The sequence below is a fragment of the Momordica charantia genome, assembly GCF_013281855.1.
Source record: "Momordica charantia cultivar OHB3-1 chromosome 3 unlocalized genomic scaffold, Mcharantia_2.0 BLBB01000003.1, whole genome shotgun sequence".
Classification (NCBI taxonomy): domain Eukaryota; kingdom Viridiplantae; phylum Streptophyta; class Magnoliopsida; order Cucurbitales; family Cucurbitaceae; genus Momordica; species Momordica charantia.
The window spans coordinates 15,943,805-16,008,224 of record NW_028275161.1 but is presented as its reverse complement, the minus strand read 5'-3'; the positions used below and the strand labels follow the sequence as shown (position 1 = coordinate 16,008,224).

Here is a 64,420-nt window from a genome sequence, read left to right as displayed (position 1 = left end):
AATAGTTCCTCAATCACAGGGATTGGGAATTTGTCAGGCACCGTTGCCTTATTGAGAGCCTTGTAGTCGATGTAGAACCGCCAACTGCCATTATTCTTCTTCACCAGTATCACTGGGCTTGAATATGGGCTCATGCTAGGTCGAATGATCCCTGCGTCCAGTATTTCCTGAACCACTCTATCTCAGCCTTCTGCACCTGGGGATATCGGTATGGTCTTACAATAACCGGATTTTGTCCTTCCTTCAGTTGGATGTGATGGCCGGTCCATCGCATGGGGGGAAGGTTCGTCGGTTCCTGAAAGGCAGAAGCATATTCCCATAATAGGGATATGATTCTTTGGGGAAGAGGAGAGAGTTGTACCTGTATTGGAATCGGAGGTTATTCCTCTTTAGTCAATAGAGCTCGTAGTTCTATCAAGAACCCTTGAAACGTGATCTCCATGCGTGTCAAAGAGGGGTCCCCTTGGATGTTCACCTTCTGCCCGTCCTTTTCAAAAGTCATAGTCAACGCCGGCCAGTCAACTTGCATTCTTCCTACTTGCCGTAGCCACTGCATGTCCAGCATTACGTCTAGGGTCCCCAACTCCAACGACAGGAAGTCCTCCTTGACCGTTATTTCTGGGAGGGTGAGAACTACTCCCTTACATATCTCTCCTCCCCTGACCGTCATCTCAGAGGTTATTCCTCTGTAGTCAATAGAGCTCGTAGATATATCAAGAACCCCTGGTCTCTCTTGTCCCACGCCCTTGCTAGCCGTTGAAACGTGGCCTCCATGCGTGTCAAAGAGGGGTCCCCCTGGATCTTCACCTTCTGTCCGTTCTTTTCAAAAGTCATAGTCAACGCCGGCCAGTCAACTTGCATTCTTCCTACATGTCGTAGCCACTGCATGCCCAGCATTACATCTAGGGTCTCCAACTCCAACGACAAGAAGTTCTCCTTGACCGTTATTTCTGGGAGGGTGAGAACTACTCCCTTACATATCCCTCCTCCCCTGACCATCGTTCCCGACCCCATGATTACCCCATAGCTGGGAGTTTCTGTTCTCACAATGTTGAGTTCTTCCGCTAGCTTCTGGAAAATGAAGTTGTGTGTTGCGCCGCAGTCCACCAACACGATCACGTCCTTGTCCTGGATTTGACCTTCAGTTTCATGGTCCCTAGTGTCGTGAGTCCCACGATTGAGTTTAGAGCTACGTACTCAACTACCTTTCCTTTGTCTTCTTCAATAGGGGTTTCGTTCATCACGACGTTCATCTCCGTGTCGTCGCCTTCCTAATCGTCGTTGTGCACTACAAACACACGTAACTCCCGCTTCTTACACTTGTGCTCCACCGAATATTTCTCGTCGCACCAGGCCCTTATCCTTCCGTTTTTGATACTCTGCTTCCGTAAGGCGTTTCTGCAGTGGTTCTGGTTTGCTCGAAACCATGTTCCCCTGGCCTCTGGTGGCTAGTGTGACGACACGTGTAGGGGATAGGTCCCCGCTCTTTAATGTGCCCTTACTCGCTCTTGCTATGACTTGATTGCTGTCCCCTTTCCCTATGACCGTCCCTCCATCTCCTTGGACACCAGGTCAATATCTTCCACTAACTGGGCTTTTCGCATAATTTGATCTAACCCATCAGGTTCCATGGCCAAAACTTCAGCCCTAATCACCGATTTCAGCCCGTTGAGGAAAACGCCTTCGAGGACTTCGTCGGAGAGTTGTGGTAACGGCGCTGCCATAGCCTTAAACCGTTCGATATAGTCTTCAACGGTGGTTTCCTGCTTTATCGCGAATAATTTTGGCACATTATCTTCCCCGTTTAGAGGGTAGAAAACGTTGGAATAGTCGCTTCTTCAAGTCGTTCCAATCCAGAAACCATCATCGATGGTCATTCCACCGATACCAAGCTAAAGTTGTTCCGTCAAAGCTTATCACAGACACTATTGGTTTTTCCGAATCAGTTAGTTTATGTATTTCGAAATACCACTCGGCACGGAATAGCAACGATTCAAGGTCTGGCCCAAGAAAATCGACATCTCAACTTTTTCGAACTTGCTACAGTCAGTTTCGGTCTCCGTAGTCTCCAGGATACGAGTTTCTTCATTGTCGCCTTCCTTTTTACCGATGATCTTTCTCCTCGACTGTATTCAATCATTGATGACTTTTCGACGGAGCCGTGCGCCATGAAGCGCTCAATCCTTTTGTGCCGTGCATCCATCTTGGCCATGTAAGTTTCAAGGATCTTCTGGTTAATCTGAACCTGCTCCTTCACTCTGGTGAGCATCTCCTTCAGATTAGTTACCTCTTGTTCCGTAGCGTCGCAACGTTCCTCCAGTTGCATTCGTACCATTCTTCGCCTTCTCCCCAGGATGACCGCTCTGATACCAAGTTCTGAGGTATCTTCCTCACTAAGCTTTTGATATTCGAAAGGAAACAATAGCCCTTAAGCTTTGCCGAAGATTTTTGGAATTCATTTATTTCTCTCAGGGTTGGGTTGCTTTGGTTTTGGCGCATTTCATGTAACAGGATTGTATGGTCCGGGAATATGGGTATCCGATCCTTATGGATTAACCGGAAGGGTACAAGCTGTAAATCTTGCGTGGGGTGTCGAAGGGTTTGATCCTTTTGTTCCGGGCGGAATAGCCTCTCATCATATTGCAGCAGGTACATTGGGCATATTAGCGGGCCTATTCCATCTTAGTGTTCGTCCACCCCAACGTCTATACAAAGGATTACGTATGGGAAATATTGAAACCGTCCTTTCGAGTAGTATCGCTGCTGTCTTTTTTGCAGCTTTTGTTGTTGCTGGAACTATGTGGTATGGTTCAGCAACTACCCCGATTGAATTATTTGGGCCCACTCGTTATCAATGGGATCAGGGATACTTCCAGCAAGAACGGTTGGGTCTCTCCCTACAGCTACTGCTGTGCTTATACAAAATACCCAAAAACTGCCTCCCTAATCCCGAGACTCTCCCTTTACATACATTCTATTCTTTCCGATCCGTACTCTTACTAACGGTTTGGGAAAATACCAAAACACCCCTCCCACTAACAAACTAACTCTCATATTCCCTTCTTGTCCTTTCTAACATAAGTATGAATAACCGGTGGCCTACAGGGCATTTCATGCTATGTGGTGGCTATCTTTTTCTTTGTGAAAGGGCTTTTGACAAAAAGAATGTGAAAACGATGGCATTAGATATGACTTTTGATTTGCCAAAATTAATATATTCATATCTCACTCAAATCATATTTTCTTTTCCTTTCTCTTTTAAATTCTTAAATGATGGAATGTTGTTACAAAATTGTGTCTAAAAAATAATGCTGATGTGGCAAATGAGTTGAGTGGTGGAGGTTGACGTGTTCGTCAGAGGAGAGGGTGGTGGCGACTTTGGTGGTGGACCTATGGCGGTCTGAAGAGGAAGAGAGAAAAGAGAGAAAGGGAGAAAGAAAAAAATATAATTTTTTTAATGTTTTAAATTGCCACATCGGTGATATAATAATAAAGTATATTCTTATTTTACACATCAGCACTATAAATTAATAAAAAAAACAGATATATACAATTAGCCAACTTCGTTGGACTACCAAAAAAAAAATAATGTAAGGGACCAAAAGTGATATATTTCCTAAAACTTAGAGATTAAAAGGATAATTTTTCCAATAAAATTATAATTTTTTTTATAAGTACAAATAAGAGAGACAGAATAAAATAGAAACAAATTAATAAAAGTTCTTCGTCTTAGAAAGAATATCAGTTCAAAAAGTCCAAGGAGGGTTCTTCTCTAGTTAAATTTCTGAGCGGTGATTTCTCCTTGCACGTACTATTAAGATGTTCTCGACTTAATTATAGCTTTCATGGTTTGTGTAATGTTAAAATATATTCGTTGATCATTTAGTGACGTGCAAAATAGAAAATTGATGAGAGGTTCTAAATAGAATCTATGTGGTGTTTGTCGTACTAAAACAAAAGTAGTGTTTGTCAAAATGTTTGAGGATGAAGTTAGGAAAATGATGAAAAATAATATAGAGAGAAATAATTTTAATATATTTATTTATTGTACGAAGAAAATGTACTTCAAGTGACCATAAAAGTTGATATTTACAAAAGAAGAGCTTGATTGCTCTAAAAACTAGATTAGATATCTCTTATCAAATGAAGTCGTTGTCTAAAAAGAATTATAATAAACAATTCTTTAAAAATAAAAATTTAAGAATTAGAGATAAATACCATAAGCAGCTTATGATCTCTTATTAAATGGAGTGGTTGTCTAAAGAAGAATTACAAAAGTGATCAAACTCTTATGAAAAGAAGTTAGAGATAAGTGTTACATAGGCTAAAATTAAACTAAATTTTGTAGCAATAGAGGTCATATCCAAAACTTGCGGGTTAGAAAGTGAATTAGGCAATAGTTACAGAATTAACGACCATTGAAGAATTATATACACATTATAATGGCCTACACACAATATAATGAAGCCAGTCACTAAGAATTCAGAGCAGTGGTACAACAATTTCACCATATAAAGGTTGGGGCCTGAATGAAACCAGTCTAAACCATCATATTCAACTCGGAGAGATCATCCATTGGAATTTCGAGACCTATGGCATCATGGTCTTGCAACCCATCTTCGTCGATGTCCAACCAAGAACCGAGATCTTGATGCTCGCCGAGGTCTTTTGATACATCTAGTTCTTCCATGCCATCCAAATCATGCAATTGCAAGTTACTCAAACCACTCGACTCCTCTGCCTCTTTAGATGACCCCAGCACAAAGTTGCCCTGGTTGATTTCTCTTGTTCTGTTGCCAAAATTTGGGCCCGTTTTACGAGATTCGGAGGCCAAAGATTCCGGCACTTCTGAAGTCGACAAAGAACTAGTCTTCTGCCTGGGCTTTGCCCTCGATCGCCGGACACCTTGGCAGCCATCCAACGATGAACCGAAGAAGCTGGCAAGGGGATGGTTTTTGTTAGGGTCCCTTTCTCTCTCGCTTCTCTTTCCTTTGATGCCTGGGGTGAGCCCAGATGTGACCCTGGAGGAAGCACTTCCAGCAACTTCATCTATGCGCATTTCCCTCTTCTTCTGCTTAATCACCATGGATCCACGCATACAGTCTTGCTCTGAAGAATTGATGGCTTGAGCATTTGAAGAACCTTTATCCAAAGTATCACTCTGTGAGTCATATCTCTCAGATGGGCCACAAACAGCACCTGTAATGACGAATAAGTTCGATATGACTTCTAGAAGGATGAAAAGTACTTTTCTCGAAGTTCCATGCTATTTGGTTACATAGTCAAAACTGATTTAGAAGTTTATTAGAGCCCTTTTGGAGGCTTTTAGAGGAATAATTAATTAATGCTTCTTTCCGAGAGTGCTTGTAAAGTATTTTACCCAGAAGCACTACTCTCAAAAGTTATGCCCAATGCACTCTTAATGAGACGTGCTCTGAAGAACAAAGACATCCCGAAATAGGATAGATAAATGTAGCATGATTACACCAAATATAGTTAAGGATGAAAGTAACATTGACGTACCCAATACCCTGTCGTCCATCTGATGAGAAGACTCATAAAACATATTAGTAGCAGTTGTAGAGCCACCGAAGTTGATGGTTTTTGCATCTCGGTTGTGCGGAGGTGTCGAGAAAATGATATCCTGCAATGCAGGCTCACTGAAACAACTAATGCCACTATCTTCAAACTTGTGACATCTAGTGAGAGTACGCTTGATTAAGGACCTGGCTGCTGATTTTGTGACCCTGCGAACTGTACTTTTCGAAGCATTACTGCCACGATAACCCTGTCAATACATAATTTATGAGAACGCAAAACATAGAATATGACCCTGTTAGAACCCGAAATATATTGAAAGATAAAAGATAAACTAACTACAATAGCTACTAAGTATTAGAGGTACTTGGACCCTCCACTCAAGCCCAAACATACTCACTCAATTGGATACCTTCATTCTTACACCCTCACTCTATTTATAATACCCTCTCTAACAACTTTCTATATCTAATTACTAAGGTACCCTCAATACCCTAATAATATCCCTTTATTACCCTACGGCCCAATCCTATCAGACCCCATTTTCTTTTCCCAAACAAATTATCTGATCTGCCAACTGATCCTATGAATTGAAAATAATAATGCACGTTATACAGCATCCCTGCAACTAAAGAATGACTAAATGTCCCTTAACTTGTATGCAAAACTTGATACTTTGTACAACTTTGGTAATATTATAGCAAATTACGATAGACGAACACATACTCAAACTTTAAGCAAATATATTTTAATATAAAAATAAAATTAACTGAAAACATCACATGAAATATTGACTCAATTTTTTTAGTAACAACAGAAAATGAACAAGCATTTTACCATTCTCCTATTGTAAGCCATCTCAACAAGTTGGTCCATCGCAACTTCCTCGATTTTCCTGCATGAAAACATCATAACCACCTCATAAAGAAAAGATCTAAAATAAAAGATCAACAAACAATCGGGCTGAAAATTTTACAACAATTTGGTTGACTACAACGATATAATTTTTTTAACACCACAAAATTATACACCACCATAGCAAGCACACAAACCTTTGGAGTAATGGGTTCAATCTTTAATGGTAATCTACCTAGGATATTTATATCTTCGCCAAATATTGAATATTGCAAGGTCAAGCACAAATCTCGTAGGATTAGCCAAAGATATACGTAAACCAACTCGAACACTCATAATCATCGGAGAAAATGAACTCATACTATGACACAGTACAACCTATAGAACAGATCTTGTTCAGGTAAGGTTGTAAAAATGAACTCATAATGTCTATATATATACTATAGGAAAAGGTGTGTGATGGTGAAGTAACTTAATGGAAACTTATATCATCACATTTTCATTAAATATCAAAACTAACATTTGTATCACTATATCAAAATTAAATATTAAATATTGGTTCTAATATTTAGATATATATGATAAATTGTACTAAATATTAATTTAAAAAAAAAATGCACACTCAGAGCTGAGTATCAAAATTTAGTAAGAAAATTATTAGAATTTACTTAATTCTAGAATCTACATCATTTCAGTAAATCTCTAAACTAAGATTAGTATGTACGTGTATCACGTGCACTAAAAACCTAGTAACAAAAATAATATGTTAGTTATGTTTATATTTGAACAAAAAACTGAAATGAGAGGTCCTAACAAAGCATGTAAGAAGCTCAAATAAGGGTCCTTTTAACTTCTGCTGCATGAATCTTACCGTTTTTCCGCATCTTTTCCTCTCTGCATGGATTTTTCCACTTTTTCCAGGTTGCTCTTTTTTCTCCCAACCTATTAAATGATGAAACATTAAAGAAAAGAAGCAAGATATTCATATAAATAGAGATATCAAGTTTTTTGGACTTGTAACCAAGAAGTTTTATGAAGGTGTAGTTATTTATTTAATAGCTCTGTAAACCAATAAGATGCAAGAATATCCAGAAAAGAAAATATATGACAACAATTTTATTTAGAAAAAGAGAATAAAAGAACAATGTATATTTTTTTTTCAGATGAGAAACCTCAGTTCAATGTATTTAAGTGCAACCTGTTGGAACAAACTTCTCTTGTGCTCCATAATTTCTTGGTTGATGAGATCTTCTCCCTCGGCCAGATCAGGCTACAGTAGAAACAAGGAAAATGTAAGGGGAAAGAGGACACAACTGCGAGAAATGTATTGAATAAAAGCTCATCCTACAAGTTCTAAGCGTGGAACTTCAGTAAAAAAAGAAAAAAAAAACCCACCAAGGTGTCTGGATATAACCCTATACTCTGTAGTTCCAATAGAAGTTTGTCATCCAGTCGCATCGTCTGATACTGACAATTGGAAGAAATATTGGGTGCGTTAACATCCCCAGATTGCAGCTGGAAAGAATCATTTGAACATATTTCACTGGCATTCCCTACATCACAATGTGATAAGTCATCATCTCCTTGCCACTGTTCGCCACCATGAATGAAGCTAGACATGCTTGGATTCCTATACGAGTTGGACACGGCACTTTTATCACAAGAGAATCTGTCAAACATATTATTCTTCGGGATTTGAAAATCTATTGTCGACTCAGCCTCTGATTCCACTCTATCTCTATCTCTGTGTTCATAATCATTAAGGTTACAAGAACCACAGTGAGAATCATCACTTGCTGATTGCAGAAACATGTGCTTCCCTTCACTTTGGTGGTAATATTCATCACAATCCCGCTCTTCTATCAAAGCAGAAAGAACTCGATGATACAGGGGAACAGCCTTGTCTAGTCTTCCCATGTCAAATCCACTTTTCGTAGCAGACCTAACAAATTCCTTACTCGACCCTCGTATTTCTCCTAAACAATTGGTGTCTATTACATGTACACCAAGACCCTGAGAAATTCAGCATGGAATTAGTTGGGAAGTTGATCTTTTCTTTCTGATATATTGTGTGTCCAATCAACTCAAAAACTATAAGGCCAATATTAGTGGAATGGTCAAGCATCAAAATTGTTTAAAACAATAAGCATAAACAGAAAACTAGATGAAAATAAAGCTACAATACCAGGTTCTCGTGTTCAGTGTCCTGCATCTGAGACAACCTCTCACCAAGCTCCTCAGCAAAACTTAGCTGATTCGGTAAAACACCCAGGGGCATAAATCTATTAGTGTTCAACCAAAGTAACTAAGAAATTACAAATACTTCAGCACATAACATAGTTTACCTGTTGCTTCAAGTTTGCTGCATCTTCTGGATTAACAGAAACAAAGATGGAATTTACTTTATGCCAAAATGGACCAGTACAAGCATGAGCTACAAACACAAAAATCCAATATTATTGTCAACAGAGAGAATGTAGAAAGAAGAGAGCCACATTCATGGAGAGGAAAGAAAATTATTATAAATATAATTTAAGTATCAAGAGGCATACTGTTGGCATTACGAGCAGAGTTGGCTGCCTCAAACAATTCTTCTTGATCGTCGTCAGATTCACCTGGAAAACAATGTTAATATCTACCAGTGAGCCACCGTCATATAACTACATACTACACGTTACAGCCTACAGGCCTCCCTCCCCCATCAGCATTTTAATAATAACCGCAGTAAAAGCAATCAAGACAGACCAGACAAAAAAGCCTGAACAGACAATTTTCAAGGGAACTCAAGAAACATAAAATCCGAGGGTAGAGGACACTCCTGCCCCAAAGAGCTATTACATGAAAGCCTCTTTGAAGAAAAGAGTTTGCTTCAAGCATGGTTAGCAATCATTAATGTAAGCATCACCTGAATGCCTAAAACATGACAGAATCACAATCTTGTTTCGGCATTAATAAGTTCATGGTTTGACATAGACAGACAGCAGTCATCGAACCTACCCAAAGAGTACTATAATTTTAGTAGCAACTTCTAATTCATGGGTTGAGAAAATTGTGGATCACATGTAAGAAAGATTAAGTCCAGAAACTGATAAGGTCACCTGTGATATCTGAGGAGCGGCAAGTTAACCCAACCTGAGCTGAACCCTTGCGATCTTTTAGTTTTTTTGATGGTGGACGACCTGATTTACTAATTTGAAAAATACAAAGTAAAATGAGATCGTGACACAAGTACAACCGTAATGCTTGAGGAACTAAAATAATATGAGTTTAAATACCTTCTCATTTTCCCAGAGCCAGGCTTCATGTTGTGGAGTGGTTTTTCTACAAATAGGCTCTCTGACTTATCTCTCACCAAAGGGCTATCAGGCTTAACTTGTGAAGTACCCCTTCCACTCCTTCCCTGTCTTCGCACAGCATCTCCCTTTTCATTCGCCAGTGCCCTATTCTTCCTCACCGGCAATATAGAAGACCCAGCTTCATCTACTGCACTTAAAGAAAACTTGCCACCACTTGTATTTTTCCTTTTGACTTTGTCATCTCCAGGTCCTGATTCTTCACTTTCAGACATCCCACTTGGAGAAGAAACGTTATCAACTTCCCTTTTAAATTTTTTGGTATTGTTGTCAACACTACTAGCTGATACTGATCCATTTGTTGCAATTGCTCGTGGACCAAAATCAGAAGCTGCAAAGTCTTGAGATGGACTTGGAGTTTCACCAAGATCTGGCACAGGAGGCAGTAACTTTGATCTCCTAGTGCGTGAGTTTTTATGTCTCTGGCCAACCCATTGGGTAACAGTACACAAAGATGAACCAGTTGGCATTGCATGCTTTGAATTACTTGAAAGTCCAGCCAATTGGGCTTTGCTAAGACTTGAAGATTCCCAGGCCTGATGAGCTTCGGATGAAGAGTCAATATTTGGGGATGAGTCTAGCCCCATAACTGATCCAGTTCTTGGTCCCCTAGAAACCTTTGCTTTAATCACTGTACTTGGACTACCTACTGAGTTGTCTTCCCGGTTACTTGGCCTGACAATTGAATGCATGTTAAAATTAAAAACTATACCACACCCCCAAAAAAAAACCTTTAATTTATTATTAGAAATGTAGTTTGAGATCTAGTCCATGAAATAATTCAAACAAGGAATACACAGTCAGTTGTAAACGGGTTTACAACTCCAAAATGCACTTAGTTGAAACATCTACATTTTGCTATTCTATATAGCTCTTCAGCAAACTTCGTAATAGATTTTTATAAATTTTTTTAGCAAACAATTGAATGGTTATTGAGTAACTGATTCTTCTTTCAAAATTCAACCGATTTAAAGTTTAATACATGAAAAAAAAAAATCTATTTTCAATTTAAAATATTTAATGTTATCAAGGTTTTTTTTTCCACAAGAGAGTGAAAAAAAGTGGTGGAAAGAAAATTGAATATGAAAAGTTAGAGAAGTCTATGAAGTTTTTAAATCCTTTTGTTCTTCATAAATGTATCTAAAACAAATTTAATGCTTTTCAACTTCAGCGTCATTAGACTCTATTCACTGTATACATGATTTCCATATAAGATACCAAAGGCAATCAATGTTCTAAGTCATTCAAATGCAAGATTCCATAGTCTTGAGTAGCATAAATTTCTCTCGACGAGTAACTAAACCAGAAAATTAATAAGAAACACACCTAACACAGCATTAAGATAATTAAAATATCATAACAGATCTACATACCTACTGTTCCCTTTTAGCATCCTCTGCTCCAATATATATGTGCGACCCTTCAAAGGAAGAGCACTTTCAAGTTCATTCTTTGATATGGTACTCGCATCTGAACTAGTAGGCTCGGAAGAACCATCCAACCTGTTCATTCCATTGACTCCAGATGAAGATTTCAATCTACAAAAATGAATTTGCCAAACAAAATATTATTATCAAAGAGACATTACACTTTTGGGAGGTTGTTCAGTATACTGCCTCCTCTTGGACTAAACTTCATAAGATTTTTTTTTTTTTTTTTGGGATCTTATAAGATCCATTAATTTGGATTCAGGTTCTTGAATAGATTCTCCCCTTTGATTTTCGGGAGGAGATGCCGTATCACTTAGTTCATATGAAACTACGAAATGCTAAGTGTATCTTATAAAATATAATTATCATTTCCCATTTCCACTCCTCTTATTGCTCTCTTTGCTTTTCTAATCCTTTCAATAACACTCTTTTTCTGCATGCAATTATGATCATATTCCAAATTAGATTGGGCCCTTGACGTACTGATTACGGTATCCAACAACATAATCTCGATACAGAGATAATAGGCAGAATTTTTTATTTTTTATTTTTATTTTTTGATAGGAAACTGCACTTTTCATTAAAATAAATGAAAAAGAGAACAAAAACACAGGCATACAAAAACAAAAGCCCGTTATAGAAATTCTCCTGCAATTATGGCTATCAGCTCGATAAACCACCCTATCCAAAATGATGTGCATAAACCCAATTCTTTAATAAAATAAATTTTAATTTCAATTTAAAAAATAATGAAAAACCTCAACTTTTTATGATCAAAAATTCATTGAAGGTAGTTGGTGCAGGACATTATGAGAACAGAAAGAAAAACAAATTAATAAAAAAATTCAGACTAAAATTATTGGATTTCGCCAGATTTCATAGAATTTTAAAGTGAATTACTAATTTAAACCTTGTTAGATTTTAATTTTACATTAAGAAATCAGAATTGAAAGGCTATATTAATAAACTTTAATTTCTTTTATTTTTTAGTGAACATCCAAACAAAAAATATGTAATTACACTCATTTCAAATCTTTTTCAAGAAAAATAATTTAAAATCATTTCCAGTGTTTCAAATCATAAAGTTTGAAAATTTTCTTGAACTTTTTAAATTCTAAATGGAGAGTTGGTGCCAAAAGATGCACGAGTACACTGCCCTTTTTGCTACTTCCCTTCTTTTTTTGTTTTTTTCCCTTGATCGGTTCTTTTTGACAAATAAGAAAAGGGAAAGATACTTGATGAGGATCGGTGTCAGAAATCTTAAATCAAGCATGAATAGAATGAGTGATACCTATACCCTTGGGCATCACAAGATCGCAACTTAGAGTCAGAACTCAGCTTGGTATGAGTAGCTCGTTTAATTTCACGATCACCATTATTAATTCTATAACCAACAGCTCCGACAGAACGCTTCTTTTTAATTTTCTGATCCAATCCCTCTCCTCCAGCAAGCAACTTGCGAGTCTTTTCTTCACTTCGAAGAGAACCATCATTCACAAGCTGGTGTACATCACCATCCTTCTCTAAGAACGTTGGATTATTTGAAACTGTGGTGAACCTGGTTTCTGCCTGATAGAATTGGAAGATGAGAAACAACACACTTAAATCAATGAAAGCAAAGTAACTGTATTTCTCATTTCATAGAACATTACTTGAGACTTAAGTAGAAAATCCCAATTATGAGCAAATTCCAGCAACATATCTTCAAGTGACATTTCATTGTTACTTTTAATTAATAGTTTAGGAACCCAAAAGAAATCCCAAGGAAATTAGACACTAGATATTATCACGCGTTACAAACCTATATGGATGAACAAGCACGCTTGTTTGACCCATAGTGTTCTAAAAAAATCTATTGATATCAAAAGTAAGCCCAAATCCTGACATTGAATACCAATACCCTAAATGAAGAACAAGTAAATTAGATACTAGATATTATCACATGTTACAAACCTGAACATCAGATATGGATGAACGAGCACGCTTGTTCAACCCTACACTCTTTGCTCTATCTTCCAATCTATGAATTATAACATCATGGCCATTTCTTTGAATCTGGCTTCCCATTTTAGATAAGTTCCCACCACCTATCCTCTCACTTGGTGAAATTTCACTACGTTGTCGTTTTTTTGAGTTCAAGGCTTCCCTATATTTATCCAACTTGAACAAGGATTCACTCAGCATGTCTGCTCTTTCCCTGGAAAATAAAATTTACATAAATAAATAAATATAAAGAACAAATGAAAACCAATACAAACAAATTAATATCGGACAATAGAATCATCAAAATTGTATGTCAATTTTATTGTCTCCTTATCTTTACAAACTCTCCTATTCATTCTTAATTTCCAAACAGAGAAAGCAAAATCTAGACCATCTCTTTATCTACTGTTTTTCTCCAATCCATCATGATGCTAGTCAAGACTTCCACATTGCATTAAGGATCTTGTTATACTCTAATTGGGCGCCACTCTTTCAAATATAAAGCTAAGATCATGCATAAAAATGAGGTCACTCCTTAGGTGATTAGGTTAAGAGAAATAACAAAACTAAAGGGGTGGATAAAAATATGTTTCAGCTTCAACTTAACCTTTGTTTCATTGCCTCCTCTTAGACTACTTTAGATAAGAACTTCGCTAAATCATCTCCCTCTTTCAAGAGAGAGAGAGAGAGAGAGAGAGAATCTACCTGGCTCTTCTAGATGAATCTTGCACACTATCTTTAAAATGCTTCAGCTCCTTAGATGTCACTGGAGGCGGACGCTTCAGATGGGCTACTCCAAAAGAACGGTCCTCCAATGTACTTCCAGAAGAAACACCAAGAGCTCTTTTCAGCTCCCCTGAGCACAAATTTTTTTGATTACCTAATGCAATGGGCTCCAGCGGTAAACACTGGGGCAAGGACGGCATATTTGATGGTGGGAATGCACTTCCTCGATTTAAATTATTCCCAGAACCTAACATCATACACTTGCAATGGTCTTTCAAGACGATCCAAATTGGCTCATGCCCCTTAAATAAAAATCAACTCTTGAGCATCAACTTCCTGCCATTAGACAATCATAAGGAAAGAAACACATCAAAATTTTAGTTTTACATATAAAAATATATATATGTATATATGTATATATATTAGTTTAAAACTAAAAAAAGCCCTTCATTATCCACCTGAGAGTAAGATTGTGAAAGCAACATCACAAAACAAGATACGACTGTAAATCCAAAAACACAAAAGTCACGGTCAAACGGAGAGACTCAAGACTCTTCGTTGTTTATTTAATTTTAGTCATGATTAAGATGATCGAATATGTTTGTATTTGTGAAAATCAATTAAAAAAACCACTTCCAAAGTATTGCTTTCCACAATAAAGAGAGTTATTACAGTAACCCGTAAAAAAACCACCAAACCAGCCATCATATACGGACATAAAAATAAACCCGACAGAAACTTTTCAGTGAAATACCGAAAAGATAGCTAAAAGTGTTAAATTAAGCCAAAAAAAAAAACTTGTCTAATCCCCTTCTTCTTCCTCGAAGATTCTTCCACTCAACCCCAACAATAATTCATTTCCAATTCAATCATCACAGATGCAACCACACAAATAAATCATACAAAACAAAACTTGCAGGGCAAATAAGTAAGAAGTCGGGAAACCCACGTACAGCTCTACAGCTGGCGCAGAAATGTGGTGGAAGAAATCACAAAAAATAATGAAAGATTTGAGAGCAAACAATCACGAATTGAGCAGCCTAAGACATCGGGAGATGCGGAGGTGAATGAGCGGCAAAACCCTAGAAATACCGAAATGGAAAGAGAAGGGAAGAGAGTGAAGATGGGGCAAAGAATTGGAAGAAGCGAAGGCGAGTTGAGAGAGTTACCTGAAGGAATTTGTAAGAGGTCAAATCAAATGGTCAATTGTGATCCACTTTTCTCCGATCAATCTCGCGATGATCAAACCGAAATGCACGAAGAACAGAGAGAGAGTTGCAGTAGTAGGAGAGGAGGAGGCAGAAGCTCCAAACGCCGTCGTTTTGTCTGTGTTTTCCCACGCGTACGCGCCAATTGCCTTTTTTTTTTCTTTTTTGTGTTTGATTATTTTATTTATTTATTAAACTATTAAAATATTTGTTTTAATAAAAAAAATTATTATTTTGTTTAAAAAATTGATATGTATATTTACGCGAATATTCATTTTAAGTTGTATAAATATAAGTAGGCTGAGATAAATATTGGGAAGCATATATTAGATAGCAAAATAATATAATGATGAAAATAGAATAGTTACTGCGAAAGTTTGTGGTGAGTTTTATAACTATTTTGTTTATATATTTTTTTTTTGTTTAATTAAGCTTATAAAATTATTTTCACCTATACGGCTATATTTTCTTTTTATCAAAATAAAATAATTGGGAAGCAGTGAACCTAATTTTTAAAACACAAATTTAAAAACAAAACCATTGTCAGGGATTTTATTGACTAAAATATATAATTTGAAAGTTTGAAAACTAAAAAAATTATCGAGACAAAGATAAACCTTTGAAAAGTTTGTGGATCAAAATGAGATTTAAACAATTTTTCTAAAAGAACATGACATCACCGTGATGGAGTCTTAAAAGAAGGTAAATACGTTTTTTTTTAGAATATTAATATTTAGGTTGACAACTTTAATATTATTGGGTGATATAATTGTTTAATATGAATATTTATTATTGGATAATTTCATATGGTTTATAATCTATAATTAAAATGAAAGACTATCAAATTGTTCGACAACATGTTGAGATAGAAATTCGAACTCCAAACATTTTAATTGATAATAGAATGCATTAATCATTGAATGTAATTAAAACAAAGGATATTGGATATTTACTTCTTTTAACATTTTTGTCATAATCTTTGAATCAAACCATAAATTTGAAGAATTTCCACTCGATTTGTAAAATTGAATAATCATCCGTTAGTTCAGTTTGAATAAGTTTTATTTATTTTGTTTGGTTTCATCGTAATTCTTAGTTTTATAAATTTTTGTTGGACAATCAATTCAATTTTAAAATTAAAAGAAAAGTTGACTAAAAAATAAATCTGTGTTTTAGTCTATCATATTTAATTAATATATGGAGCCCCATTATTATACGAACATCTAGATTTCCAAACTTATTTTACATGTTTTAGATGACCTTATGAAACGGATTCTCAAGATTCTAGATTCTCATGTTGACAACATTCTTGGTTCTATCTTTTTATATTTTTGCCCTTTATTCTTTGTATATTTTCTATCATCATTTTTTTTTAATTTTATAATTTAAATAAATTAATTTATTCATGTACTAGAGTAAAAAACTTTACCCAATTAAATATATTTATACATTAAATACCCTTCAATAAAATTATATAATATATTTATTTATTTTTAATATTTGGAATGAGTTATTATTAATAATATTTATTATCTTAAATATATAATTTTAAAACAATTTTTTTTCAACGCAGCATATATTTGATCTTTTTCTTCTTAAAAAATCTAATTTGATATTATGATAAATAAATTTCATTGATTATATATTTTTTTTTGAAAAAAATATAAAGTTTAATGAAATTTGTATTTAATATTAATTATTAAAAAAAACTTATATTAATGTGAATTAATTTGTTCTCCAAAATAACATAAAAAACCAAATTAATATAAAAATATAATATTAAATTAATAAAAACAAATCTATTATACAAATATAAATTATATTAAATTAATGTATAAATTATATAAATATTCCTAAGATATTTTTAGAACATTATATAAATTTAAAATATTCCCAAGAACACACCTGCAAAAACGACTTGGCCGTAGGAGAGAGATTTTTTTTATATTTTATTTTATTATAAATTTGGTAAAGTTTTCTCTTTTTGTTTTCAATTTTTGAGAAATATAAGTATTTAGTATCACTGTTACTCATTTCTAATTTTTAAGAAATGTTTCCAAAATTATGTAAATAAAAAAATCAAATTACTGTTTCGTGTTCGTCTTTCTAACTTTTTCAAATAATACATCAAATCATTAGTTTATAATTCTTGACTTATATAATGCATAATAAATATTAAAAAAATAAATATACGATTAAAAATGTAAATATTTAATTAAAAAATAATTTCATATAAAAAATTTATTTTTTTAATTTAAAATTTTAGAGAACGAGAAACAATAAAAAACTACCAAACATATTTAAATTTCTATTTTCAATAAAAAAAAGAAAAAAAACAATTACCAAATATAGTTCAGTTTCTACCTATAGGATTTTTTGGGAGAGAACAGAGCTCTCTAATTCTCCCTTTACCTCTTGTAATGACTTCTGAATATCATTAATAGAAAGAGATTTATATCACTCTACAACCATTGATAAACTAATACTAGAATTATCAACTAAGCAACTCTGAAGACCCATTCTCAAGACAAAAATTTAAGTTCAATCTATTGAAAATATAAGCCATTTCTAGCTGAACATGCATACTTATATCACCTTAACAAAGCTTTTCTAAGGAGAGTCAAGATCATACACAATCAGCAGCCCACAATGAATTGTTATTCAGCATACAGCCATCTCCACGAGGACTGGTTCCTCGCCGCAACTGTATCGAAGTTTATCATCGACATTATACAGCTTATATACACTACACAACAGAACATGATAGTAGATGAACTTATCTGGCCAGAAGTGCCCTTATTATGGCTCCAAAGACTTCAGCATCATGAATTATCAGATGTCCAGCGTTAGGAACCTCATGATACTGAATCCATGGAAGTTTCTCTGCTATAAAACGGTTAAATTCAATAGGAATAACACGGTCTTCGCAACCTTGCCACATATGAACAGAGCCCTTGTTGTCAGGAAATGGATTGCTCAAGTTAATGACGGGATCAAACTCCCATTTTCCTCTATAAGCAGCAAGGATGTCTCGGTTAAGCGATTCATGTTCACCTTGCTGTGTTATTTTTTCCTGAATTTGGTTGCAAAAGAAACATAATGAGAAATGTTACTCCCTTAGCTTATGAAATATGTCAAACATGTTAATTTGAAATATAATTCTGTCAACATGCTGCATCAAATTAAAGAGGTGAATTATGAGAAATATAGTAAAAGTTGATCATACAAGCAAGAAATCCCTCCCACTAATTATTTTTTCTTTATTTGAAATTTTAGTTTTTGGGACTTATATTGCATTTTGATGTGTCTCACAATTTCGTCAAAAGACTCAAAAGGAAAGAGATTAAATTTAAGGCATTATGTTTCCACAACTGATACTATAATGCATTCCACACTACCAATTTAAGTAAAAATTAAACTAAAGTACACCAGTTTATTGAATCATTCATAATAGTCAGACTTTTAGAATAGTGAAAAATGTTTTTGTCAGACTTTTAGAATAGTGAAAAATGTTTTTATCTAATTTCGAGGCTTTTTGAATTTATTATGACAATTATCTGCATGGTTAAAAGTACTTTCGAAAATTTAAAAACACTTTTAAGAATAAGTGTGGGATGACTTTAGTGTGTAGTGCTTTGAAGTTTAACCAAAAGGTATCCGATGACAAGAACCTAACAAGATAACTATATTGCAATTCAAAAGATCAACTACAATATCGATAACTACAATATCGATAACCTTTCGAGAGGGCTATCTCTCTCCCAAAGAACTCTCCCAAGTTCCTTACACAAAGCTATTCTCCAAGCTATCTCCCCTCTCTCCCTAATACTTCTATTTATAACAAACTCACCCTAATCTAATTACCATAACACCCTTAACTACAATACTAATACTATTCCCAAACTACAAACTACCTCTATTAGGTCTCTCACAACATTTTGGAAGAATCATAATTAAGTCTTTCCAATAAATGCACTTTAAAATATTTTTTGAGAATTTTTAGAATGACTAAATTATTCAAAATATCTTTTAACTTTGATGTACATTTCAATTAGACCCCGATCGTTTAAAAATTTTCACTTCTACCCTTGACCTTCATTTGAACAATTTTACCATTAAAACAACTGACTGAAATTGTTGTGGTCGCTGAATTGTAAATAGAACAGTAGTAAAGATGGTTTTTAAAATGAACGATAAATGTGACAAGGACTACAATCACTTTTCAGGCCATGTTTACCATTCAATTCTTTTAGGCCCGTTCATTTTTAAAAGTCGTGTCTACCTCTATTCCGTTTACAACTCAACATCCACGTCAATTTTCACCAATCTTTTTGACAACAAAATTGTTCCGAGGTATATTTGAATCAATTTTAAAGGTCAATAGTTGAAATCAAACTTTTAAAAACAATTGGGACATAATTGAAACTAAAGGACATTTTGAACAATTTAGCATTTTAAGAATTTTCAAATCACTTCCAAAACCAAACACCATAAAAATTTAGAAAATTATTTTTAATTGGCTAAAACCACTTCTCACTATTTCACTATTGCTAATAGAAAATGTAATAGGAAAATTTCCCAAAATCCCTATAGAAAAACTGCTGCACTTAAAAACATCTCTCTCAAAATCATCCCAATTTGCCTCCAATACTAAGTCAAGTGTGCATCCATTGAGCATGTAGAATGATAATGCTATGCATTCATTGATTTACTGCAAGTAAGATAAGTACCTGGCCATGATTTAGGCAGCCTGATAACCTATTTATCAACTCCAAATCTGAATCACAGAACATGCCATCACCCACCAATGTTGGGAACCATTTTTGTGTCATCCACCAGTAGTATAACCAAGGTGTGTGATGTGCAATCTGAAATGTCCGTTGGTAAGATTGAGGAAGCTTCCCAAATGTCTGCAGTGATAAAGCTGGAGGAACGGAAGGCCACCAGTAATTCACAAAGGGAACCACTAGAGAAGCTCCTAGGAGTCTGTAAATAAAGCTCCATTAAGAGTTAATGGAAGTGTATAAACACATGAAAAAAGTGAGAGGAAAAAGAATTGATCATAGTGAAATGAAGGTAAAAATGCCTGTGTGGAATGTAGTTTAGACAGCTCCAAATAGCGTATGCCCCCATGGAACATCCAATTACATAAAATTTTGTGCCAAGGTGCAATTTGTCTGCTAATTCTTGAATGTCAAGTGCTTCACTCTTCACTGAACGTGATGGATATGGGTCACTCTCTCCATAACCAGCTCTGTCATATAATACTATGTATAGCTTAAGCTCTTCTATAAGTTCCTGAAGATAAAAGTGAACATGATTGAACACGTTTAGTAAAGTAAGACAGAAGCAAAGGGGCTTTTACTTCTATTGATCAGAGAAAGGATATGATTTAAGGCTGGGTTTAAATTACAAGAGTCAAAGATATATCTTAATTGTAAGATAACAGAAGACTAGATTATCATTTTTGACTAAGCGAAGAATAATGATCTCATACTTGAGAGGCAGGTAAGTACATATCTTTGGAGCTATTGTAGCCATGACACATAATAATTTTGTATTGAGCCTCTTCCTTAGGTACTCCAAATTCTCTGTAGGCCAAATGCCTCCCATCATTGAGCTTTACTCTAGGTGAAGTCACTGGAGGGCCATTTGCCGATCCACAGATCTTTGGAGGTGAAGGTTTCAGTGCTTGATAAACCCATCCAAGAAGACCAACTGCAAATGCTACTCCTATTGGTGTAATCATGGCCTGGAAAGACTAGAAGTTCATTACTATTTATTTAATGATATGTCGGTTATGACAAACAGTTTATGACTAACCATGTAAGTCATTAATCTACCGCAAATATTTCAACACAACGCAATTTGGAAAAACTACCACAAGAACTAATTAAACATTCTCTATTAAAATCTGTATTAGATTTTTCTCGCACACCATCTTTCACAATCCTATCTAAGAGGAGAAAGAGATAGAATTTTTCTTGAACATAATGATCTGACTATAAAGTGCTGCTAAATATTATATAGTGAATCCAAGTGGTGGAAGTTAGCTACTAATAAATAGATTAATGATGAACCATCGTGGTTTGGTCCAATGATCAATAAGGGTCAATGTAAATAGTATAGGGTTTAGAGGTAATAGATTCAAACCATGGTATACTTAGGATATAATATTCTAGGAGTTTTCTCAGCAACCAAATATAATAGGGTCAACCAGTTATGAATAGTTAAGGTGTTGGCAAGCTGGTCTGAACACTCACAGATATAAAAGAAATTATAATAATAAAAAAGAAAAGAAAAAAAAAGACAGATAATAATCGTCAGGGCTTAGTCTGATTTGCTTGACTCGGATGACAATAGGTTGAAAGCTTAAATTGAATAGAAAGTCCAGAATACAAGATAAGATCATCAGGAAGGTTTTGAAACTGCATAATACCTCCAATGACCACGATTAAAAGCTACTTTATTACTTTATTAGAGAGAGGAATCCTCCTAAAAAGATGGTAATTATAACCATCTTCAAACTGATCGAAGCCTATTTCTTTAATATTGACATAAACTGAACCTCCAAACCACTTATCCATGAACTTAAACTTTTAGGTGAAAACTAATTATTGATCTAGCCTAAGTTCTAACATTATGATCTTTAATGCTCAGTAAGCCTAATAAATAGACTAATTATTGCAACACAGACAACACGAAGATATAAGAAATGAACTCAGATGCCGAATTAAATTAGTAAAGTTTGGCACAACTACAGAGTAGCAGAAAGGGGAGAAAAATTCCTTACCCAGATTTTGAGTCGCTGCTTGAAGGCCGAACTTCTTCCTCAAATTCCTTCACCTCGGTACCAACGTAAAAGGCTACAGAATACAACAAAAACACTCGATCAGTCGGGAAAAAACTACGTACAGGGGAAATTCTGGGTCGCATTTCCGAAGAAGCATCAGAAATCCAGAAGATGAAATAAAGAATCAGAAGAAGATTGAAACCCACAAAGAGAAAGTGGAGTGATACTCCAGTAGAGTGAGATCGATGATTGACCATTAGAGACGTGAATTATTGCTCTACTTTAACAATCGAAGGGCACAGGAGATTTCTTTAAACAGATAAAAAATTCCACTTGTACGCCCAATTTCATCCTCCATGTCATATCAAATGCAACATTAAGAAAGAAAACAACAAATTTTTGTTCTTGCGTGTTTGAATTAACAATTTCCCTTTATTCTAAAAATTATGCGACCCTAAGTTTAGGACATAATAATTTAACTTTTGAATGCTGTAACAATTTCGTCCCTGCCATAAAAAATCATATCGATATAAAGTAATGATTTTTTAGCAAATCAACTTGCAGAATCAAGAGAAAAAAGAAAACAGAGTAGTTCACGCTTTATTTCATTACTGTTTTCTTTCTTAAAAAAAAAAAGATATATCAATGTTGTATTGATCTTTTAGTATGCAACTATTTGTTATCGTAGTTTAAAAACACATTTGGTAATTACAATCAACGTATTAAGAAATCTTATTACATTTTTAAAAAAATTTCACGATGGAGATTAATAATTATAGATTTTAAATATGGAAACTAAAATATTATTTAGTAAAATTAGACACGAAATTGTGATCTACTTGAAAGTACAAGGACTAGATTATTTCGTTAGAGACTAAACTTGTAGTTACATGAAAGTACAATATATGAATGAGGAGATAAAATATCCCTCACCCTGCCTCAAGAGCCTAAGGAGAGATTCCCGCTCTATTTAAGTTGGATTCTCACAGAAAAAAAGTAACATCCCTAATCAAGACTTTGATATTTTATTAAAACGACAAAAGTTACGAAAGGAAAGGAGTGATCCATAGCAAAGGTAGTTACAAAATTGCCCTCCAATGACCCCAAAAAAATTCACTAAGAGAATAATTACAAATACTTGATAAGCCTACACCAAGAAGCTATATATACCAAAAAGGAAATTGCCCATAAAAGAAAACAAATCTCCATCTTTTCCGACAAAAAGGCTTTTGCTTTCTTCTATCAAAGTGTACCAAAAGAAGCTCCTATTGAAATAAGAGAAAAAAGCTATTTTATTTATTGTATTTTTAACGTTTATCTATTTTTGTGATCCATTTATTTTCTTTTTATCTTATTTTTTTTCCGGCACAATCTTAACGACTTTCTTGAAATATTGTTACAACTTTATAATAAATGATTTTAATAAATGATTTTTCCAGTATATAGAATTTGTGTTAAGATTTTACAAATAATATCCAAAATAGTCATTTTTCAAAGGCTCAAATGGAACTCAAAGGAACCAAAATTGGATTTAAATCAATAGTAATAACAACTTGCTCTCAGGTTCAGGTAGGCAGCTGAAATTCATCCAGAGGATAAAGTACGTAAAAAGTAAAGGCCCTATACAAGTTTGTACCTTGTAGCCACTTAGACCAAATTTCTGCTAAGTTTCTCTCTTCCACCATCACACAGTCCCACCTAAAACCTTGATAAACTACAACTACAAGCATGAACTAAGCAACTTCCACTCTATGTTTCTAGGAAAAAACAGAAACTCTTAAAAAGCAGACTATAGAGAAAAATTTAGGGTTCGTTTAAAAAAAAAAAGAAATAGAAACAAAATATTGTGGTGCGCTGCTATTCACGAGACCCGAACTCTGATCGAAAGGGTTACACCTGCACTAGCAGAGCTGATAAATCTTCTCGTTTATTAATTCACAATAGCAAACGAAACTACTTTTTGTAGTTTCCAAAAATTAGCCTCTTTTATGGAAACGTCTCTCAAATTTTAGAAACGAGAAATGGGATGTGTTACCAAATATCCATGTTTTTCAAAAAAATGAAAAACGGGAACAAGAAATAGGAAACAGGAACGTTACTAAACGGGCCCTTAAGTTCAAAGAAAATTCTAGCTTAACAAGCATACTAGTTGTAGATTTGGTTTTGGATATGATCCATCACCTTGACGATTAGCTCTCTAGGGCAGCAACAGCACAAAGTAGTATTGAAGTTTATAATAGAAACTATGCAGCTAATTCAACACCACAGAACATGATCAGAACCCACCCAACAAGGACGAACTTATCCAGCTAGAAGTGCCCTTATTATGGCTTCAAAGCTTTTAGGTTCATGAACTAATAGATGGCCAGCATTAGGAACCTCATGACACTGAATCCATGGAAGTTTCTCAACCATGTAATGATTAAATAAGTTAGGAACGACGCGGTCTGCAGTACCCAGCCACATATGAACAGAGCCTCCTTTATTGTCAGGGAAAGGATTGCTCAAGTCGATGATGGGATCAAACTCCCATTTTCCAAAAGCAACAAGCATGTCTCGGTGAAGAGATTCATAGGTCCCTTGCTGATCTATTTTTTCCTGAATTTGGTGGCAGAAGAAATATCAGAAGAAGAAGAAATATTACTGCTTTTTTGCATATGAATTAAGTCAAACACATGTTAATTTGAAACATGACTCCATCAAAACATATATTGTTCAAAAAGGCTTATAAAGACCATCAAAACACATGTTGTTCAAAAAGGCTTATAAGGACTTAAACACTACTCCAAAAGTCATTCCAAACTCCCTCTAATACTTACAAGTTCAATGAAACTTCAAAATTGGTTCATCTATGCATCCATTGGGCATCTATAGTGGTATGCTATCCGATCATTGTTTTATTATAAAGAAGATAAAGTACCTGGCCATTATTTGGAAGTTCCAACATCCCCTCTAATATCTCTAAATCTGAATCAGTGAGCAAGCCTTCACGTACCAAATTTGGATACCATTTCTGTTTCGCCCACCAGTAGAACAACCAAGGAGTGAAATGTGCAATCCAATATGTACGTTGGTAAGATTTAGTAAGCTTCCTAAATGACTGTGTTGATAAAGCTGAAGGAGCGGAAGGCCACCAGTAATTCACAGTAGGAACCACTAGGGAAGCTCCTAGCAGTCTGAAAATGGAGCTCCATTAAGATTATTAATATTCACAGGGTTTATATCAAAATTAATTGGCAATGAGAGGAGCAGTCCATATTTACTATAAACCCTTGTTAAATCCCTTATTTTTTCGATGTGGGATCCTTAACATGCCCTTCAAGATCGTAGCTCTTTTGGCTCATCGATCTTGACCGAATCCCATTTTTGGACCGGATTCTCGTTTTAGCGTTTTAGGCCCTGATACCATATTATTCATAAGGTTCTATATCAAAACCAATTGGCAATGAGAGGAGTAGCTCGTGTCTATTATATCCTTGTTAGATCTCTTATTTTTTTAATGTGGGATCCTTGACAAGATTTAATAGGAGTCTTATAAAAACTTCCAGAAAAGTGAGAGAAAAAAGATTTGATCATAGTGAAATGAAGATAAAGTACCTGTGTGGAATGTATTTTAGACAGCTCCAAATGGAGTACGTTGCCATAGAACATCCAAGGACATAAAATTTTGTGCCAAGCTGCAATTTGTCTGCTAATTCTTGAATGTCAAATGCTTCAGTCTTCACTGAGCGTGCTGGATATGGGTCACTCTCTCCATAACCAGCTCTGTCATATAATACAAAGTATAGCTTAAGCTCCTCTATAAGTTCCTGAAAATAAAAAATGAACATGATTGAATACATTATCATTTATTTAAATAAGATAGAAGCAAAGGGACTTTTACTTTTATGGAACAGATTAGTCAAAGGGATTGTAGCATGAAAATAGAAAGAAGATATGATTAAGGCTAGGCTAGGTCCAAATCACAAGAGTCCAAGGTATATTTTTAATTGTAAGATAACAGAAGACAAGATTAAGTATGATAAGCTAATGAATTGATAACGTGTAGATCTTTGTCACCTTATAATAAAATTGATCCATTGTATTTTCACTTAGTTTGCTACCTTCAGTCAATTAAATGTTAAGCACGTTTAACAAGATACATTAATGATAGGATGAACAATTACAGGGTTTACGGTAAACACATCCTCTAACCTCAAACAGATTTCATTTATCAAAATTTTCTAGAATCGCATGGAAAGTTTGTCTGTTACTATACGTTTTGCACATATATGATTAGCATGAAAGAATATAAACGGCTGTTGAGGACAATGGTACCCCAAGTACCTTAAGTATCTCTATATAGTATGATATTGTCTGTTTTGGGCATAACCCTCACGTCTTTACTTTTGGTTTCATCCAAAAGATCTCATACCAACAGAGATAATTGTTCTCATCTATATATCATGGATCACTCTCTTCCCTAACCGATGTATAACTTTGTTTACACACTTTACAAACCCAACAACGGTACTGGTGGTGCCTTATTACGTAATATAACAAATCTTTAAGTTTCCAATCGATCTTCAGACATTTGATACAAATCTTCAGTTTCCACAACATTATCAGGAAAAATCCCTAGACTTTTCTGTGAATTTGAGATTTATTATTATTTGATGAGAAACCGCTATTTAAGTGAGAGAAATGAAAAAATATCTCTACGACGACGAGTTTTGAGGAATTCTAGATTTTAACTGCCTTCACGAAATTGCAGAGAATTCCAAACACTACTCAGGTAAAGACATTCGTGACTGAGAGAAGAATAATAGTCTCATACCTGAGAGGCAGGTAAGTACATATCTTTGCAGTTATTGTAGCCATGAGAAATAATGATCTTGTATTGAGCCTCTTCCTTAGGAACTCCAACTTCTCTGTAGGCCAAATGCCTCCCATCACTAAGCTTTACTCTAGGGGAAGTCACTGGAGGGCCATTTGCTGAACCACATACCTTTGGAGATGGAGGTTTCAGTGCTTTATAAACCCATCCGAGAAGTCCCACTACAAATGCTGCTCCTATTGGTTTAATCATTGCCTGCAAAAGCTAAAAAAAGTTTGTTATAAGCCATGTCAGAAAAAAAGTTTCATACTGACATAAGTGATAAATTATCTACCACAGAAATGTTCCAAGACTAAGCAATAATAGAAAACCACCTCATTCTTTTTCTTCTATACTTCATAGAACTACTTAGCTTTCTTTATAATTTATAAGATACAACCCTCATGGCATAGTATAATTGGCTTAACTTGGATGGCTATAGACTGAAAGTTTAAGTAAAAATCCAACCATCAAAATGGTTTTCTAGATCAGAGAGTCCAGAATACAAGATAATATAGGCGGGTTTTGAGACTGAATAATGCCTCCAAATGACCATAGTTGAAATCTACTTTATTTGAGAGAGAAATCTTCCTAAAAATGCTCAGTAAGTCTAACGCATAGATTAATCATTGCAATACACACAAAGCGACAGTAATAAGAATCTTGTATCAAGTTATTACTCAAATAAATTACAAGTTTGGGCATTGAACCTTAGAGTCATGTCTAACAAGATTGTAAAAAAACATCTAATTTATTTATAAACTTTTAAAAGTGTCTAATAAGTCCCGCACTTGAACTTTAAAACATGTCCCATAAGTCAATGATCAATTAATAGTAAAAGTTTAGGTTCTTATTAGCAGAAGTTTCGAGACTTATTACACTACTTTTTAAGTTCAGGGATCTATTAGATACGACTCTAAAAGTTCAGAACCCAACTCATAATTAACTTATCACTGATTCTTGTATCGAACCTACTTCTCAATCTCTGCTATACATATCCATCCAATCACGCAACCGAAAAAGCACAAACTTAAGAAACATGGAAGATAATTTTATCAAAGAACCATAACAGTGTTTTTGGGCATACCACACAACCAAACTTCACAGCAAGAAAGGGGGAAAATGAAGACAATATTCAAACAAGAACGAATTCCTTAAATACCAAGCTTTTCAATCACTACCTGAACTTCCTCCTCAAGTTTAGCAGTTACCTTCAGTTCCAGAGCAACGTAAAATACTACAGAGCACAACAAAAACACTTCATCAATTGGGAAAACCGAGTACAGGGGCAAAACCCATAGATTTAAAATGAATATCAAACCCATAAATCTAAATCCATTTGTCAACAACTCCAAATAAGCACGTATTTTGGCATCAGAAACCATGATCAAGGGCAGGATTGATTCACAACATTAAACAAAAAGGATGAAGAAGAACAAGAACAAGAATGGAAACTCACCAAGATCAGCAATGTTCAGGTCTGCGCATATCGGAAAAAAACAGTACAACTGAAAGAAAGCGACAAATAAATTTTATTTTTATAGACAAATTAATAATATCCACCGTGGACGGCGAAATTTATGGAAAATTGTAATTTTTGTACCCCATTTTTTCATTTTAGAAGTTTGGATGATTGTCTTAAAAAGTAATTAATTATTCTACGTAAAGTAGACTTCGAAATTATTATTTTACTCCTTTTTTTCTTCGTGTATCAAAGAAAATTTGGAAAACATATTAGTTGGAGGATTCCAACGAACTTCAATGTCAAGCTATGGTGACGATGGACGAAGACATTGTCAAGTTGAGAATCCGTTTTATGAGAGAGACATCTGCTTCTCCTCGGACTTTCTAGTTTTGCAATTCTTTTTCACCACTGGCTATTACTCTACCGAAATAAAAAAGTAAGAAGAAAATAGGAAAAAATTTTGGAATCATTGCCAGAATGATTAGGAAAAAGAAAACATAAAGAAAAAACAAATCGGCCATCTTTTTTTTTTCTTTTAGACAAATCTATGGGCAATGACTTGAATTTCATTCTTGAGTTCGAGCCGGGATAGCATTCCAATCTGCCACCATACATACTGTTTAGTAAGTTGCATATCAGTTAACATGTCGAAATTAGAAAAATATCCATTGGTCACTATTTTGTTTTAATTCATATATTTTTAAATTCATATTTTCTTAAGTCTTCCTCACCTCTCTCTAGAATGACAATAAAGCGGGGTGGGGCTGCAGCGCCTCCGTCCCCAAATGAGTGCGGATTTTGTCATTTGAAAAATTATTAGAAAAGATAAGTGAAATGAGTTAGAAAACTATACTTGGTCTAAGCTAGATAGAAACAATATTAGTTAATTTTTCTATTTTACTTGTCAATTACCATGGAGCTATGTGCTAGCTTTACTGAAAAATCATATATTTTTTAGATTTTTTTTCTTTTTTTTTTTTTTAACTTCTCAAGTTTGGATTTGAGTAAAATGAAAGATTGACTTTTCACAAGTCCTACAAAATTAGCAATAACACAAAATTAATTAGTAATAAGCAACAATATTAATTAATTTAGAATAACTAAAAGCCAACAGTTCAAAGGAAAAATTTAGCATGGTCATGTGAATAAAATTAGTCCACGTACCTTAAGTCTTTTCTTTCTTTTTTTCTTTTCAAATTTGCATAAATTAATCCGTTGCATTCTATTTCGACCTTAGATGTAAAATCATATTATTGAACCTTTAATATTGCATTTATTTTATATTTATTTTTTCAAAAAGGAACTACATAACTGATCTCTTCATTGAAGTGGAGTTGATCATCTCTTCAGTAGACGGACCTGGTAGACGGACCTGATGATAGAGAAATTTCAAATGTATTATATTTGAAATAAATCTCAAATTAGCATTATTGTCAAGATAAATTTAAAATATTAACAATATGAAAATAATGTCCGTCATTTTTTGTTTCTTGTTATTTAAAATTAAAATAATGAAGTTTTATATGTAAATTAATGTTTTTTTAATTAATTATTCAAAAATTTCATGTTATATTTATTTTTTAATATTTATTTACATTAAAAAAAGACTAGCGACAACGAATAATAATAAACTTGGGTCCATTTAACTAAAACATTCTTGTTTCTTATTTATTCAAATATAAGATTTATCAATTAAACGCAAATTTACAGAATTTATGTTGATATTTGTTTTAGATTTTATTACACTACCACAAATTCGAACTTCAATGACATTTAAAAACTATCATTAACATAATTCGTGGCAGTTATATAACTGTCATGGGTTTAGAGGAGAACGTGATAGTTATTGAAGAACTATCATCAACATAATTACAACGATAGTTATAAGTTGTCACAAATCGACCATCTACCACATTTTTAAAATGTCATAAATTACTCATTTAATGATCGTTATAACGGTCACTAACACAATAAAAAAATTTATTCTTCTATCAACAAAAACTTAATGACGATAGTTTATAATTATCATAAGTTTTAAAGACAGTCTATAATTGTTACGGAATATTTTTTAACGGCAATTTATAAGCATTAAAAAAAACATAATAATGACTATCTATAATTGTCGAGAAAATTTTTATAATAATAGTTTTAACAATCAATATTGACAGGTTTAACTGTCGTAAAAATCTTTATATTGACAATTTTTAATTGTCATGAATACTTAGTGACAACTTTTATTTGTCACAAAAAGGTTTTCAATGACATTGTTTTAGTGTCACAGAATATATTTGGTTGACAACTACAATTATTCACGTCCTTTTATAACTGTCATGACTATTGAAATAGTGATACTTTTAAAATGTCACATATTGATACTATTTCAATCGTGGAATAAATCTGTCACGAAATGTTTTTTAGATATATATATATATTTTTACAATTGTATCTAGTACCTGTCAATTATACCTGTTACACATACCGGAGCATGTATATAAACATATGCAAACCAAGAAGTCACATTTACATAAACTTCATATACATAAACCAACTATTCACATATACATAAATTCACATAAACCAACTATTGACATGCACATAAACCGCTAACCTAACCAAAATGACCCATAAATCACATTGTTATGATCAAGCTTTTCCATGGTGGTTCTTGCAAGGCCTAAGCAAGAATACAACATAAAATATTTATCAACAATATAAATTAATTGGGAATGGTCAAATTACAATATGTGACAGTTTTTTCTCCTAAACTTTTTTACGGTTCATAAGTGCTATAGAAGCTTAGTTTTGTAGTAGTGTGACAAAGCTTTATAACTTCTATGTAATGAATATTCAAGGCTTGGAAAGAAAACTTTAGAGACACCCTTGGGAGAAAAACATGAGATAACTCGAAAACAGATAGAAAATGAGCATCAAGGAAATTAGAGAAGAGATTTTCAAGGCTCGAAATTGTGGAGATTGACTCAAAGACGATCAATCGATGCAAGAACATTACTTTTTCTCTCATTTCACTTGATTTTTCTTGTTTTATTATGAAACTTTCTTTGGACTTTGTTGTTTTACATTGAATATGAGTATCTAATCTTCTTAGATTGATGTAGGCATTGAAATTTATGGATTGATGATTTAATTCTCTTGATTGGATGTTCATAAATGTTTATTTATGTTTCTCTATTCTTAATACCTTTAATCTGATTGATTGATATTAGACTTAAAATCTTACATTGTAGAGAGGTGGTTTAGAGTTAAGATTGAAAGGCATATAACTAGGAGTTTAGATTTGAGAGTTAGAGGTCCTCTCAAGGTGGCAAAAGGACTTATTCATTAAAGCATTTGCTTGTTATTAAAACTAGATAGAGATGTTAGTTTCTTAATTAGTAAAGAGAATTAGCTACATTTCGGGAGAGGCAGTTGAGATTTGAAAGTTCTTGGCGCGTAGAATTAATAATTCAGAGTAGTAATCAGTTTGATAACCATTTTGTTTTCAATTTTTGGTTTTTGGTTTTTAGTTTTTTACAAACAGTATTTTTTGGTAACCAATTCAATTTTCTATTTTTGATTTTTCAAAATCATTTTGAAATCCTTGGTAAATAAAAAAAAAGAGTAAGTTTTCAAAAACTGATTTCTGTTTTTCAAAATCTAATTTTTTCTTCTAATACTCAATGTTTTTCAAACTGATTTCTTTCCTCACTCTAATTTTTTTTTCTAGTTTTCTGTCTACAAAATTTATTTTTCTCCTCCTAAAATTTCATATTTTGAATATTTATTATTATTTATCTATCTCTAAATTTTTCATCTTTATGTATTTTTATTTTTTATTTTTTTCTAAACTGCATTTCTCTCTCTAAAAATTTAATATTTTTTTCGAAATTTTTCTCTCTAATTTCATCTTTTATAATTTCTCTCTCTTCCTAATTTATTTTTTCCTCTGAAAATTATATCTTATTTTCTGGTTCAATTTTCTTTCACGCTAACTTTTATTTATTTTTTCTAAAAATTATATTTTGAATCTTGTTTTTATCTCTAAATTTTTTTCACTATAATTTTTCTCTTGCTTTATAATTTATTCTTTTTTTTTTTCTTTTTTGTCTTTAACTGTTCTTTCACTAATTTTTTTTCTAAATCTTTTTATTTATCTCTCTAAAATTTATCTTCCAAAAATTTATTTACATCTCTCTAAACTTGTATTTTCATATCTTTACATTAGGGATGACAAAAATTTCCACATGGGTGCAAAAAATAGGAAATGCATGTCCCGACCCCGACCCCATCCTCGATTCCATTTTTTAAATAATTAATATATATTTATTACACTTTTTATTTTCATAACTCTAAAAACAATTGTAAAACCGATAATTTTTCTTGAGAACATCTCTCAAACTGAAGAATGAGGTGGAGACGGGGATTAAAAATTTTTACGAGCACGAGAATGAGGGGAGCATCTCACTCGCACTCACATCATTTTCATCTCTACTCTACATATAATTTTCTATCTCTAATATGTATTTTCAATTTTCTAACTTTTTAAAAATAGAAAACAAAAAATAGTTACCAAAAAAGGTTTGGTTTTCTGTTTTTTAAAAACAAAAAACAAAAAATGGTTTATCAAACGTTTTAGTTTTTTAAAAATAGAAAACCAAAAACCAAAAACTAAAAACAAGAAAAAAACAAAAACAGAAAACAGAAATAGTTATCGGGTCTTAAGTAATTGGTTATAGATTCAATAGATGAAATCAATTCACTAGGATGTTTCTTCCCCTTGATTTTCTTTTTATTTTAGTGAACGTTTATTTGCTTTGTTCTATTTTCCCATTCAATTTTGGTTATCTAAATAAAATTGAGGGATTATATTTGTAGTATTTGTCGTACTTGGTTGAGCTAGAAATCTAATTCGGATGATGTTGATATTCACTTACCATCTATATTAAAACTTGACTGTATACTTGTGGTAAGCAATTTCTACTATAATAATCAACTTGGGTCAATAATTTTAGATGTGACTTACAATTTTGTAAATTACAGTTAAACCAGGAAAGTGAGAAGAGATGGAGAAACAGTTAATTTTAGGTGTAAGGTTTGACTGAAATGATCGGAATAACTATCCTCGAGAAAAGGATCCAAACTTCTAAAATGAAAAATTTTAGGGTACGTTGTGTGAAATGAAACTTAAAATGTAATTTCCAAGCTTTAAACTTTGTATATTTCTTCAAAATATTTTTTTTTTTCTAAGTTCAACAACGTAGGTTGGGATTCAATGATATATATCTTATTGATTTATGTTTAAAAAAGAAATATATTCTTATCTAAAAAGGAAATATTTGTGGGTAATTCTTTACCTTGTCAATTCAATTTCCAATTATTAGTCATTGAGATTCCTAGGCAATACAGACTAATATTTTAGGGATATATATTACCCTCATTTTTCTCGTCTAACTAAATTTGAAATTGTTGATGCGTGGATTTCGGTCCTCCGGTTCACTACCTCGCATCCACCAAACTTGTTGATCCGGGACTAGTACCTGCAAAATCAAATCGAGCTAAACCGATGTGACTCTAGTCACACGGGCTCCGATGCTTAAGTTAGCAAGAGAATAACGTAAATGTAGTCAACTCTCTTCCCCCTATACCTCTAAGGCTGGATCAATACTTATAGCGTGAAGTTGTTCCAGAATCTTCCGTAGCTAACCCTAATTCACCGTTGCAGGGCCTGGGCGACATCGTCGATCGAAGACGGGGGATCACTGGCTGGGCCGTGGGCCGAGCACCGGGTCGGGGCCGAGCCCTTCGTGGCTCAGTGGGCTTCCCTCTGGTCGCTTTCCTCGTTCTCTGCCCCGGCGTTAGGTCACTCTTTTGGCCGGCCCGTTATGTCCCGGGCCGGTCTTCCCCAATCAGACTTCAACTCCTTGTCTCGTTTCGGGTCATTTTCGTTCTCCATAACAATGGCCCCCACTTTCAAAACAGAAGACGAATAATTGTGTAATGATCTTTGTTTTGAGAGTACTTGTCGCTTTGTCGTTACCACGAGATCATTGTATATCAGTGGCTAAAAATGGGAAGGTTGCTAACGCACATGGCTTCTACCAAAACCTTTTGATCCAATTTTGGATCTTAGTGCTTGGTTCCTGCCACTGGTTTTGTACCTTGAACTTGTCGATACTATTCATGAATTGGAAGTTTTTCCAATTTTCGTTGACCATAATCAAGTCTCCTGAGCCTGGTTTTATTCTCATCTGAGTTTAAACCATTTTGGCCTTGGGATCTAACTTTAACAGAACTAATGTCGATACCTTGGGGTTTCTAACCTATTTGGCTTTTGCCCATGTTTTATACCTCAGGGTTTACTCTCGGGTTTCTAACCCACTTGGCTTTTGCCAATGGCCTTTATACCCTGAGTTTAGTCGGTACCCTTAGGTTTTTAACATATTTGGCTTCTGCCGGTTTTTTACCCCCAGTTAAATCAACACCCTCGGGTTTTTAACCTATTTTGGCTTTTGCCATATGATTTTCTACCCGTGGGTTTCGTTGATCGGTTAGGCTTGCCTGTTTTCTGTTTTAACCTTGCTGGGCCCGTACGCATGCCTTTCTCAGCACCTCGGGATTCTTTTCCCTGGTTTCACTGATTGGCTTTCAGTTTATCGGCCTGCTTTTAGGTCCGTCCCAATTTTGAGTTCCTTGATTGGTCGTAGATATGTAGATGTTCAGGTCGTAGATATGTAGATATTTATATGATGCCCCCTGCTTGAGAAATTTATTTCAGAATGAACATAAGAACTCAAGTATCACGTCGAACGTCGAATACTTTATTAGTAGGAAAATCGTCCTGTCAAAGATTTGGTTACAATAAGCTTAGTTGGTCCAAATAATGGAGAAACATAAAAATGTCCAGAAATATGTCGAACTAGTGGTAGTATCTTTTGAGGTGTTGGGCGTGCCACGGGTGTAGTAAGGCCTTCCCCCGCTGGTCTTCTAAAGCATAAGTGCCTATTCGCACCACTTTAGTGACTTTGTATGGGCCCTCCTATGTTGGCCCGAGCGCACCGCTAGTTGAATCTTTTGTATTGGGCATAACCTTTCTTAACACCAGATCACCTTCTCTAAAGTCACGTTGCTTGACCTTCGAGTTGTAGTATCGAGCTATTCGATTTTTGTATTCAGCCGTTCGTAGTCGTGCTGTTTCTCGATGTTCTTCTAATAGGTCGAGGTTGAGCTTTACGGATTCGTTGTTGTCAAGTAGAGTAAACTGCTCTACCCTTGGGGAGGGGAGTCCGATCTCGACTGGCACTACCGCCTCAGAGTCAAATGATAATGAAAATGACGTTTCTCCTGTCGAAGTACAAGGTGTCGTTCTGTATGCCCATAATGCGTTGGGAAGTTCCTCTGCCCACAACCCTTTGAGCTTTTCTAATCTGGTCTTCAGAGTTCTTTTGATAATTTTGTTGACTGCTTCAACCTGCCCATTAGCCTGCGGATGTGCTGGCGAGGAACAGATGTGCTTAATGCCCAACTCCCTGCAAAATTCTCGAAAGGCAGCATTGTCGAACTGCTTCCCATTATCACTGATAATGGCGTAGGGTATTCCGAAGCGGCAAATTATGTTCTTCCAGATGAAGTCGGTGACCTTTTTCTCTGTAATTGTCGCTAGGGCTTTGGCTTCGGCCCACTTAGTAAAATATTCGACTGCCACTACTGCAAATTTGGTCTGGCCCTTTCCTAGTGGGAGAGGCCCTATAAGGTCTATTCCCCACTGAGCAAAGGGCCAAAGACTCATTATGCTTGTCAGAGGTTCTGGCGGTTGTCTAGGTACGGTTGCAAACCGTTGGCATTTGTCGCATTTTTTGGTGAATTGCTTCGTGTCATTCAGCATGGTCGGCCAGTAGTACCCTTGTCGAATTATTTTGTGACTTAGGGATCGTGCTCCAGAATGGCTCCCACAAACACCCTCATGTATCTCTCTCATGACGTAGTCGGCTTCATCGAGCGTTAGACATTTTAAAAGCGGCAACGAGTAGCCTCTTTTGTACAGATTGTCGTCTTTAAGCACATATCTGGCCGCTCGTCGTTGTAGCTGCTGGGCCTCTATCTTTTCAGTAGGCAGGATCCCATCTTTCAAATATTTGATCAAAGGGCTATTCCAGTTTTCTTCTGGTTGCCCTTGATTGTCGATATCCATGGCTTCCTGAGCTTCTATGCTTGGCTCGGGTAGAATCTCGACCGGTACAGTTCTGCCTAAGTCGGTTTCATAAGCCGCAGCTAGTCGAGCTAACGCATCGGCGTTGACGTTTTGAGCACGTGGAATTTGTCGAATCTCGTATTTTGAGAACTGGTCGAGCTGGTTTCTTACCTGTGAAAGGTATTTCGCCATTCGCGGTTCTCTAGCCTGGAACTCCTCTTTCACCTGACCAACAATCAGCTGTGAATCACTGAGTATTAGTATGTTCCTGACCCCAACGTACCTGGCCACTTTTAGTTCTGCTAGTAGAGCTTCGTACTCGGCTTCGTTGTTGGATGCATGAAAGTTGAATCGCAGCGCATATTCGAATCTTTCTTTATCTGGAGAGATTAGTAGGAGTCCTGCCCCGCATCCCCGAAAATTTGAGGACCCATCTACGTAGAGTGTCCAGAGTTGTTCTTCCTCAACCACTTGTGGGTCGATACTATATACTTGAGGCTCTGTTGGTGTTAATTCCGCTATGAAGTCTGCCACAACCTGCCCTTTCATGGCAGTTCTTGGCTTATAATGAATGTCGTACTCGCTGAGCTCTACAGCCCACTTTACCAGTCGTCCAGAAGTGTCTGGCTTTTGTAAGATCTGTCGTAAAGGAAAGTTGGTGAGGACCATTATTTTGTGAGCTTGGAAATACGGGCGTAGTCTCCGAGCTGAAGTGACCAGTGCCAATGCCAGCTTCTCCATTGGTGGGTATCTAAGTTCTGCATCTACCATTGCTTTGCTTGTGTAGTAAATTGGGGATTGTCGTCCATCTTCTTCCTTTATTAACGCGGAACTCACCGCAGTGCTGGATACAGCTAAGTATAAGTAGAGCTCATCACCCACGATCGGCTTTGCGAGGAGTGGAGCTGCCCCTAGGTACTGTTTTAGCTCCTTAAAGGCAGTCTCGCACTCTTCCGTCCATTCAAATTGTCCTTTCTTCCTTAAGATTTTGAAGAATGGTAGGCACTTGTCAGTGGAACGGCTAACGAATCTGTTGAGTGCTGCTATCCTTCCATTGAGTCCCTGCAGCTGCTTTAGAGTTTTAGGTGGATCCATCTCCAGAACAGCTTTGATCTTATCTGGATTGGCTTCGATTCCCCTTTGGTGCACTAAAAATCCCAGGAACTTGCCTGAGGTCACTCCAAACGTGCATTTGGTGGGATTCAACTTCATCTTGTACTTTCGCAAGATGTCGAATGCTTTTGCCAAATCCTCCTCGTGTCGCTCGTTCTTTCGACTCTTTACCAGCATGTCGTCTACGTAGACTTCCATATTTTTGCCGATTAAGGCTGTAAACATCTGATTCACCATTCGTTGGTAGGTTGCACCTGCATTCTTTAGTCCAAACGGCATCACGGTGTAGCAATACAAGCCTCGACTCGTGACAAAAGAAGTTTTCTCCTGATCCGGTACATGCATCTTGATTTGATTATATCCAGAGTAGACATCTATGAAACTCAATCTTTCATGTCCTGCAGTGGCATCAACCAGTTGATCTATTCGAGGAAAAGAAAAAGAATCCTTTGGACATACCTTATTTAGATCCGTGAAGTCGATGCACATTCTCCATTTGCCGTTTGGCTTCTTTACCAGCACCACGTTGGATATCCACTGGGGATAATGTACTTCCCGAATGAAGCCTGTTTTCAGTAGCTCATCCACTTGTTCAGCTACAATCTCGTTCCTTTCTTGGTTGAACGCGCGACGCTTCTGAGGAAGTTTATAAGGCTTTCTCTTTCCTCACTCCCCAACTTGGTTCCGATGTTGACCCGTCGATCTTATGGCTGTCAGAGGGACAGATTCTACCTCTTCAGCCGGTTCTCCCCTGTCAAGGGTGGTCGAATTAAGTCGATGACCAGGGCTCGGCCTTGCCTCTCCCGAAAAATCTGTCGTTTTAATCAGGCCCGCCACTGGTTCTCCCTTATCAAGGGTGGTTGGATTAAGTCGATAACCAGGGCTCGGCCTCGCCTTTCCTGAGAGGTCTGTCGCTTTATTCAGGCCCGACACTGGTTCTCTCCCGTCAAGGGTGGTCGGATTAAGTTGACGATCAGGGCTCGGTCTTGCCTCATCTAAGTGATCAGCCGCTTCTTTCAGGCTCTTCTCTTCGAAGCACCGATGGCTCTCATCAGGATTCATGTCGCTTTCGGACCAAGTCGATGATCAGGGCTTCGTCCTACCTCGCCTGAATCGAAATTTCACCTCAGATCGGGATTTTGCTTCGACGAAACTCGTTTTGCTGTATCGTCCCCACAGACGGCGCCAATTGTTGATGCGTGGATTTCGGTCCTCCGGTTCACTACCTCGCATCCACCAAACTTGTTGATCCGGGACTAGTACCTGTAAAATCAAATCGAGCTAAACCGGTGTGACTCTAGTCACACGGGCTCCGATGCTTAAGTTAGCAAGAGAATAACGTAAATGTAGTCAACTCTCTTCCCCCTATACCTCTAAGGTTGGATCAATACTTATAGCGTGAAGTTGTTCCAGAATCTTCCGTAGCTAACCCTAATTCACCGTTGCAGGGCCTGGGCGACATCGTCGATCGAAGACGCGGGATCACTGGCTGGGCCGTGGGCCGAGCCCCGGGTCGGGGCCGGGCACAGGGTCGGGGCCGAGCACCGGGTCGGGGCCGAGCCCTTCGTGGCTCAGTGGGCTTCCCTCTGGTCGCTTTCCTCGTTCTCTGCCCCGACGTTAGGTCATAACGGGCCAGCCTTCCCAATCAGACTTCAACTCCTTGTCTCGTTTCGGGTCATTTTCGTTCTCCATTACAGAAATGATTGAAGTTTTTCTATTTCAAATCGTATTACACCTAATTTCCTGTTACTTTGGGTAGATTATTTGTATATATTCACAATACAAACTTGTGGATCAATTGGACCTTTAATTAATTTACAGCAAGTTGAAACCCGACAAATTTTAGTAAATTTCAAATTAGTAAAAAGTAAATTTTTTTGTTTGGATTCTCAAGGAAAAGAAAGTATTTCTTTTAACATCATGCACTTATAATTATATATAATTCTTCAAAAAAGAAAAAAAAAGCCCAACAACCTTACCCTTCATCTTTCTTTTCCCATATTATTATCATTATATATTAAAAGAAAAAAAGTGTTTATGCCCTATTTACCAATCGAAATCAAATCAATCGGAATACCAATGTTATCCCTTTATACTACCAAAAAAATTTTAGAATCAAAATCAGAATTCTTTTGATGTTGTTTATTAAAACTGTATGGAATTAGATTTAAAACAATTAGTAGTGTACTCTTTTTTCTTTCTAACTAATTACAAGTACATTGTTGTGTTATTTTTTAATTATAATAATAGTAAATTTTAATTTATTTTATTACTATACTATTGGTACTAAATATTTTTTTAGTACAAAATATTTTTTATTATAATAATTTATTTAATGTTAATAAATAATGAATAGTTAAAATAAAATTACATCATAAAATACTTTTTTTATTAGAACCATCATAATTTAATATAAAATATTATTAAATTTTATTATTATAATATTTAGTAATAATGTTATTAAATTTTATTATTATAATATTTTATAATAATGAATTTTATTTTAAAAAATCTATTGATATTGATTAATAATAACCATGTAAAATTTAAAATTAAATATAAATTTATAATATTTTATAATAAAATACGTTAACTATTAAAAGTTGTATAAATTTCTATTAGAAGAAAAATTATTAGTAGTATAAATAAAAAATAAATAATAAAGTATAACACAATCAAATAAAAAGTTATGGCCTCGTTAATACAAAAGGTAAAAATAGAAAAGTAATTACAAGGAATGTATTGGACCCACGAAATAAGGATGAGAATGGATTGATGAAGATATAGGAGAGTGATGAGATTGACACTTTTTAGGAAATGTGAAGGAAAAAATTGTGTATCCCACCATTTGATTTCTATTCGCACAATTTGGTAAACATGTATCCACATTGCCCCTAGATTTAGTTATATATAATATAGTGTGTGATATAATTTTAAAAACATTGGGTGGCCCAGTGGTTTTTTCCTCCTTTTGTTTTTTTTTATTAATTAAGTTTGATTGATACACAGAATCTAGTATTAAATATGATTCTGTAAAAAATTATAAATTGAAGCTACCTCTTAGTCTTATCAATAATTTGATACTATGTTTTTTCATTTGACATACAAGAATATTTTTTTCAACGAAATTTGAAATAAAAATCTATCGAAGGGTAAAATCTGCATCTTAGGAGATGGTAAAGTACAAATTGACACACATTGTCAAGTTTATGTTTACCATGGATATTTTTCCACTATGTTTATATGCATTATTTGTGCCCTGAAGTAAAATCCTAGATCCGCCACCGTAAACACGGGAATGAAAAAATTGATTTGCATTCTAGTAAACATAGCCTTTAAGTCAAGCATGCTTAGTTTGAAAGAATGTGAGTGACATAAAAACATGTCGAAAGACATGCAGAAATACCAAGCTAAAGTTAAACATTCCTTACCAAACATTTATGTTTTTCAAAATCAAACTAGAAACGAGATACAAGAAATAAAGAAACATGAACATTACCAAAGCAAATCCCGGCAGAACACCAATTCAAGTTACGGATTTGATATTGTACAAATGGTCCATTCCCTACAAAATCAGCAACAACACAAAGAAAAGAACTACTGTTATGTGAAGTACTTATCCATCAGCCACAAGTGCCCTTACAATGACCTCAAAGTTTGCAGGTTCATGAACCAACATATGGCCTGCATCAGGAATCTCATGGTACTTAATCCAACCAAGTTTCTGCGCCACAAAATGGTTGAATTCAATAGGAATCACTCGGTCTGCACTGCCTTGCCACATATGAACGCAGCCCCCTGGAATTTTGCTCAGCTCCATAATCGGATCAAATTCCCATTTCCCGTAAGCAGCCAGAATGTCCCTGTTAACAGATTCACGCTCCCCTTGCTGCTTTATTTTCTTCTGAGAATTTTGTTTTACAGGAATTAGTTAGGTATCGATATATGAATTAAATTTACCTAATTGGATTTGGTGGTGGGTTTATTCATCGTGGTATCAGAACGGTAGATCCTGTGTCCGAACTATTTGTTCTTTCCCCCATTTATAATGATTTCCACTAGTTGGGTTTTGTGCAATTATACAAGCACACACAAGCTAGGGGGAGGTTTATTCAATTTTTTAACATTATTGTTTTAGCAAAGAGACCCCTTTCTCCCCCTCTTCTTTCCCTAAGTCTGGATCAGAACAGACGTTGAAAGTACAAGAATCAAAATAGATGTTTTGAACGAATAGAGATCAAAACGAATCAAAGCCGAAAGTATAAAGGTCAAAATAATATTTAAAGGAGATAGCCAATATGTTAAGGACAACGGTACCTCGAGTACCCATGTAACTCCACAATGGTATGATATTATCCGCTTTAAACATAGCCCTCACGGCTAAGCCTCGTACCAATGGAGATAATTGTCCCTCTCTTACATACTCATGATCATTCCCTTTCCTAGTTAATGTGGGACTTTGTTTCCAATCATCTTATAAACCCAACACAATATATGAATTAAATTTACCCAACTCACTCGCTTAAACTTTTGGGTTGAGTGATGGTTTATTTATCCTTAACATTGTTGTTTTAGCGAACAGACCTTTTCTCCCACCCTTCTTTCTCTAGATCTTGATCAAAACAGACGTTACGAAAGTATAGAGATTAAAATAAACCAAAATTGAAGAAGTACAAGAATCAAAATAGACGTTTTAGAAGAATAGAGACCGAAATGAACCAAAACCAAAAGTATGAGAGCCGAAATAATATTTAAAATGGACTTGATTTATTGCAAAAGAAGATAATAGATACCTGCACATCATCTGGACGTTCCAATAATATCCCTTTCAATAATTCTAAATCTGAATCAGTAAACATTCCCTCATCCACCGTGGATGGGAATTTCTTTCTAGTCCACCAGTGGTACAACCATGGTGTGTAATGAGCAATCCCAAATATCCATTGAAAAGATTGAGGAAGCTTTCTGAAGGATTGTTTTGACAGTGCCGAAGGAACGGAGGGCCACCAGTAGTTCACAAAAGGAACCACTAGTGCAGCTCCTAGGAGTCTGCAAATAAATTAAAAGTTAAGGTGTTGTTGGATAACAATTTTGTTTTTTACATATTTCTTCGTAACACGTTTATTTTTTTAAAACTACTTTAAAATTTGGCTTAGATTTTGAAGAAATGGTTATGAAACGGGGCCGAGTGAGAGCAGAGAAGGAAAAGGAATTGGATATATATTAGGGTGAAAGTGAAGAGAAAGTGCCTGTGGGGGATGTATTTTAGACAACTCCAAATGGGGTATGCTCCCAATGAGCATCCAATTATGTAAAATTTGGGGCCAAGTTGCAGTTTGTCTGCTAATTCTTGGATGTCAAATGCTTCGGTTTTCACTGAGCGGGATGGATGTGGATCGCTCTCTCCATAGCCAGCTCTGTCGTAGAATAGGAAGTAAAGCTTAAGCTCTTCTATGAGTTCCTGAAAGTTACAACTCAACATCTCATCATTCAGTATGTTTAATAAAACAAGGCACAAACGAAAACAAAAGGATTTTAAGGCCCGTCAAGTAACATTTTTGTTTCTTCTTTTTATTTCTCAAAGAAAAATAGAATTACACAGCACTCAATACCCATAGATTATTCAAGAACGACAAAATAACGTTTTTATTAATAAGTCTTTAGTTTGTGTGCCCAGGAAACTAGTAGAATATTAAAACTTAGGTAAGTGGTCACTGTGGCTTGAAATAATTTCCTTTAGACCTTTTATTTTTTCGGTTGGCGACCAGCAATCCAACTTATGATGATTGGGGGATCGAATTCACAACTTTTTTGTTGGAGATATATGCCAGTTATCACTGAGCTACGCTCACGTTGGCTGACTGAAAGGGTATTGTAGCATTAACATGAAAAGAAGATACGAGTAAGGCTAGGTTCAAATTATAAGAGTCCAAAGGTATATTTTATAATTGTAGAATAATAGTTGAACAACGATTTTTTAGCAACGAAAGAGAGAAAAATCACTAAAAGTTTCTTTTTAGCGACGCTTAAAAAAAACGCGGTAAAAGACAAGTCTAGTACGTCCTTGAACTTTTAATTTTATATCTCATACATACTTTTTAGAACCCATAGACCTCGTTATTAGACATTTTTTATTAAAAAATTCAAAGTGTCTATCAAACACAAAATTAAATATTGTATCTAATAGATTTTCAAAATTTCAACTTTGTATTAGATCGCTAAACTTTAAAAAATATTTATTAGATGTGATCAAAAAGTCCAAATAAGAACTAGTTCATACAATGGATAAGCTAAAAAGGAGGAAGAAATTTATGATGGTCAAAGTGGATTTGGAGAAAGCTTATGATAGAGTTACTGGGGAGTTTTTAGAAGAAACTTTGCGGTTGATAGGAATACCATCTAGTCGTAAGAATGTTATTATGGACTGTGTATCCACAGCCTCCATGCAAATCCTTTGGAACGGGGAACTGACTCCCATGTTCAAAATGCGTAGGGGGATTCGTAGGGGTGTCCTTTGTCCCCTTATCTGTTTGTCTTATGCTTAGAACGCCTTACACATTGTATAGCTGATTCTGTAGAGGGTGGAAGGTGGAAGTCTATTAGAGTAGGTTCACATGGGCCAGCAATCTCACATCTAATGTTTGCTGATGATATCTTGCTTTTCGCAGAAGCGTCAATAGAACAAATGGGGGATTTAAGTATTGTGCTAAGGAATTTTTGTGGGGCGTCCGGACAAAAAGTTAATAATTCGAAGTCTGTCATTTATTTCTCAAAAAACGTGCTCCCTAAAGTTCAGCAACAGATTGCTAATATTGGGGGTTTTAGTATTTCTTCGGATGTGGGTAAATGTCTAGGTATTCCTATAGTTCACGGTAGATTTTGCAGTTCGTACCTTCTAAGAATAATTAACAGAGTTAATATGAGGTTGAATAATTGGGCTGCTGCCTCTCTTTCCTTCGTAGGGCGAGCTACTCTAGTACAATCTATCATTCAAGCTATCCCAACTTATGCTATGCATATATTTCGGTTTCCAGGAAATGTCTGTAAGGAAATAGATAAACTGAGTAGAAGTTTTCTGTGGGGTCACACTAGGGAAAGATCTCAGATCCACCTAGTTAATTGGGATAGGATTACTAGACTTAAGAAGGAAGGGGGCCTTAGTTTACATAGAGTTCAAGATTTTAACATAGCTTTGATTGGTAAATTTGCGTGGGGTTTATTAAATCGGCCAAATGATTTGTGGGCCCAACTTCTCATGAATAAATACAAGGACCGATGGAAGGAGGACTGGAGGTTGAAATCTACACCAGGAGATTCTTGGTTATGGTCTTCATTAGTAAAGGCATGGAACGAAATTAAGCAAAGGAATGGAACGAAATTAAGCAATGGCTGGGGTGGGGTATTGGGAATGAGTGTAGTGTTAAATTCTAGACTGATAGGTGGGTTAATGGGAAATGCCTAATAGACAGTATTGGAGAGATGGGGTCTCAGAAACAGATAGGAGACGGCCTATTAGGGACTACATTACTTGGGAGGGGGAGTGGAATTGAGGAGCCTTTATGTTGGAATGATCAGTCAGTCTTCACTACTAGAGATGGCTAGCATTAGACCACCTGATTTAACATTAAATTATCCAGATTTTCCTATTTGGATCGGGTCAAAGAATGGGGAGTATTCAGTTTCGGCTACTTATGCTAATCTTCTTTCCTTAAGGGATACTCGATACAATCTAATCTATGGAAAGCTATCTGGAGTTGGGAAGGTCCTTTTAGGATAGGTTGCTTCCTATGGTTAGTGTCTCATGAAAGACTGTTAACGAATTATGAGCGGTTTAGGAGACATCTTTGTCCATCGGATAAATGTATTCATTGCCCACATCAGGCAGAGACGATTATTCATGTCCTACGAGACTGTAAATTTGCTAGACAGGTTTGGATAGATTTAAATCCAAATAGCTTATCTAATGGCTTTTTTAATGGTAACTTGCAGTTGTGGCTGGAAGCAAATTTGCTGGATTAACCTTCGACCTCCCAATGGAAATCCATCTTTGCAGTAGGATGCTGGCTATTATGGCAGTGGAGAAATAAGGACATCTTTGATCCATTATCCCAAAGAACGGTGGTTCCAAGCACGGTGATTAGAAGGACTGTTGAGAATTTCATGAAGGCTTGGAAGATGGTGAGTACGTTATCAAGGAAACCTCATTGCCACTGGGAAGAAATTAGTTCGAATCCGCCTAAAATTAATTTCTGGAAACTAAATACGGATGGATCGGTACGTGGAAATCCAGGCTTGGATGGAGCGGGAGGAATTATTAGGAATTTCGATGGGAATTGGATAAAAGGCTTCCAACAGAATTTGGATTGCTCGACAGTTATGGTTGTTGAATTATGGGCTATCCTTTCGGGGTTAGAGTTGGCCTGGAATTTGGGTTGTAGAAATCTGTTGGTAGAGTCAGATTCAGAAGTGGCGTGTAATTTGGTGCGGAACAGATCTTAGTCTACAGCTCTTCTTGAACCACTATTGGCCAAAATATTTCAATTATTGGATAGGGAGTGGATGGTTTCGATTCATCGTATATACAGGTAGGCTAATTACTGTACGGATTGATTGGCTAATCACACATGCATCAACCCTCTAGGTTGTCATCTATGTGAAGAGCTCCCTAGGGACCTGCTGCATCTATTAATAGCAGATAGCGTTGGGGTCTCCATGCCCCACTTTGTTACCTTTTAGTTTTTCCGTTTTGGGCTATGTGCCCCTTTGTTCCTCCGAAAAAAAAGTCCAATACCTATACTAGACACATATTGAAAATTTAGGGATCCATATTAAGACTCCTAAAAGTTTAGAGACCTTTTAACTAGACACACCACTCTAAAAGTTCATCGTCCTAAATGAATAAGAGTTTAACATATTTTTTAGCTTAAACATTTTTTTTTGTTGCATTTTTTTAAGTAATTCACCTCTCTAAGTGCTTGAACTATACAAGAGCATTGATCATTTTAAAGTTATTTTTTGGACAATCATCTCTCAAGTGTTCTTCAAAAGGATTTTTAAAACCATTCGATCTTTTCAAAATGTTCCTTTTACATTATTACCAAGCACCGTAACTTTTTTAAAAGAAACTTTTAGTCATCTAAAATTACTTATAAAACTATACTAAACTCACTTTAAATTATTAATTCTTCCAAAAGTGTGGGTAAGAGACATCTTTTTTTCGACTTGAGAATAAATTTTTTTCAAAAGTCATCCCGAACACACCTCGATAAAGATAAAAGGACTATAACAAAGTGTAGCATACTTGAGAGGCAGGAAAGTGCATATCTTTGGAGTCATCATAGCCATGAGAAACAATGATCTTGTATTGAGCCTCTTCCTTAGGAACTCCAACTTCTTTGTAGGCCAAATGCCTCCCATCACTCAGCTTTACTCTTGGGGAACTCACTGCATATGCCTTTGGAGGTGGAGGTTTGAGTCCTTTATAAACCCATCCAACACCAACCGCTGCAAATGCTACTCCTACTCCTATTCCCGTCATCATTATTTCCTGCGCTTGAAAATTCAAAAATCTATTAGACACAATTCTAAAAATTCAATACATATGACTCATATGCTTACTCTCAGCCTTTTAATAAAATAATATAGTTTTTGGTAGGAAAAAACACCACTAATGGAAGGCTTTGTTTGATTTCATTTTGGTTTTAATGTTTCTCAAAATCAGGTTTACTTCACAATTTCTCCCTTGAGTGGATTTTTAGCCAAATTTAAAACATGAAAACAAATTTTTGAAGAACTATTTTGGTCAGTTGGAATTTGACCTGCATAGGTATAAATAATGTTTACAAAGCTTAATTTTTAAAAGTAAAAAATGAAAAACAAAATAGTTATCAAATGAGGTAGAAACATGAAGAAACATGACAAGATACCAACATACGATTACAAATTCCTTTACCAAAGTTTAGTTTGTCAAAATATCACGTATGAATTTCCTCCTCAACTTTATCAGGTATAAACTTCACTTCCGGACCAACAGTCACTCATTTGGGAAACACATGATCAAGAGTAGGAAGAGAGGAAGAGGTCGAAGAAGAAGACGACAACAATGACGAAGAGAGCGCAGAAGAAGAGAAGACGATGACGAAGAGAAGTGAAGAAGATTGAGAGGAAAAGATTGAAACGCACCAAGAAGATGAAGTGAAACTGGCATTGCATGATAACGCACATATATGAGATACTGTGCATTAAATTTGAATATCAACTTGAAACGTAAATCACAATTTACTTCCATTTGTAAAGGTAAAGGGTTGCCAAATTTGTCATTCTTCTCAAATTTGGTGCAAATGGTAACTTTGGGAGTCGTTCCAAATATGGTTCAAATTAATGGGTGACCTCATTCTGATAAAAAGTTAATTATTAGTTAATTTTAATAAAGGTTCACCCAAACATAGCTCAACACAAATTAAGGTACTTAATGATAATGAGTTTGAATTCCTACCTCACACAGTTAATTATAGTAAAAAAAAAATTATTAATTAATCAATTAAAATAATCCATGTAACTATATATCTTATCACTTGGTCATTTAATATGGAGTGACATGTTAATATTTTTGTCTAGATTTCCATGTATCTAATAAAAATATAATGTTATGTGGGAGAGATCAAGTGCGGATGTGGGGAATCGCTTAGCTCCATGTGGTAATACAGATTTTCCCACTAGTACTACAGTAGAACGACCAACATAGGGGCATCATGCACTTGTCAAAAGATGTAGAGTGTGTAGCAGGAAACACACTGGAACACAACGAGAGCAAGGTTCCATATCTAAAATGTCCTCCAACGGCCTTCCAACGGACATATATGAGTGGGGCTCGCACCGTCCCACTCCGAACAACCTCTTTGAATGACACTACTACCTATATAAGACGAGAAATGTCCCATCCACGAGGTAAGTGTAATTCACTGCAAACCTACATTCAAGCTTTCCATATTGTTCTCTATATACCTCATTTTCTAACTGGAGCATCCGAGAATATTTGACAGGCATCTCATTGGTGTCAAGGTCTATTCTTAGAGGAGAGTGCGATCTGATGGCCAGCCAAGTCAGCGAACCGAATTTCAGCATCAACATATATTTATATAGGAAAGATATATCAAAATATTTAGAATAAATATTATATTGACAAAAATAGTCACCCATGCGAATATAAATACTAAATATTAAAGAATTAGGGCTCATAAAGGACGAATTATTTATTAATTAACTCAAATAAATTTATAAACTTCTTGAATTAAATTTTTTTTCTTTAAATATTCATTGGCACAGTAATTTTTGAATATTTTATATCAAGTTTCGGGAATTTGTCATTTTGTTCGACACATGCATCCATGTGATATAAACTATATCATACTAAACTATGGTAATAATTAAGGCGATATTGAACTATATACTGATAGCGTGAGTGACACCAAACTACAATGATATATTAAATAACATTTTACTCAACAAAATATACATAGAAATATAATTATTAAGATCCCTATTGTTTCCAAGTTAGTGATGTTTATTTTGGTCCCATTAGTAGACCCTATAGTTTGTCCTCTCCCCTATAGTAGATGTTTTGATTTATTTTATTGAAGCTGAAAATTTTCTTTCCCAAACACTGCATTTATTGATGTGGAGTTTGCCATTTCTAGATTATATGGAACAAATTAAATTTAACCAAATAGGCGTGTTTATTCTAATGCATCAACTTCTCGTGGTCCTAATCCATTAATATAATATTAACGGACTTTACTGAGAAAGATTACTTTTCTTAAATCTAGAGGTTTTTTTTAGCACAACATATTGGGGAGGGATTTAAACTCACAATCTCTTAGTTGGAGGTATATGTCAATTAGCGTTGAGTTATGTTCGCTTTGGCTCCACTAATGAAACATTTGTTAAAGGTAGGGACTAATTTATTCATAGGTTCTCTTGATACGATTAGGATTAAAATTCTATGTTGTTTTGTTTTAAATTTTTTAGTTCAATAATTATAGGGTGAGGGATCAAATGATCGTTCTTTAAAATGGTAATATAAGTGTCTTATCTATTGTTTTTGGATTGGCTGGTTCGTGTCATTGTTGCTAAATAATCCATCATTGTATGCTTGGTTTTATTTGATTTATCTAACCCTTGACCTTATTTGTTAAACCATATTTTTTGCTATTGTCTTTTTTTTCCCTTCTCTTTTTTAGTACATAATCCTCCCTCACAATTTTTTTAGAAGGAGATAGATGATTTAACTAGTTGAGCTACGCTTCACATATTTGTTTATGCAAAAAATGGAACGAGGCCGGTCAAACCTGGTCAAGATCGGACACGTAAGCCTTAATGCATCGGAACGCTACAGATTGACCTACATAAGATGACAAACTCTTTGACGCTCAAGTCAGTGAAATAGCTCGGACTCAACAGTAAGTTTGGGGAGAAATTCGATAACTAATGTGGAAATGATGCCCTTTATTTATAGGTTAGGGATCCGACAGACCTCTTGACTGACGGTTATTCGTGTCGGGTGGCATATCGGACATATTGGACTCAGCTTGTCGGTCCTAGAGCAAATCGAACCTTAATCATGGGAAAAACGGATAATAAATGACTAAGTAATCCACCTCGAAAGGTTCGAGGTGGACATGTCCTCAAGCATCGCCTACGTGGGTGTCCGTGGCACATCGATTTTCCTCGCCAAACAATATCTTTTGTTATTGTTTTTTCACACTTCTATAACAATTTTGAGGCACTTGTCAATCCCTTTTGTTTTCCACACACTTGTCAATCCCTTTTGTTTAATTTTTTTCCCCTTTATTTTTAACTTTTTTTTCACTCTCTAGAATTGTTGTGCCCTTCTCTCAAATTCCTTTTTTCAGCTAAATTATTTAAACTCTTCTCTCGAACATTTTTAACAATAGTAATTATAAGAAATCACTTTGGTTAAAAATACCTATTCTAAAATCACTCGCACAAACATGCTCTAAAAGATTCTAGTACATTTGCATTATTTAGTATGTGTTTATCATGTTTTTACTCAGAAGACTAAAAGTGTATTTTAAAAATTGGGGGGTCGATTAAATTTTTAAAGCATACCTTTAATTTAATTGATTAAAAGCAATTTTTTTATAATTAAAAGTAGGTTGAAAAATATGGAAAGTAGATAAAAAAGAGCACCTAAAGTGCTTTTAGTTGAAAGCATATGGTAATTAGTAAATGATTCTCACCAATAGCTAAGATTCACTTTGAAGAATTAATGTATGTTCGGTATGCTTTTTAAAGTTCTTATAGAAGACGTACTCAAAGTAATTATTTTTAATTAGTGTTTGATTAAAATTTTAAACTTTCAACCAATTAAAAGCGGTTTTTAAAAATCCTCGATAATCAAAAGTGGTTTGAGAAATTCTACTCCCGAAAAGTTCTTATATGGTAAAATGCTTAACTTAAAAATAAAATTTTCAGCCCATACTTAAAGGAGAAGAAAGACTATACATCTCTATAACTTTGTATTTGAACAAAGATGTAATTTCAATTGTATACACAAAATTGATCCCAACAAAAAAAAAAAAATTGTCCACACAAATCGATAACTAAGATAGGAACACATGTAAAGATACAAGATATTGGGCTAAATAGATGGGCTCTTTCGGGTCAATCTTGACATTGATTTTATAATCAAGAGTTAAGTGGTTGGTATTAAATGTTCGTCCACATATCGATGGATGTTCGTCTACATATCGATGTTTTCATTATATTTATAGATTCGTCATCCATATGAGCACTGAATCGACATTCTCATAGCATCATAAAAAAATTGACAAAAAATATAAAATATCAACAAAATATCAACATAATATTAATATTAATAAAATTTAACTTATTTAAAAAGGGTAAAATATTTTTATTTGTTAATTTAAATATTTGTTAGCATTTTTTTTAACTTTTATAAATTTTCTGGAAAATATGCTGACATGGACATCTTATAGATATTTCCAACAATATTTCTATAAATTGAGATCTAGATATTTCATTGACATCGATATTTAAGATCTTGGATAAAACAAGTCGAAGAATTAATGGGTCATTTGTTTTTTGGGAATTTAGATATCCGACATCTTCAGATGCTCGAAATTTAAGATGTTCGGAAATCAAGATAGACACGTTTATTTTGTAGGAAAATTTATAAGGATATTCGGGAATATTTGGATAGCCACGTTTGTTTTGTAGGATTTATTCGGGGAAATGTTGTAAAGTTCCAAAAATGCCCCTACAAATATTGATATAATATATACATTAATTTAATATAATTTGTAATTAAATTATATTGAAAAACAAATAGAAATGTAGAAAACTAAATACAGAAAATAATATGGAGAAAATTTAAATTCAGAAAATTAAAATGTAGAAAATAAAAACAAAAATAGGTAATTTAAACACAGAAAATATTAATGAAAAAAAAAACATAATAGGGTTAAGGGTAAATGTGGTATTTGATGATTCCTGATCAGAGGGAATCTCAAAAACCATTTTTAAACGATAATCAAAATGACTACAAATGAGGGATTCTCAGATGACTGTCATCTTTGGAGCCTAGTGATTTTAAGATTACCACAATCCAAACAAGGTAATCCAAATGTCCCTGGGATGGGCATCATAGATACCACCAAACAAACACACCTAAAGTTAAATATAATTTGTCAGGATTCAAAATATACAACATAAATTTAATTTGGAGGCAAATTGAGATGTTGATTCTCAAATAAGATCAATATAGCGCTTGATCACATCTTCTTCAAATATAATAACTATCATTATTCAATACCTAAAGCAAACATAGGTCAACTGGTTAATTAAGACACTTATCTCTAACCAAAAAATTCTGAATTCGAATCCACATTGTTATGCAAAAATTTAGCCTCCTGGGATTCCACCAAATTCGCACCAATCTTCTAGAATAAAAAGGATCGTCAAGACCTGCAAAATAGAATAGCACTAAATACCGATTTGGTTCTTGCCACACAGACTCTGATGCTTAAGTCAGGTGTAAGGTGTTGTGAGCATACCTCTATGGTTTGGCTTACCCTTATATTTATATAGGTCGAGTCCTAATCCTTCAGGATTAGCTGAACCCTAATTCTCCTAGGGTTTACATTCGTCGAATCCTTATGCACTCAGGAGATCACAAAGTGGGTCTCATGTTTTACTATTTAGGGCCGAGACCAAGCCGACTCGGACTGGGCTTGCACGGGGGTTGGGATTCGCTGGAGAGGTTCTCGGCTACTAGGCTGAGAACCCCGTTGGCTACGGTCGGCCCGGGTCGCTGGGCCCCGACCCACTTACCTCTTCCGGTCTGATCCTTCTTCGGCTTTCTTTCCTCTTTTCGGTTTGCTTAATCCGATCTCTATTTTCTTCCTATAACACACACCTCACATATGTTGAACATTAAATACGTAAAAAAAAGAGGTATGAATAACGAGTGAGTTTGTACGGCTAAAAGAAATACTAATATCCTACCACACGAACTATAGATATATGCTTAAATTAACTATATCTGTTCAAAACCACTTTTAACATTCCAATGAAATGACCAACCAGAACATAACTCAACAGGTTAAGATATATTCATGCAATCATGAAGCTGAGAGTTCGAATTCTCACCCTTACCTATTGTACTAAGAAAAATGAAAGGGTCAAAGTTATGGTAGCAACGAGATGAAGTAATTTGTGGTGAGTCATCCCATGTTGACTATTTCGGGTTTGTTAGTTTGCCTAATTGTTTCAAAATTTGGAGCTAAAACTTCGCTTTCTTTCTCTCTTTTTCTTCACACTCAATGATGATCCTTTTGAAATATTTTTTATGACATGATTAGTAAAGACTAAAGACACCTTTTTTTTTCATAAGTTTGGAGAGAAGAAAAAAGCCTAGAAGTTTGACACTTCCCTCTTTTGAAAATTACACTTGTTAACGCGTTTGGTATTCCCCCATAACATATTTGGCTTTCTTTGAATTTTCTATTCGATGATTGGTTGCTCTAATTTTTCTTTCTTGTATGGCTTGATTGACCAAATCAAATATATGGTGGTGTTGGAAAAAAGAAGTCAAGAAATTGTATGTTTAATTTTCTTTTTTATGAGGTCTATATGTCATCATCTTTTGCATATTGTAACCCCTTATAAGGAGGATTACTTTTTCCTTTTTCTTTGTCATGTTTTTTAAGTTTAACAATATTGGGGTGGAGACTTGAATCGGTTGAGTTATACTCGTATTGGTTATGTGAAGATAAGTTAGATTAAAGTTGATAAAAAAAAAATCTTATTTCTAGAGTAGAAATAAGCAGAAAATAACTAAGAAATTAAAGCACAACTATAAACAAAACACAAGAATTTATATGAAAAATTCCAAACGGGAGGCACAGACGAAAAATCCACAATGTGAAAAATTATTACAATCACACAATTTTCTCTTTCCGATCCCAATTACACAAAACACCATTTTAGAGCAAATTGACATTTTTTTTCTATTGGCAAATTGGCGTTCTAAAATCAAAGTTGTTTCAATCCCAAAGGAGTGAACTTCACTAGAAAGGTTATAGAAGTGCATCACAAGTTTCTATAAAATGAAAGAAATGCAAAAGATTTTTTTACTACAGAATGCCCGCACTCACGAATAGAGTTACTATACTAGACTAAACCACACCCCTTTTTGTACCTTTCTAATATACTAGTAAGAAACATGTGCGGTGCACGTGTAATTTCATAGTTTTTATTTTAATGTTTAAAAATATAAAATTAAATTAAATAGTTAAAATTTATAATATAATTGGTTTTTTTTTATCTCTAAATGTTTACCTCACCAAGTTTTTTCGTATTTTCAATGTTTATCTCATAAAACAACGTCTTAATAATTCTCATCACCCACTGATGTGTTAGTGTGACTAAAAGTATTATTCTTCAATTACTTAATTTTTTTTCGAAAAAAAAAACACATATTCGTGGATTTTTCATTTTTTTTTCCTTAAACATAACAATACATAAAAGTAAATACAACTTTGTTTCAACTCAATTTCGTATTTGAGTCATTGGATTTTTCAGGACAGTCGTTCTTTGCCATGTTTGAGTTCCAATCCAATTCCTTGTCCGAGCTCGCCGGGAATGCCAACCGCAGCCATGTTCCGATGGATTGCTCCGGCTATTTTCATCACACGATGATCACCTTAACAAGGAGGAGGTCATTGAGAGAGTTCTCGCGGTTATCAAGTGTCATCCCAAAGTGGATCCGTCCATTTTCCTTTTTCCAGTTGATTGTGTGGAAAAAAAAAACTAAAAAAGTTAAATATTCGATCAAACAATCTAACTAAATAGAAGAAAGCACAAGACATTGACTAAAAGAGAAAGTTTACATACTGAAAGAAAAAAAAACTCAAGTTTTGATGAAGAAAAAGTTGGGAGAAAGAGTAAGAAAAAACTCTTTATATAGTTGTAGAAAATAAAAAATTACGAAACTTTTGAAATTGCTTATTAATTATAATTCAAAATAAGTTAACTTTTAACATAGAAATAAAGAGACAAAACCCTCCATATTCTAACTTACTCACAATCTCATGGTTGGAGGTATATGTCAATTACCGCTGAGCTCAAATTTCACAATTATATTTGAACGGTAGTGAATTTTGATCTTAATTTTTTTTATTTTAATCAAATTATATTGTATAATTGAATGAGTTGTGAAATCCATATCTTTTCAAAAGCATATTAGAAAATTTCCCTTGTACTTAGTTAATAAAACATACAAAATTACTAACTTGAATTTAGTTCAACTGGTTAAGACATATATCTTGATCAAAAGGTCGTAGGTTTGAATCCCCACCACCACATATTGTTGAATCCGGAAAAAAAGTCATAAAAATCTTATAACTGAATTTTAAAAATACTTAAATTTAACCCTAAAATCAAACAACCCAAAAAGAACCAAGCAACCCAAATTAGCTGTTAAAAAACATAATATAATTAAAAGAAACTTGCACTAAAAAATAATCCACTTCAATTAAATATAAGGATATATATATTTTTAATTCTTTCTATATGTAGATTGAAATTGTTCTAGAAATTTCTCAAGAATTTTTGGTTGGGAAAATTGGAGTTATTTATTTTTAGGGAACCCAGTCAATTCCATTTAGACAGCATAAAGCTGTAGCTAATTCGAAATTATATATATTAGAGTAAATTTGAATTTATTCTCATAATGTAAACATTTGAAATAGATAGTTTATTTTGAGACATGCTTTAAACCTCTTGAGATAATTTTAAAATAGTCTTCAAAATATGTCTTTATGTTGTTATTAAGTTGAAGATAAAATTTTGTGTAAAAAAAAAGAAAAGGTTAAACATAAAATTTAACATTTGAAACCTATTCTTTTAACAAAGTCCATTTTTTTAGTATTTCACCAACACCATAAGGTAAATTTTTTTCATCTTTTATAGTTATTTATTCAATAATTTCACTTCTTAATTTAAAGAATAAATTTAATTATTAAGAAGTTACTTGCACGCCATTATGAGCCCAGTTCAATAGTAATTGTCATGAGCCCGACTTAATAGTAATTGTCATTCACTCTTTCTTGAAGTCGGGAGTTCAAATCTCCATACTCCAATTTGTTATACTAAAAAAAAGAATTACATATCTTTCACCTAAGAAAAAGGTTATCTGTCCAATTCTTCTACACCTTTTTAAAATAAACATTTACGCCCAAATTAAAAGAAAAAGAAGAGAAAGGATAGCTCTTAAAATTAAAAAAATAAAATTATTATATCAATCAAATTCTTAATAATTCATCTTTGTTTAATGCATTTCATTTTCATGGACATTTTCAAAACTTTTTTTTCTTGCTGGTCTTCCAGGGATCCAGATTAGTTCCCTAGCCACTTCTCACAAAAGAAAAAACAAAGAATAAAGAGGAATTGAGGCTTTTACATATATATCCTTGAACTTATATTGTAATTATTATATATGTTCTAGAAATTCCATACCTAACATTAGCCTTTCTAAATGGGTGTTATAAATTTAGTTTATACAAATTGAAGATTTGATTTAAAAAAAAAGGACATTTAGAGGTGAAAAATAAGTTTATGGTGACCCAAAAGTACTGAAAACCCTAACTTTTAATTTAATAACATTTAATGGAAATTTAGAGGTCATTTAATAGTGTTCTTGTTTATATTTTGGTTTCTTATATTCAAATTTGAGAAATATATAGGTTGACGATAACTATTTTTTGTTTTTGTTTTTCACTCTTGAAAGCCTTGCCACACAAAGATACGTCTAGTTAAAAAAAATATATTTTTATTCTTTTTATTTACATAAAATATATATTAAATATTTATCAAAGCGAGGCTCAAAAATATGTCTAATTAAGAGGCTTTTGACTTCCATCTTCGTAAAAAAAAGAAAAACAGTAACAAAAATTTCAAAATAAAGCATTACTTTTTTAATTTAAACATTTGAAAGAACAATATGTATATATGAGGTAATTATTTTTTAAATTACCAATCGGCAACATTTAAAAATATTTCTCAAGAAATGGGATACGAAGAACATAAAATAATTATTAAATATAATTTAACGGTAAGAAATAGAAACAAGAAGAGAAAAAAAAGGCTACACATGAATATCTGTTCACATTTTTGTTTGCTATTTTGGTTAGCTTTTGTATCTTTTGGGGAGCACTTCATTTTTTGTTCAAATTGATCATATTAAAGTTTTTAAGGGTCAAATCAGCATTATTTTATTAGGCCACTAAGAGCTATTATTAATATACTAAGGAAACTTTAATGAATGAATTTATAAATATATACCAATGATGGGAATATTTGAGAAGACTTTTAATCATTTTGTGAAACAGTGAAATTTGATGATGTCATAAACATAACTCTTCAATATATCATAATGGTAGTAATTCTATAGCCTAAAGATATAAGAATTTCATTAGTTAACTAACTAAAGAGCTTAATTAATAATTAATTTGAATTCATTTAAGTTAAAAAAATTTTTAGGTTCATTAAGTCACTGTTAACCATTCTAGTTAAAAATGGTTGCCAACCTATTCTATTAAATTTAAAAGAATAAAGTTTGTTTATTTTTTTAATTGAAAAATTTTAAGTCAATTTGAAAGTATTTTCTTTCAAATTATAAGAAATTTTTTTAGTGCTTAAAATTATAAGACTAGTAATATACTTTCTTGACTTGACTCACGTTATTGAATTCTCCCACAAGTGAAGAATATAATTGATCTCCTTGTCTCTCTCACACCTTAATTAAAAAATCTTTGATATTAAATTAAAAAGCTAACCAAGGTCACAATTTTTTTTTCCTTGAGAGATTACTCCACTTTGCCATCAAGCATTGCTCATATGATCATGTTTGAGAGCACATGCCCTCTTAAACTCTAATCTTTTTCCTCAACCGACTCTTCTTGATATAAATGTAGATTGAGAATCAAGAATCATGATTTTTGGGATATCTTGTAGGTCCCACTTACTTATTACAGAAATTGTAATAACAAAAAATTGAAATGAAAATAAATCCGAATGAGAAGGTTATTTCTTTGATATTGTTCACTAAAAAAGAATGTTACTTCTTGTTACTTCTTTGGTGTTTGCTAAAAATTGTCTATAATTTTAAAAGAAAAATTGTCGGTAATTAGAATCGAAACCCTATTGAATGATGTATGTCATAGAAATTAGATATATGATAATTACTAGAATAACCCTTTTGTATTTTTGGCTCACTAAAAAATATTAACTAAATAATATGATATAGTTTTTAATTAAAATAACAATTACAAATAATAAATTTTAGTTTATTGATTACAATTTTATTTGACAGTAATATTATTTTTTAAAAAAGTTGAGAACGTATTTGATATTAACAAATAAATAACTGATAAAATAAAATTTAAACATAATAAGTTATGTTTGAATAATTGAACAAATAACAACTAACTATAATAAAACCACATTAATCTAGTTTTTTTTTTATTACAAGAACAATTATTGGTATAAACTATTATTGAATTTTATTCTTATAATGGTTGGATTGATAATTATTTTAAGTGGCTACATCTGGAAATAGATCAATATAAAAATTATCCCTATGAAGTCATACATGATCCACGAATTTTGAAAATTTTGCACATACATTTTCAGCCCACCATGTCATTACAATTAGAAAATTCATTAATCAATATATAAACAAACTCAAACATTTGTCAAAGGAGGAAAAAAAAAAAACTCAACATGACTAACATCATCAAGTGATGTAAGATGTGAACACTTTAAGAAATAGATAAAGGAAAAATGATTTGTAAAAGTATACACAATTTAGCCTTTTTAAAAATATTTATTATTTATTTTTAATTTGGGTTCTATTAAAATGCACCAAAGACAAAATATTTACTAAAAGATTAGCATGTGAAAAAGAAAAATAATAGTTCAAATGAACCCACAGTTTTTATCGCAGTTATTAAGGTATAAATATAAACAGACCTTTTTATATCTTCACAATATTATAACATTGTCAACTTAAAACATTTTTCTTTTTTTTTTTTTTTTTGTTCTTTTGGAAAAGATTCCATTTCATTGAAAATTATGTGGGGAATATATAAAAATATGAGACTAAATAAAAGCACTTAAATTAAGAAAAATGATAGAAATATCGTAATTACAAAATAGATTAGACTTTGATGTGCAATAAGAGGCTAAAATTATAGAATCATCTCAAAGATGAGTGTAAGATTGTGATGTATATGAGAAAATGCGGCTGTTACACTCCAACCAAACACTCCACAGAAGAGCTCTTACGAGATTGCTCCAAATAATTCCCCTTCTACTTTTCATAGGGAAGGAGATGATTTATATACTGATATATTCAAATTTGATCATCACTTTTTTGTTTGACATTCGAGGATGTTAAGTGAAGGAACAAAAACAAGCCGAAACGAACACAGTTCTTGTCATAATCATTAAGACAATAGACTTCTCAATATACCTTCATATAATACTATGATGATGGTTCGAGGACAATTATCTCCATTGGTATGAGACCTTTTGGGTGTAACCAAAAGCAAAGCCGAGTCATGGAAACCTAGTTGTGTGGGAGGAATCCTCGGAGGACTAAACAGGAAGCCTATCACAGTCGGACAGACTCATAGAAAGAGTGAGGTATATGATTTTGCTATGATATATATAGTCGAAAGTGCATTTGATTTTGCTATTTGTTTTTTACTCAAAAGACCTGATCATTCGATAAAATACTATCCTTACATATCTTCACGTAGATCTTTCCTACTTTCAACCGATACGAAATTGTGTTATATTCGATCATGTCCCGACAATAAAGAGAGATAAAATCAAAGCCTTGTTTCGATATGGGAAAAGATATAAAACCACCCAAAGTTGTGTGTGTGCAAGAAAAAGCCACCAAACAAACACGGCCCTAAACCAGCCATCCTTTTTCTTTGTCTAACTTTTTATAGCTTTTTCTCTTGGATATAACATTAAGGCATTGATGAATTAGAAAATGCCAAACTTCTGAAAGGCATTTTCAGGCAATTAATTTTGTAACTTTTGATAAAGTAAAAGACAATGTCAAGACATTTCCTATCTTAGAATCAAAGCCCTTGGGGGTCTTTATTGTAAAGCCATATGATTGATCTTTTAACCCAAAAGTTATTCAACAAAAGATGTGTAATAATTTCAACTTTAAGATGAAGTCCAAATCCATTTCAGATTCTCTAGTCATTTTCTTACATTTAACTGATTAATTACCCCAAACAATCAACTATTTTTTGTTTTTGGGTAAAAAATGTGCAATATCTTATTGATTAAGCCTTTAGTCGTCATGTTTTTCAAACCCCATGATAGTCACGTGCCTAGAAATTATTTTTTTATGAATTCATTTGGTAACCAAATGTAGTATAGTTAGGCGGTTGTCATGTGAGATTAGTCGAGATGTGCGCAAAGGGACTCGGACACTCCGAATATATAAAAAAAAGAGAGATTTTTTTTTAAATTTTAAATTAATTTTTTTTTATTGTTATTTGCCTTTGGTCCAAGATTTTATCTTTTTGGGTTGAATAAGATATTTATTGAGACTATTAGTAACATTTCTTGTTTCTTGTTTTTGTTTTCTCCTTTTTAATCAAGAAAAATAGAATTACATGGCCTCAACACCTATGAATTCAAGAATGATAAAACAATAATTTTATCTTTATTTTGGAACAAATTGACAAGAAACTTATTTTATTCCTTCCAAAGTTTCTATACAATTTTGAGAATATTTCTAAAAAAAAATGAGATAACAAGCAACATAAATAATTGTCAAATACCTATAAGATTTCTTAATAAAATAAAAAACGTAAAACAGTAAACAAAAACATTATTAAACGAGTCTCAATTTGCTTATTTTCCTACACTTACGAGGGAATAACCATGTAAAAGATTATTGGATACACGTTTTTGCTTTTGGTGTAAAAGCAACACATAGGTAATTTGCGTTGGGTAAAGGGTAAGATTTTTCGAATATATCAAAAAGTCTTTAAATAAATTTTAATTAAAGAAATAATGAAGCCGTTGTTTTAATTTTAGACAATAAATTTCGTTAAAGTTTAGAAATGTAATTGAAACTTTTTTCAAATCTAAAAATAAATTGACATGATGATAAAAACCTTAGTTTTAAGTATTAAATTGATTTTACTAAAAGTACATGAAAAATATCACTTATAAATAGTTAAGGATCATCTCGAAAGTATTCAATTGTTTATTTTTAGTTGTTGAGAAACAATTTCTTTTTTTCTTTGTTTTTATAATGGTCCTTTGTAATTTTATTTTAAATCTTCAGCAAGTTTTCAGTAAAATAAAATAAGTGTTTTAAAACTACTTTCTGACTAAAATTTTCAAAAATATAATAAAATGTTCTAAACTTTGGAGGTAAAATCTGAAGCCTAAAAACTATAAAGCATCCCATGAAATATTGTTTTTTTTTTAAAAAAAAAAAAGAGGAAAAGGAATTGGAAAAAAAGAAAAAAGAAAAAAGAAAAAAAGAAAATCTTGTGTCGGCAAGGTCTTGAATCCCAAAAGTACTTTTGAAAAAAGCACAAAAGTCATGGGTTGATACCCATTCTATAAATTTGGAATTTTTAGGTCAGGAAGGATCAATAAGATTTTTTCTCCTAATTTGAGAATTATTATTTTTTTGTGGATATTTTATTAAATTTCATTTACCTCTCATACTTTGATAAACATGCCTTGCATCTCTAAAATAAATTATTGATGTTTGATTATGTTGTCAAAAAAATAACTATTATTGATGTTTAAATAGAATCCTGATTCAAGGTATAAATCTTTTCAACCTAAGTAGGTGTGGGTGGATAGTGGATAGTGGCGTAGTGGATTTGTGATCGAATAGAGATATCTCCGCTGCGACATAGTTGGAGCTTCTCCCTCCTTCCATTTAGGGACGAGTCTCACAACATCAGTTACAAGAATCCAATTGGCGAAGCACACAACATCGATTCCGAGTTTAAAAAAAAAAGTATGAGATTTTAATTTATGAGATTAAAAATTTTGAGGTTTTGAATTGGATTGACTTAAAATTTTCATTATATTCATGTAAATAATGACGAAGACTCTTAGACGACTTAATTTCATGATATATTTTGTAACAATCAAATTCAATTGAATTAAGAAAAACAAATTATTAAAAGAAGAAACTTTTTTTTCTCCTCTTGTAAAGGAAATAAACTAAATTTTACTGATCAAAATATTGTTTTCTTTGTCATCTTTTAAGGGTGATACTAGGAAAAAAAAACTATTGTCAAACGATTTACCGTCAAATTGTAATTAAATCGCTTATTAAAATTATATTGATTTTTTTTTATATATTTTTTAGTACGTGTATATTGAAATGAGTATATTATAAATGTTATTTAACTTTTAAGAAGAAATAACAACTTTTTTTTTTTAATGAAGACCTTAAAAGACAATAACTTTAAAAAGTCATCCTAAAATGATTTTACATTATTTTCATTCTAAAAAATAAAAATCATTTTGCAAATAATTTTCAGAAGAAGAATACTGCGTGCTTACTCATTCATCTCTTTAGGTTGACCACCAAAAAAAAATTTGACACAGAACAAAATATATATTTTTTATTTTTCTCTCAAACACTTGTAAAAAATTTAATGGTGGTGAGTAAAAGATGAATGCTGACAGATAAGCATTTAAGTTTCTCTAAAAAATGTCTCTTAAACTCAATTTATGATGTGACGTACATCTCAGTCCAATGATTATTTTATGATTGTATTAAACATGAGTCTAAAAAATCTAATTTAATTGCATTACAAAATGACATAAATCTTAGACATTTTCTACTCTTTTTTTAGCCAAAATTGTAATGCGGCCAGGCCCATATTCGGCACTGCATCCCTACGACCTGCACCACCTTATGATTGAGCTATCGAAAAAGGAGGTGCACCTTGTTAGTATAGGTAGTAACTCTCCATTTTTTTAAGCTTTTTTTTTATCATTCTTCCATGATTTCAAGATCTCTCTCATACATTCGGATGTGGTATCGGTTCATTCATGTACCCCTCCTCTCTACTTGAGTATCACGAAAATAATATCTTAAAACCGAACCCAAATTCAAATTTTTTGTTTAGAATAAAAATCATTTTTAAAAACCAAAAATATATAACTTGTTACAACCAAAATTATTAAAACAAAATGTCATGTTACTCTTGATTGACATTCCAACTTTAGTTTAATGAATGGAACAAAATAAAAAATTTAAAAGCATCAAGATCAAGTTGAAACTAACTTTAAACCACAAAACCTACCAAATGCAAGTTAATTAACCCAAAAAACAATTCGTGAAAAATATAAATATATATATAACTTGCCTTTTCTTTTCTTTTAGGTATTGACTTTAAAATGCTCTTCCATTTCTTTGCTCCCTTCTAAGTGCGGTGCTGGTACAGCAACTAAAAGAAAACAAAATTGTGACATATGGGTCAAAATTCACAAGCTTGATATTTGAAAAAGTAATGCAAATTTACATAGTTTTATTAGAGAGAAAAGTAAAGGAAAGAAAGAAAAGAAATAGAGAGCGGAGCCGCCCATTGACAAGAGCATGAGGTCTGTGGTATCTTTACCATGCCTCCTCAAGATAGTGTCCTTGAGCATATTAGGCTCAATACCATATCAATATTTATAGGGTTCCAACCATCATAGATGGTTCATTGGTCCAAAAAGGTCAGGTTAAATTGAGAGAAAATAGGCTCAAATACCATGATGACCACATACTTTAGGAATATTTCTCTGTGTTTTCCGACACTAAATGTTGTAGGGTCAGACAGTTGCCCCTTGAGATATTATAAGATTCTATCTCAAAACCGGAATAGTTTATGCATATTATAAACCTTTGTTAGGTATCATTATTTTTCCAATGTGGAATCCTTAATAACATCACCTACTGTAAGATCTTGCATTCGAACCTTTAGGTAGCTTAATACAAAAATAATTGAAGTTTTATGAGTCGTAGCCTAGAGCGCAGGTGCACTCTTGACTATATGGTAAAAAGCTAAAGAGATATCGATTCCGAGTAAATTAAAAAATGGTAAACGACCTGTAATTTACACTATTCAACAGTAGCCACAAAGACTCGAGCTCTTGGATTCTCTCTCTCTTCAGTCTAATTTCATTTTCTCTATGCGTCTTTGTTTTCCTAACCCCACCATTCACTCTCTCCTCCTTTTCTCTTTCACAGCAAAAGGCCACAGAAAAGAAAAAAAAAACGAAAGATGGAGAAAAAAGACCAACCAAAACCACCTT

At 33.8% G+C, this 64,420-nt stretch overlaps 5 protein-coding genes across 10 annotated transcripts in view; 1 reads left to right on the top strand and 4 right to left on the bottom strand.

Annotated features, from left to right (window-relative positions):
* Nucleotides 1–4,360: 4,360 nt before the first annotated feature.
* Nucleotides 4,361–15,213, bottom strand: LOC111012582 (spectrin beta chain, brain). Of its 2 annotated transcripts, XM_022286771.2 has the most exons (17): nucleotides 15,055–15,208; nucleotides 14,839–14,967; nucleotides 13,865–14,221; nucleotides 13,130–13,373; nucleotides 12,468–12,745; nucleotides 11,120–11,284; nucleotides 9,669–10,421; nucleotides 9,492–9,580; nucleotides 8,946–9,008; nucleotides 8,739–8,827; nucleotides 8,579–8,644; nucleotides 7,789–8,406; nucleotides 7,592–7,663; nucleotides 7,265–7,335; nucleotides 6,376–6,433; nucleotides 5,524–5,788; nucleotides 4,361–5,199 (listed from the first exon to the last, which is right to left on the bottom strand). In XM_022286771.2, exons 3-17 carry the CDS (start codon nucleotides 14,140–14,142, stop codon nucleotides 4,541–4,543), a joined length of 3,768 nt encoding a protein of 1,255 aa, XP_022142463.1. In that variant the 5' UTR covers nucleotides 14,143–14,221; nucleotides 14,839–14,967; nucleotides 15,055–15,208; the 3' UTR covers nucleotides 4,361–4,540. The 2 variants fall into 2 exon arrangements, with proteins under 2 accessions (XP_022142463.1, XP_022142462.1); XM_022286770.2 differs by lacking the exon at nucleotides 14,839–14,967 and having other exon boundaries at nucleotides 15,055–15,213.
* A 2,399-nt stretch (nucleotides 15,214–17,612) lies between these two features.
* On the bottom strand, nucleotides 17,613–22,242 carry LOC111012628 (uncharacterized). 2 transcript variants are annotated; one of them, XM_022286848.2, is made up of 6 exons: nucleotides 22,093–22,242; nucleotides 21,887–21,959; nucleotides 20,591–20,854; nucleotides 20,180–20,391; nucleotides 19,824–20,079; nucleotides 17,613–18,166 (listed from the first exon to the last, which is right to left on the bottom strand). In XM_022286848.2, the coding sequence occupies exons 3-6, from the start codon at nucleotides 20,840–20,842 to the stop codon at nucleotides 17,870–17,872; spliced, it is 1,017 nt and encodes a 338-aa protein (XP_022142540.1). In that variant the 5' UTR covers nucleotides 20,843–20,854; nucleotides 21,887–21,959; nucleotides 22,093–22,242; the 3' UTR covers nucleotides 17,613–17,869. The 2 variants fall into 2 exon arrangements, with proteins under 2 accessions (XP_022142540.1, XP_022142538.1); XM_022286846.2 differs by having other exon boundaries at nucleotides 20,591–20,845.
* Nucleotides 22,243–23,870: 1,628 nt separating this feature from the next.
* Nucleotides 23,871–28,330, bottom strand: LOC111012627 (uncharacterized). Of its 4 annotated transcripts, none has more exons than XM_088121433.1 (6): nucleotides 28,201–28,330; nucleotides 27,923–27,978; nucleotides 26,703–26,966; nucleotides 25,484–25,695; nucleotides 24,807–25,062; nucleotides 23,871–24,484 (listed from the first exon to the last, which is right to left on the bottom strand). In XM_088121433.1, the coding sequence occupies exons 3-6, from the start codon at nucleotides 26,952–26,954 to the stop codon at nucleotides 24,188–24,190; spliced, it is 1,017 nt and encodes a 338-aa protein (XP_087977559.1). In that variant the 5' UTR covers nucleotides 26,955–26,966; nucleotides 27,923–27,978; nucleotides 28,201–28,330; the 3' UTR covers nucleotides 23,871–24,187. The 4 variants fall into 4 exon arrangements, with proteins under 4 accessions (XP_087977559.1, XP_087977558.1, XP_022142537.1 ...); XM_088121432.1 differs by having other exon boundaries at nucleotides 26,703–26,957; nucleotides 28,201–28,329; XM_022286845.2 differs by lacking the exon at nucleotides 28,201–28,330 and adding an exon at nucleotides 28,063–28,194.
* A 12,605-nt stretch (nucleotides 28,331–40,935) lies between these two features.
* Nucleotides 40,936–47,692, bottom strand: LOC111012560 (uncharacterized). The gene is made up of 5 exons (XM_022286730.2): nucleotides 47,457–47,692; nucleotides 46,806–47,051; nucleotides 42,754–42,965; nucleotides 42,298–42,553; nucleotides 40,936–41,408 (listed from the first exon to the last, which is right to left on the bottom strand). Exons 2-5 carry the CDS (start codon nucleotides 47,043–47,045, stop codon nucleotides 41,121–41,123), a joined length of 996 nt encoding a protein of 331 aa, XP_022142422.1. The 5' UTR covers nucleotides 47,046–47,051; nucleotides 47,457–47,692; the 3' UTR covers nucleotides 40,936–41,120.
* Nucleotides 47,693–64,297: 16,605 nt separating this feature from the next.
* LOC111012551 (zinc finger protein WIP3) overlaps nucleotides 64,298–64,420 on the top strand; it is a 2,950-nt gene continuing 2,827 nt past the window's right edge. The window contains exon 1 of the mRNA XM_022286720.2: nucleotides 64,298–64,420. This exon is cut by the window's right edge and continues 641 nt beyond it. The gene's annotated coding sequence lies outside the window, so the exon portion shown is untranslated.

Excerpts from the sequence above, each read along its gene's own strand:
- LOC111012582 (XM_022286770.2), bottom strand. The coding sequence starts at position 14,142 with ATGATGTTAGGTTCTGGGAATAATTTAAATCGAGGAAGTGCATTCCCA. Across the intron at positions 13,374-13,864 it reads GATTCATCTAGAAGAGCCAG|GGAAAGAGCAGACATGCTGA; the intron begins GTAGATTCTCTC and ends TTTATTTTCCAG. Across the intron at positions 5,200-5,523 it reads GATGGACGACAGGGTATTGG|GTGCTGTTTGTGGCCCATCT; the intron begins GTACGTCAATGT and ends TCGTCATTACAG.
- LOC111012628 (XM_022286848.2), bottom strand. The coding sequence starts at position 20,842 with ATGATTACACCAATAGGAGTAGCATTTGCAGTTGGTCTTCTTGGATGG. Across the intron at positions 20,080-20,179 it reads CTAAACTACATTCCACACAG|ACTCCTAGGAGCTTCTCTAG; the intron begins GCATTTTTACCT and ends CTTTATTTACAG. Across the intron at positions 18,167-19,823 it reads GCTGCCTAAATCATGGCCAG|GAAAAAATAACACAGCAAGG; the intron begins GTACTTATCTTA and ends AACCAAATTCAG.
- LOC111012627 (XM_022286845.2), bottom strand. The coding sequence starts at position 28,126 with ATGGTTTCTGATGCCAAAATACGTGCTTATTTGGAGTTGTTGACAAAT. Across the intron at positions 27,979-28,062 it reads AAATGGATTTAGATTTATGG|TATTTTACGTTGCTCTGGAA; the intron begins GTTTGATATTCA and ends TGTGCTCTGTAG. Across the intron at positions 25,696-26,702 it reads TGTACTTACCTGCCTCTCAG|GAACTTATAGAGGAGCTTAA; the intron begins GTATGAGACTAT and ends TTTTATTTTCAG.
- LOC111012560 (XM_022286730.2), bottom strand. The coding sequence starts at position 47,045 with ATGATGACGGGAATAGGAGTAGGAGTAGCATTTGCAGCGGTTGGTGTT. Across the intron at positions 42,966-46,805 it reads TGCACTTTCCTGCCTCTCAA|GAACTCATAGAAGAGCTTAA; the intron begins GTATGCTACACT and ends TGTAACTTTCAG. Across the intron at positions 42,554-42,753 it reads CTAAAATACATCCCCCACAG|ACTCCTAGGAGCTGCACTAG; the intron begins GCACTTTCTCTT and ends ATTTATTTGCAG.